This window comes from Carcharhinus amblyrhynchos, chromosome 6 (assembly GCF_965287045.1).
Source record: "Carcharhinus amblyrhynchos chromosome 6, sCarAmb.v2.hapA, whole genome shotgun sequence".
Classification (NCBI taxonomy): Eukaryota; Metazoa; Chordata; class Chondrichthyes; order Carcharhiniformes; family Carcharhinidae; genus Carcharhinus; species Carcharhinus amblyrhynchos.
Window position 1 is genome coordinate 94,373,094 of NC_137329.1, and position 68,862 is coordinate 94,441,955.

Below are 68,862 nucleotides of genomic sequence, written 5' to 3' on the forward strand. Positions count from 1 at the left end.
GAGAAAATATTAAATAGCGGGAGTATATGTGAATCTTCACCAATAGTATTCTACTGGTTCAGTAATGGTGAAGTGAGCACAGATTTCCAGAATGAATATGGAGGTCATTATCTTAATAGTTTCCTTCATCTCCTTGACTGCTCAAGTGAGTTAAGCCCTGTCGTTGTGTAGGGCATCCACATGAATTCTTATTGACCAGCATGGCTTGATTATATTGAATCCAGGAACAAGATTCCCAAGCACCAACCAGTTATTCCACTTATCCTCACCACATGTTCCTAATGTAGATTAAATGTATTTATATTAAATGGGATCAAGCTGCAGTAAATTTGAATACAACGCTATAGGTGCAACAGCTGCGACGTTAGCAAGCCAACTTGGGTTGCTTTGGGTGCATAATTTGGCTCAAAGATGAACAGCATGTCAGGAATAGATCATAGCTCATACAAAAACACAAGATTTGCTGCAGATAACTTTTAATTAGAAAATATATTAGGCACATCATCTATCCAGATTTACAGAGTACAAAATTATCCACAGAAGACAGTGAGAAATTTACATCTCTTCACATATACCTTTTATTTAAAAAAAAATCAAGTCCCTTTTAGTAATCTCAACAGCAGTTTTTTTTAAAAAATCCAAATTTTCCATTCTATGTTCTTCTAACCCTATCAGCAAAATACAGGTACGTTTCACAGCGCCTCACAAAACATTTTTTTTAAGGCTCTCTCTGCAACAAAAGTATTTCTTAACCCCAGGCATAACAATTAGATAGAACCCCGATTTCAGAATCTTAAGCAAGTTAACAAAAGTCCTGCAAACAGAGCATATAACACGATCAAATTCAGGGCTTGGTTTCTACCAAGTACCATAACAGACTATTGGTAGGGGGACAGTATAAATTTCTCCCTGACCCTCCTTTTTACCAAGTTTCATTTGTACTTTGATTAAAGTCAACATGAACTAATACTGCCGCACCTTAATGGGTTACCAACATTTCAAAAACTGTAAGCAGGTTATGGCCATTAATATTTTTTGTTGTGAAGCTGTCAAGAGTGTGTCAAAAAAGTGAAGGCAGTGAAATAAGATCATTCAGGTATCTTCCTAATACGTTAAAAAAAATCACCAGTGTCATCTTTTCCTATCCCCGTTGACATAGTTAGATGGATCAAATGTCTGCCATTACAAACCTAATCAATATCCTAAGACAAAGTCACTTACCGTCCTTCCTCCACAGGACATCAGCTGAAGGTTTTCAGCTTCTACAGTGAAGGAGGAACAGCAACTACAAGGTGCCAGCACAGAACAAAACACATATTCTGAATGCTAGTGGGTTTTATCCAAGTGTATTTGTCGTGGACAGAAATGCACTTTACAAAAAGTCACAAAACTATTTACTGGATTCCGCTTTCTGGATCTAAAGCATCCTATTGAACCATTTTTTTAATGTCACGTGGTAATAAAGGCATAAAAAGGTTTAAGAATTAGATATGAATATTGATAGTATATAGTGTACCTTTCCGTGTTTGGAAATAACTGGTTGCAATATCACTTTATAGAATCTCTACAATGAAAAAGGAGGCCATTTGGCCCATCAGGTTTTCACCCACTCTCTGAAAGAGCATCTTTCCTAGGCCCACCCCCTGCCCTATCGCTGTAGCTCCTCACATTTATCCAACTAATCCCCCCAACATACATATCCTTGGACACTGAGGGACAATTTAGCATGACCAATCCACCTAAACTGCACAGCTTTGGACCATGGAAAGACACCAAGAAAACGTGCAAACTCCACACAGACAGTCACCCAAGGCTGGAATTGAACCCGGGTCCCTGGTGCTATGGGGCAACTGTGCTAATCACAATGCCACTGTTTTAATTGAAATGTTTTTGAAAGCTGAAGTTTCTAAGATTGATTCAGCACTTCTGTGGATTCACTAGGGCTGAACACATTCATTCAAGTAAAATGTATCATACCAGCATAATTGAACGGAAAAGCACTTCTAAATACTTTCAAAGTAGGCATTTTACATGTACAGGCTAACCAAAGGATACAGCTTATAGCCATAAAACAAAGACCTGTTGTCACAAAAGTCAAAGTTACGGTGGTTTAAAATGAAAGCAGAATGAACACAAATGCTGTGGTCAGATTGTGGAGTCATGTTTTTGCCATCTACCTTATTCCCATGCAATGTTGTTGAGTATTTTTAAACTTATAGGAGAGAGAGAGACCAGGAACACAAAACAAAAAAACTACAATGGTTACAATACCTCATACTCTGACATACAGTGTTGGTTTGGATATTATGCATTTATTCCAGTGCAGACTATAAATTCTATGATTGGAATAATTTAGTCTAATTGTACTCTCACCCCTACTTCTAATCAGTTAGACTATTCATTGTTCATTTTAAAGCAAGTCAGTTATTGCGGTTTAACTGAACCCTTTAAACATTAAATACTAATGAGTTGAAAGCAAAGGAATGTAAGCAAATGCTTGACTGCCGGGAAATGCTACTGATGTTAGTAGCATTAGGTGACATTGCCAACTATCAAAGCTGTTTTTAAAAGCAAACTTAAATACAGGCAAAACCCAATAAGAACATGCTTTTGCTCAAACAGATTGCCGTATAGATGATTTGTGTTATGGTAACAGTAAAAACATAGATGGGTAGATACAGCTCTTGTATGCGCAAAGCTCAATTATAATTCATAGCAGTCCTACAGTGCAGAAGAGGCCATTTGACCCATCAAGTTGGCACCGACTGTCTGGGAGAGTACATGACAGGTTCTTTCCCCCACCATATCCATGTAATCCCATGCATTTACCACGGTTAATTCCACCTAACCTACACACCTTTAGACTGAAGGAGGAAGCCGGAGCACCTGGAGGAAAACCATGCAATAATTCCCAATATTAATTTAACAACATGGCTAAGGAAAAATCCATTCTACCTTGACTAGGAGGCATAGGTAGGGAAGCTTATCCAGTGTCAATTCTAGGCCAGCAGGCAAGTGTGTGCACACACAAACAGGGTAACTGAACTTACTGAAAATTAGCACTGCAATACACACATACACACAGAGCAACAGGTTGACTATGAATGTAACTAAATAAAAATGATCACTTGGGTTAGCTACACAATAGACCCCAACTGCACGGTAGGCAAAGCATAACACAAGTAAATGCAATGTACTATCCACATCAAACCAGTATTAAAAGTACCCGACATCACCCATTACTGTTCCAGATAGGAATGTTTTGACTGCAACTCATCATTAGAACAGATCTATATGGAATGGACTGTTAACCTATTGGGCATTGATTCTCACAGCTTCAAAAATAGAACATATTCTTGGTCACACAACACCTGAAGCAAATTTTCACTTTTTAAACACTTGAAATTATTGGATAATACCATTTCTGGAATCTAAATTTGAAACAAAAAAAAGTTTTGCCTTCAAAAGATTCATGAGAAATTGCACTAGACACTCCATACTACAGCACCTGTGGTAAAATATTAACAATCATTTCATATAAAATTCTAGACTTAAAATTTAGAACCTCAGCAATGTGTGGCAGTTCAACGTATATAGACTGAAGCTTCAAAAATTGAAATATCCCTAGTAAACTAACAAAGATGGCCAATTCCTAGAAAATCAGATACAGAATCTGGCAATATTTTAGGTATGATCTTCACAAGTTATCCAAATGTCCTTGTGAGTTCTCCTGCACTTAAGAGCTTTAATGATGAGTTTGATATTGATTAGCTAATTGACTCAAAGTCAATAACCGCTCGCATCTTCGCTAATGGACATTTACTGAATAGACATTTTCCAATGCACAACATTAAAATCAATAACATTCATTATCTCAGTTACTTCATTTGTTTAATTCGCTTACATAAGTCACCTGATCATATTTTCTTTGTGCCACTAGGAAATTTAATTACCACAGTACCCTCTTCCATGCATTGCAGATAATGTCAACTAATAAGGCTCATGGAATTAATGGTGATTACCCTCTTCCAAAACACTTTTTAATTTGTCAATAATTACTTTTGCTGCTAATTTTCCACGAATCTACTTAACTTGCCATGAATTCCATCAACCTTATTAGTCTTTCACTTAAAAACAAAGTCAAAATTATACCTATTACCTAGCTCCTGGCCAATAAATCAGAGACCCAGGTGGGTTAGTGGTATTGTCACTGGACTCTGGATTGAATTCCGCCATTTTGATGGTTTCAATCAATTGGAATTAAGTCTAACAATGATCATGAACTCATTGTTGATTTGTCATAAAAACCCATCTGGTTCACTCATGTCCTTTTGGGGGAAAAAATCTGCTGTCCATACCTGGTCTGATCTACATGTGACTTCAGGTCCACAGCAGTGTGGTTGACTGTTAAATGCTCCTCTGCATTGACCCAGCAAGCCACTGAGTTCAAGATCAATTAGGGATGGGCAATAAATGCTGGCTTAGATAGCAACGCCCATATCCTATGAATTAATAAATAAATAAATAACCTATTGCTTATTGTGGTAGTGCATATAGAACAATATCACTAAAAGAATGCCAAGCTGCATTTTAAATATAGCAGCATTGACGATATACACAAGGAGGATGTCTGGTTTCCACAAACCATTCATTAGGCTAAAGCTGGAGTTCTACACTCCAATTAAAATATTAGAACTCTGGCAAGGTATAGCAAAGATTCTCTAAAATTGTATGAATAAATGAGATTATATATAAGCATGCCTGAAAAATTGGGACATTTTCAATGGAATGAAAAAGTGAAAATATCCCCTGTTTGGATTAGAGATGTTTTCAAAATGCCAAAAAGGTTTTGAAAGAATAAATAGTGAAAGAGCAATCTGTTCTGACAGGCTGGCACATTGGTATTAAGGGGGCTTAAACTCAAAGTCAACACTCGAATGGCAAAAATAAATCTCCAATAGTGTCAAGAAATAACTAGTTGTGATGTAGTATTCCATGTTATAGATCATGCACTATCATTTGAAGAGAAGTGAATTAAGAATTTACAAGTGATGATAAAGTAGATACTTAATTTAAACTGAACAGCCTTTCAGCTGTAATTTTGATTATAATGGTGTTTTCAAAGGTTGAGGGAACCAATGTTACCAGGAAGTAGTCCTTATTTAACGTCCACATAAAATATAAATATTACTGAATAGAAGGAAACCACTCAAATTGCTTCTGCACTGTTTGTCCCATGTCCTTGTCTTTTCAAATATTTATCCATTTCCCTTTTGATTCTAAGTTAAAGCTCTGCATTATAAAGTGTCCCAAAACTTTCTTCCACTCTTTTGATTATCTTATTTTGTGCCCTCTAGCTACATATTCACCAACCAGCAAAATAGTTTTCCCCTGATTTACTACGCCAAAACCCCTCAATTTTTGACAATTTGAGCACATCTATTATACTCCTAGATAAATAACTTTAATTTGTATTTCTGGATTTTGAAAATTACCAGCATGTTAATGAGACTGGTCTATAATAACTTGATTTATTATTGCGTTTCACAAATTTTTCTTTGCACTTCCTTATTCTACAGCTGTCACCTCCAATGGATTGATCCTTCCTTCTCTTACCCTTTAATTCCTACTAAAACAATGTGAAGAGAGATAAAATACTTAGTACCTCCACCATTTCTACATATCTCTATTTATTTTAACACCAGGTGATGTCCTTCCAGCTATTCTAACATCCTTTATTGTTTTCTTTTGTTACCCAACAGTCTTCCTTCAAAACTTTCCTTATCCTTTCTGTTTTGTACCATTTCTTTCCAAGTACCATTTAGATTTTCTTGTGCTGCTTTGTTTAATCTTAAATTTTCTACTCATCAAATGAATATTAAAAAGTGGCATAAATGCTGTGAAGAACTCTAAACCAAGGTCAAAAGGGCAGCTTGGGGCAGAGCTGCACCACTACTTATCTTGGAACCATCAGATAAGATGTTAAAGCTTGATAAAAAGAATGCAACCTATTTCCTCCAACTGTCTTGTAGGTAGCATTAAGAGGAATATTTTTTCTAATTTATACAGCAAAAGAGTCAAACCTGTAAATCAATTGCTGAATTTGGGTTCAATAGTGAGTTTGCTGATGTTTCTGTTACCAGAGAGTGCTTTTCTGGATTAGCAATTTTTTTTATTCCTTACATCAGAAATACTGAAGTTCCAATCAAATTGCCAATAGCACATTGGAATGGGATGTGGAGTAGGTGGTGAAACTTGTTCTCAATGTGGAACATCACATAGGCATCAGCAACAGGTCATGTATTAGAAGCTCTGCAGTGGGACAATTTTTCATTTGTTGGTACAATTTCAATATGGCAGGTCAAGGAAAAATATCCAAAGGCCAAATTATCAATAAAATTTGAAGGAGGAGGTGCCATTGCCAAATAAACATTAAGTGGGGCTTTTTTGAGAGGGACTCATGAAAATCAAACTGAAGACTCTCTAAAAGTAGAATCCAGTCTTTGCTGAAAAATATACACAGAAAGTTCACTACAGTTCACAGTGGAATAGTATGGAGTCTCTGATGTACTAGAAATGTATTCACATTAATGCATACATGCATGTGTATGTACTAATTCACAGCTACTAGTTATACAACACATTCACAAATAGCAAAAATAATTTCATCAGAAGGCAAAAATCAAAAACACAAATTAAAAAAAATCCTTCAAATTAGCGTTTCTTCCAGTGAAACTGTCCTATTTCTCCCCTTGAGTTAATTCTCCAAAATCCTTAAATATACAGATAACTGAAGAGGCAGGAAAACAAGTGACCCTTGAACTGACCTGGGCACAACTCAAGAAATTGTGGCATGCCATGGTACAAGTGCACTTGGTTTCTATTCATTTATTTTAAACCCTATGCATCCATTCATTCCTCTTGTCTTGGTCCTGCCCAGTTCATATAACCGTTCACAAGTCGCAGTCCTTTGATCATGGGCAACATGGATTATCAATAACCAACATCACATCAATCCCATAAACTTCAAGCAAGTCCATCAGGAAGATACGATCCCCTTGGGGATCCAGTCCCATACTCCTTACATGGTCAGCTGTCAGCGTTTTATCTTGGCACGCTGAAACTTCCAACAACATCTGGAAAATACGATTGTTCTGTTCCATGAAAAACCTGCAAGAAAAAAATATTTGACATCATTCAACTTACTGGTCAAAGTGCTTCAAGAACACAAAGCAGTAGTAAATTCTTAAGGGAATGCATGGCTTACAAATTATGGTTTACAGCTGAATTTGTTGTGAGAGACTTGCTCTGATTCGAGCCTTTCCAAGGTCTGGATGAGAACAATTAAAGACACAGGCTAGACTAAGCACATTTCTACAATAGCAACTAGGAAAGCAGGGATGAATTACAGATGGTGAGTCCGAAAAGCTATCAATCCCCGGAAAGCCACAGGCTTCTTCCTCATCCCTCCAAGATTTGTGCATTTTTATTTTACCTTCCAACCTTACGCAGCAATTGTCAGTTTATCAGCAACTCTGTTGTTTGATAATTATATTGCAAGTCAATTCATTGTTAAAGGCAGTGACAAGCTCTGCCTCACCTATAGTTGGACACATTAATTAGTAATGGACACAGTTTCTGTCCCTCTTGGACACCGCAGGGAGTGGTGTATTTTACTGACTGCTTTGATCACGTTTTGTTTTGTTTCGATATTTTAAGTCTCTGTTGCGATTCTGTTCATTTTGATACAATTTTCTTTTAAGGGGCTGCCATTATTTTGTCCCTTACTTTGTTAATTCAGTTTATTTGGTTAACCCAAAAGAGTATAAATGGGCACACTGGACAATGAGTGTGGAAGGAACTAGAAGAGTCTGTCATTGTTGAGCTGTTTTAAGAGTAAACCTGCCTAGTTTTGGACTTATTCTTTCATCACACACTACAATTGGAATTAACAGCAATAACTTCTGAATTTGAACATAAGTAGCAAATCCTGATCTAATATATTATTCCCAATTGAGTATATCAGTAGAAATTCCCTTCAATCTGTTGTCTAATTTTTCATAAGTCATCACACTTCTGGAATCTAATTTCACATACTATCAAGTGATAATTTTTTTCCCCCTTAAGCCAACTTCAATTAATAATTGAAACGGACTGAGACTAGACATCATATAAAATTGCCCAATGTGCCATGTTAGAATTTATTTGTGATTAAGTTAGGACTTTTTTGTTTACACAGTCAGGTCTCACACTTCCAAGTGTGCATTGTCAGCTACTTACATAATGAACAGGTCTTCTTCACTGGAGCTGCAGTCTCCCCCCACCTCCTGAGAATAAAGAAGCATTTGCCTGTTGGGAATAATTACATTATATGAAATAAGTGAAATTGAATACACAATTCCACTTACAGTAATAAAAGTATCTTTAGGGTAAAAACATGCCATTGCCCGACTGAATTATAAAACCAAGTGAAGTAACAAGCCAGCAATACCAATCAGGAATGTGTATGTCCCAACTGCAGTAGGATAAGGTACTACAATTACACAAGGCATCCCAAAATTTGAGAAAAATGGGTAACAGGGAGGAAAGACTAAAAAGGGGATTTTGCTTACCTCTGGTCATTCAGCTTGCGATACTTGTCCTTATCGGCACTATTTATCTTAAGTAGCTGCTGCAGATGCTCACGGTGTGTTTTTACATTTTGATTATCGACATAGACATCATACAAATCTTTCTTTTCCTCAAATATCTTTTCAGTTGTGCCTTAAAACATGAATTGCAGTTTGTAAGTCGCTGCTCAAAATCAGGCTAAAAATCCAACCGGCATTTAAATATAAAAATGATCCGGGTTATTATAAGGGGTTGGAGTTTAAAAATAGGGAGGTTTTATTGCAATTATACAGGGCATTGGTGAGGAACACCTGGAATACTGCACACAGTTTTAGCTCCCTTACCTAAAAAGGATTAGTAACATTGGAGACAGTCCAAAGGGGATTCACCAGGCTAATTCCTGGGATGAGGGCGTTGTCCTATCAAGAGACACTAAATAATCTGGCTCTGTATCCTTAGCATTTTAGAAGAATAAGGGGCAACCTTATTCAAACATAAGATCTTAATGGGGCTTGGCAGGGTAGATGTTTTCACCAGCGGGAGAGTCTTGAACAAGGAGACATAGTCACAAGATAAAAGGTCGGTCATTAAAACTGAGATGTTTAGAAATTTCTTCTCGGGGGTGGCTAACCTCTGGAATTTTCTGTTCTAAAGGGTAATGGAGGCAGGATCATTAGAAGTATTTAAAGTGGAGGTGGATAAATATTTGATAGATTGAGCAACAGAGGGCTATGGGGAAATGGCATAGAAAAAGAGCTAAGGCCAGCATAGATCAGCCTCGATCGTATTGAATAGCAAAGCAAGCTTGAAGGGCATGGAGGCCTACTCCTGCTTCTATTTCTTGTGTCAAACTGTAAAAACGTCTTACAGACATGACATTCTGAAATCAAAGACTAAAGTAGATGTCATAATGAACAATCAGCCAAAAAATTGCTATCTATTAGTTCTTCAAAGATGGGTACAGATTGTTAGGGATCAATGTTAGAAAATATAATATACTTACAGGCCACATAAGACACCTCTGTTTCCAGGGTTTCTATGTCTGCTACACTAATATAAAAGTAAGGCTTGGATTCAGGAACTCCTCCAATCCCAGGCAGTGAAACATTCGCCAGACAGCAACAACAATAAACTGGAATAGAAAAGGGTGGGGGAAGAAACAAGACACAGAATGAGAAAATTCGATCTGATGTTCAACTGGAATGGGAAACAGGTGGTGCATAAAGGGTGGCACCAAAACACTGGGTCAATCATTTGGATAATAAGAGTGTCTCGGGCAGCCAGCAGGAATGCAAAGACCCAACAGCCAGAAAAGAAACATTGGAGCTAATTTCAATATCTGCATATTTGTTGTGCTGATATGAGAACACACCATTGGACAAATGTCCAAGTATTCACGCATGACCACGACTCAAGTTTAGCCACTGTGTTACCAAGAACAAGGAATAGCTATTGTTGATTCCCTGCAATATTGCATATCTTGAAATATATCGAACAAAAATAAAATTTATCACTCACCTCGGTTGTGGTTATGTACAGTGTTAGCAGTGCTTAAACACATCATCATGTTTTCCAGGTTTCTGCTTTGCAGTTTCAGCAGAAACATTGCAGTAAGAGAAGTGACTCATGTCAATAACTTGAATTGGGTGACAATGGGGCTATTACAAGTTACCGTCACAAGTGGTAGGCTAGTCTGTGCTTCACCTGCTATTCGCTTAGTAATACAAGGAACATAAAATGTGAGCCAAGTTTAAAAATGAATTCATTCAGAGCACACACCTCTATAGCAGACCACTCCAACCGGAGGGGGTGAGAAAATCAAAATCCGCTTCCTTAAAAGTGCAAACTTCCAAAGAACCATTATCTGTTCCCCGAAAAACTTGATGAACTGTGACATGCATCCTGCAGGGTGAGTGATCTGTTTCCAAGATAAGAATTTCAGCAATAGTTCAATAGTATAATTTGCTAATTAAAGCTTCTGGCAGCAAATTCTTAAACTATGACAAATTCAAACTGTCTGACATATCAGCATGCATGTTTTAAATAGGAATTTGGGCTTACACGTCAAGGTCTGGTTTACTGCAAATATTCTCCATGGACGAGTTGATCTTGGACATACAATAGTGTGCCTGGGAAGGTAGACAAATTATATGGATGGCATTAGCTACGAGGAGAGGTTGGAGATACATGGTTTGTTCTCACTGGAATGACAGAGGTTGAGGGGCGACCTGATGGAAATCTAAGAGATTATAAGAACATAAGAAATAGGAGCAGGAGTGGGCCATCTAGCCTCTCGAGCCTGCTCCGCCATTCAATAAGATCATGGCTGATCTGTCGTGACTCAGTTCCACATTCCCGCCCTCTCCCCATAACCCTTAATCCCCTCTCTTATCAAAAACCCATCAACCCGCGTCTTAAAAATATTTAGCGAGGTAGCCTCCACCACTTCAACGGGCAAAGAATTCCAGAGATTCACCACCCTTTGAGTGAAGAAATTCTTCCTCAACTCCGTTCTAAACCGCCCCCGCTTTATCTTGAGGCTGTGCCCCCTAGTCCTACTGTCCTTTCTGAGCAGGAAGAGTCTCTCCACCTCTATCCTATCCATCCCATTCATCATCTTATACTCTCAATGAGATCTCCCCTCATTCGTCTAAACTCTAACGAGTACAAGCCTAGTTTATTCAGCCTCTCCTCATAGCTCAACCCCCTCAACTCCGGCATCAGCCTGGTAAACCTCCTCTGCATTCCCTCCAAGGCCAAAATATCCTTGCGTAAGTACGGCGCCCAAAACTGCACACAGTACTCCAGTTGCGGCCTCACCAATGCCCTATACAGCCGCAGCAAGACCTCCCTACTTTTATATTCAATCCCCCTCGCTATGAAGGCCAGCATCCCATTCGCCTTCCTGACCACCTGCTGCACCTGCAAGCTGGGTTTTTGCAACTCATGCACAAGGACCCCGAGGTCCCTCTGCACCGTCGCCTGCTGCGGTTTTTCGCCACGTAAGTAATAATCCTTCCTACCATTATTCCTACCAAAGTGGACCACCTCGCACTTGCCAACATTAAATTCCATTTGCCAGTTCCTGGCCCATTCGCCCAGCCTATCTAGATCCTTCTGTAGACTCTCCACACCCTCCGCACAATTTGCCGTTCCACCAATCTTGGTGTCATCAGCAAATTTCGACACCATACACTCGGTTCCCTCCTCCAGATCATCTATATAAATGGTAAATAGCTGAGGCCCCAGCACCGACCCCTGGGGCACTCCACTAGTCACCAACCACCAACTGAATAGCACCCATTGACCCCCACTCTCTGTCTCCTATTTGACAACCAATCCTCTAACCACGCTAACACCCTACCCCCAACTCCACGTCCCCTGACCTTCTGCAATAACCTCTTGTGAGGCACCTTGTCAAACACCTTCTGAAAATCAAGAAAGACCACATCCACCAGCTCTCCTCTATCCACCACCCTAGACACATCCTCATAGAACTCCAGTAAATTTGTCAGACACGACTTCCCTTTAACGAAACCGTGCTGCGTCTGCTCTATCAAGCAATTCCCCTCAAGATGCCTCGCTATTTCCTCCTTGATGACGGATTCTAACATTTTACCTACAACAGACGTTAAACTAACCGGCCTATAATTCCCTGCCTTTTGCCTGGCACCCTTCTTAAACAACGGCGTAACATTAGCCGTTTTCCAATCTTCCGGCACTTCCCCGGAATCCAGCGACGTCTGGAAAATAACCACCAAGGCATCCACTATCACCTCCGCCATTTCTTTCAGAACCCTCGGATGCATTCCATCCGGTCCTGGGGACTTGTCCACAATCAGCCCCTCCAGTCTGTCGAGCACCGCCTCTCTAGTAACAGTAATGTCATCGAGACCCTCCAGTCCCACCACCTTTCCATCGCTAACACCCAGCAAATTATTCACGTCCTCCTCCGTGAAGACCGAAACAAAAAAGTTATTCAAGACCTCAGCCATATCCCCATCCCCTACCACTAAGTCCCCCTTCTCATCCTCTAAGGGTCCAACGGACATGGACAGAGTGGATAGTCACAGCTTTTCCCCCCAGAGGGGAAGAGTCAATTACTACTGGACACAGGCTTAAGGTGCGAGGGGCAAGTTTTAAAGAAGTTGTACGAGGCAAATTTTTACAGAGAGGGTGGTGGATGCCTGGAACACGCTGCTGGGGGAGGTAGTGGAAGCTGATACGATAGTGACTTTTAAGGGGCACCTTGACAAATACATGAATAGGATGGGAATAGAGGGGATATGGTCCCCAGAAGACTCAGGGATTTTAGTTTAGATGGGCAGCATGGTCAGTGCAGGATTGGAGGGCCACAGGTCCTGTTCCTGTGCTGTAATTTTCTTTGTTTTGTACAATTGAATATGGGGCAAAGAAAGTGAAATGAGCTCGTCACAGGCAGAACCAATGCTATGTAAAAAGGTTGAATAATCCAGAACTCTGTGTTAACTGAAAGCAGAGGCAATTTCATTCATGCTGACTACCATTTATATCTGAACTCTGTCCATTCTGAAAAACAGACATCATGCCACATCAAAGCAATAGTGCCTGCTCTTCATAATTGATGGAATTTAAATGCGGAGGGAAGCAAAATGGAAGGTAATATTTGTTGGGAAATTTGCAAATATAACCTCCTCTAAATGTAGTTTTTCATGTTGCTGTTCCTTCTGGCTTAATGACTGGAATTTCCTTCACTTCCTCTCCAGCCTCTTTTAAGGCTCTCCTTAAAACTCATTTCTTCCACCAAACTTACTAAGGTCACTCCACTTGCTTTTTTTGGATTTGCCTTGGCACATTTTTCTATATTAATGGTACTATACAAACACAGGTTGTCACTTACAATGAACATTTTGTTTTCACAAAGTGTTCCATATATACTCTATGCAGAAATGAACTCTACTCTCAAAAATTTTGTAGCACGTTGCAGTGCTACATATACAAAATTAAACATCTTTGGAATGTATTTTTTAAAATGATGGTTATGTGAAGTTGCAACTTATGCACTACTTTTGCCAATCAGTGCAAAGGTTAGAATTATTATATCCTGCTCAAGTCTCTCGTTCAAAATGTTCTTCCTTCAAACATATAATTAGAAAAAGCAAATCTCCAATAATACGTTATAAATTGAAATTTCTAAAATAGGAATTTAATACAAAAGTCATATGTACTAAGAAAAAAAGGGAGTTAATTTGACGAAGAACTCAAATTTCGAATGATTACAAATCTATTCTTCGGCCAAATTAGTACAGTTCAGAATTTGGCATAGCACATGACAGTTCATACAGACAAATACTACCTTAATATTTAGGGCGTATATAACCAATGGACAGCACAGTGGCTGGCACTGCTGCCTCACAGGGACCTGGGTTCAATTCCCAGCTTGGATCACTGTCTGTGTGAAGTTTGCACATTCTCCCTGTGTCTACGTGGGCTTCCTCCCGTGCTCCAGTTTCTTCCCAGTCCAAAATGCGCGGGTGAGATGCATTAGCCATGCTAAATTGCCCCTCAGTGTTCTGAGATGCATAGGTTAGAGGGATTAGTGAAATAAATATGTGGGGATAGGGCGTAAGTGGAATTGTTATCGGTGCAGACTTGATGGACCGTATGGTCTCCTTCTGCACTGTAGGGATTATCTGATATTGCCTTTTCTATACCAAACATTTCAAACAACTGTGTTCTTTGTTACCTTCATCTCTGGATACATGTACTTGTTAACAGCTGGCAACCAGTGAAGGGGTTGAAGAGATGTAGGAATTCCTTTGTTCATCCCAGAAGGTAAAACACCTTTCTTGTCTTCATAAAAGGCTTCTAATTGTGCATAATGTCCAGGGATTTCAAGCTGATGTCTGTAAAAATATACAATATATTCGGAGCTATTCAGGGATTCTGTCATTTCAAAATCTAACCTCAATTAATTTGCTAATTGGTGGGGGGGGTATCTTAAAACTTTGTATGTTCCAATAATGAAAACTGATACACAGTACACTTCCACCTAACCTGGACATCCCATATTTGTTAGAATTTTATTAGGATGAGAAGTTTTATAACATCCTTTCTGAGACGCAACTTTTAGAAGCTTCTTGTTACTGTCTGCCTGGCAATATCCAAGTAATTCCACCAGAATTATCGCAGCAAAAAGGCCAAATCATTTTGCCTCTTGATAAAATCAGGTGGAGATATGAACAACGTATAATTGTGAAATTGTCGTTTAGTTTCGTTCCATTTCCTAACTGTCTAGAGTCATACCACAAGATGCAAAGTTCAGCTAATTTGTTAAGATTCAGCATCAATAGTAATGATTCAATGCAGCAAAAGAGAAATGGAGGGTAGAAGAGAATGCCATCAGGACCCTTTATTTGTTCTGGCCACAGAGTCACTAATACTGAAGTATGGGTTGATCAGTGATAAGATGCTACAGTTATTTATTAAAGATATTTTTCTTCTTTCTGATTCAGAATACATAGAAATAAAGAATACAAAAATACAGACAGACCGACAAATCTCACAGTTACTTGAATGTCTGACACTAAGCAAATTCAATTTGAAAGCCCTGGTGGCATTACAATGCCAAAAGAAACAGATGACAATCCAGTTCAGTAAGTGTTAACAAACAGTACGTAAAAAAACAATGTTAGATTACACAAACTAATGACAGTGGTTCCCTTAATTCAATAAAATCTAAAAATTGCATGATATGAACATTGAAGAAGGTCCCAGGTTTGATCTCTGCTTTATTAAAAGTTATCTTTAGTTTGGGAGCACAGGGGGAACTAAGGCTCCAAATGTTTTTCTGTAACACCGCTGGGAAGAGTCTACATGGATCTCAGGCACAAGCAGGATTAAATGTGATATCCTCAGTGAGCTTCAGCATGCTATTCAATGATTGTTCAATCACATAAGGTATGGCAAGTTGTTGGAAGGGTGCCTACATCTATAAGAATATACCGAAAGACAGACTTGAAATCTAATCAGAAATTGATGCATTTACACAACTGAGATGTTAACATCTAAAAACAGAAAAGACAAGCTAACATTCTAGGTTTATATACTTCATCAGACTTGAAAACTGCAAGAAGTGCAATGGTGAACAAAAGTAAAAATGGGCAAGGGGGGAGAAAGAAATCAAGATTGAGAATCAGGTTAAAGGGCCAACAAACAGATTTCTGGAATTCCTGTTCAGAATTGGGTGAAACAGTTAAGTTAATCATTGGTGAAAAGGTACAGGAAAGATAAACAAACCTATCCCAAAATATAAGAGAGTGTCTCAATACTAAGTCAGCATACTCAGAGGAATAAAAAGGAAAGATAAACCTAAGAGGAAAAACCACTAACTGTCACTGTGAAAGGGCCCATCAAAACTGCACGTCAGCTGAGAATTGTTGCAAGTTTCCTTGTGAAGCAAATCTATTAATATCTGTTAGGGTTTTCCATTATATTAGAAAGCACATTCAACCTTCAGCACAGTCCCCGAGGCTGATTAGAAACAGAATGAGTGAATCTTTCTAATGTGGTAAACACTTTGTTTAACAAGACAACTGTTGAAAGTGCAGATGTGGTTTGACGTGTGAATGTTTACACCACTTTCATGAAATGATTCACCACATATTAAGGGCCACTAAGACAAGAGCCCTCACCTGACCTGATTCTCCAGAAAATGCATGTATCGATATAGAAGCGTATACGATGGGGAGAGAATTCCAACAGACTTCATTCGAGCACCTCGTTCCAGTTCACTCTCCACAGGCATATTGGCAAAGCATGCCATGCCAAAGTAGTTACCTTTCCGAAAGTAGCTGAAAATAAAAAGGACAGCTATCTGATCAGGAACACATATTAAATTAATAACAGCAGCTTACCTGGAAGCAGTCTTCTCAGTTAAGTTTTTTGAAATGTATTAGAAAACTATATAATGCACATAATGCTCAGCTGAAATCTCCCTAATCTCAGGGCTTACCTGACAGACCATTAGCATCTTTGTGACAAAGCCAAAAGCAGACAAAGATCCACACTCAACATTTTGAAGCTAAAAGCACAAGGTAGAAGGGCACTAAAGAAAACCTTTTTGATAAACTGAAACCCTTTGAATACATGTAGATTTGGTGCCTCTGGGTGACTGAAGCATGAGGCATTAATTCAATGTTTTCAAGAAAATAGATGAACATTTTCATAGAATAGTTACAGCACAGAAGAAAGCCATTCAGCTCCATCCCTGTGCCAACACTTTGCAAGACCAATTTAGTTAGTCACACTTGCCCGCCTTTCCTCGCAACCCTGAAAATTTATTTTCATTTATACTTAGGTGCATAAATGGGGAACTATCAACGCATGTTTGAAGGGAATTGCAAATATCATGGGAGATTTTAATCTGCATATTGATTGAGCAAACCAAACCAGCAAGAATAACAGCAAAATGGACTATTATTTAAATGGTAAAAAATTGCAGCATACTGCTGTGCAGGGGGGCCTGGATGTCCTTGTGCAGGAACCTCAAGGAGTTGGTTTGCAGCAGGTAATTAAGAAGGCAAATGGAATTTTGTCCTTCATTGCTAGAGGGATGGAGTTTAAAAACAGCAAGATTATGTTGCAGCTGTATAAGGTGCTGGTGAGGCCATACCTGGAATACCGTGTACAGTTTTGGTCTCCTTACTTGAGAAAGGATATACTGGCACTGAAGAGGGTGCAGAGGAGATTCACTAGGCTAATTCCGGAGTTGAGAAGCTTGGCTTATAAGGAGAAGCTGAGTAGACTGGAGCCATACTCATTGGAATTCAGGAGAATGAAGGGAGATGTTATAAAAACATACAGAATTATGAAGGGAATAGATAAGATAGAAACAAGGAAGTTGTTTCCACTGGCAGGTGAAATTAGAACTATAGGGCATAGACTCAAAATAAGGGGAAGCAAATTTAGGACCGAGTTGAGGAGGAACTTCTCCACACAAAAGGTTGAGAATCTGTGGAATTCCTTGCCCAGTGAAGCAGTTGAGGTTACCTCATTGACTGTTTTTAAGGCAAGGATAGATTAATTCTTGAACAGTAAAGAAATTAAGGGTTACAGTGAGCAGACGGGTAAGTGGACCCGAGAGCTGAGTCCACGAAAAGATCAGCCATGATCTTACTGAATGAAGGAGCAGGCTCAAGGTGCCACATGGCCCACTCCTGCTCCTAGTTCTTATGTTCTAAGAGTGGCTGAGAAGAAAAACTTCTGGAGTGCATTTTGGAGCAGTGCATTGTGGAATCTACCCAGAACTGGCTATTTTGGATTTGGTTTTATTTATGAAGAAGGATTAATAATGGATCTTGTAGTTAAAATCTCCTAGGGAGTAGTAGTCACAATATGATAGAAATCAGATAAAATTTGAGGTCCATAACCAGTGACTTCAACATAAAGAAGGGCAAATATAATGGTATGAGGGAGAAGTTGTCTAAGGTGAACTGGGTAAACAAGCTAAGTAGGTCAGTAGATGAGTAGCAGCAGATACTCAAACAGGTATTCCAAAATGCTCAACGGGAGTTTACCCAATCAAAAAGAGGTATTTTGCAAGAGAGGCAAAATCCATGATTAACAAAGGAGGTCCAGGATAATGTTAAATTGAAAAGCAGGACATACAAAGTGGCAAGGGAGAGTGGTAGACCAGACAACTGAGAAGCTTTTAGGATCCAGCAGCAAAAGACTGCAAACCTCATTAGAAGGGGCATGATGAATTTTGAGAAAAAAACTTGCATGCAGCACAATAACACTGTAAAACAGTAACAGTTTCTATGGATACATAAATAGGAAGTGGGTGAATGGGGGACTTGACTGAATGAGGCAGGTGAATTGATATCAAACAAAGAAATGGCAGCTATGCTAACTAAATTTTTTGCATCAGTTTTCACTGTGGAAGGCATTGCAAATATCACTAAGGTAACAGATGGGCTGATTTCAAATCACATGGGTGAACTTAGAAAAATCCCAGTAATAAGTGATAGAGCATTAGAGAAACTTAAGGGCTTAAAAATGGACAAGTTGCCAGTACCCAATGAACTGCACGTTAGGGTATTAATGGAAGTGGCTGCAGAGATAGATAACCCATTGTTTGAAATTTTTTATAACTCGCTAATTCTAAAAGATTGAAAAATAGTCAATGTTATGCCTTTATTCAAAAAGACAGAAAGGCAGAACGCAGCGAATTGTAGGCCAGTTAGTTTAACATCTAATTTTAACAAGTCGTTGGAATCAATAATCAATAAGGAAATAAATAATCATTTAGGAAAGCCTAAATATAATCAAACTTAGTCAACATGGTTTGTGAAAGGTAAATCACGTTTGACAAATTTGCTCGAATTCTCTGAGGTGCAATGGGGAGAGTAGGTAATGGGGAACCTGCAGACGTAGAGTATTTAGATTTCCAAATGGCATTTGACAAGGTGACACAAAAGAGGCTGGTATATGAAGTAAAAACCCCGTGGAATTGGAGGTGGTGTGTTAGTAGGGATTGAAAACTAGCTGACACGTATGAAACAGAGTTGGAATAAATGAGTCATTTCCAGGATGGAAAGATGTAACTAGTGAAGTACTGCAGGGATCAGTTTTTGACTGCAATTGTCCACAATAATGGCCTGGAAAAAGGAATAGAATGTAACGTATCCAAATTTGCTGATGATGCCAAGATAGGTGGAAGGGCATGATGTGATGAGGATATAGTAATTCTGCAACAGGATATAGATAGATTGGGTGACTGGGTGAAAACTTCACAAACGGAGTTTAATATGGGGAAGTCTGAGATCATGTCCTTTGGTAGGAGGAATCAAAAGACAGATTATTTGAATGGAGAGACACTGCAGGTAAGTAAAGTACAGAGGGATCTGAGTGTTCTAGTGCACAAGTCACAAAAAAGTTCACAGACAGCTCCAACAATTAGTAAAAAGCAAATGGCATTTTGGCCTTTATTGAAAAGGAATTCGAGTTTAAAAACAGAAGTTTTGTTACAATTGTACAGGGTGTTGGTGAGGCTTCATCCCACTTAGAATACTGTGTATAATTTTGCTTCCCTTACCTAAAAAAGGATATAGTAACACTGGAACAGTCCAAAGGAGATTCACCAAGCTAATTCCTGGGATGAGAGGGGGTAGATGGGGAGAGTCTCAAACAAAGGGACATAGCTACAGGATAAAGGTAAAGCTGAGGTGGATAGAAATCTCTCATAAAAGGTGGTGAATCTTTGGAATTCTCTGTCCCAAAAGGTGCTGGAGACTGGATCATTAGAAGCATTTAAAGTGGAGGTAGATAAATATTTGACAGATAGACGAGTATGGGGAAATGGCACAGAAAAGGAATTGAGGCTGGCATCGATCAGCCATGATCATACTGAATGGCAGGCCAGGCTTGAAGGGCCTGGTGGCATGTTCCTGCTTCTATTTCTTGTGTTCTTGTGTATCCAATTCCCCATTGAAAGCCACAATTGTATCTACCTCCATCATCCTTTCAGGCAGTGCATTCCAGATCCTGAATACTCGCTGTGGCTGCCTTTGGGTTTTTTTTGCCAATCACCTTAAATCCGTGTCCACTGGTTCTCATACCTCTAGAAATGGGAACAGGTATCCTTATCAACTATGTCCAGACCTCTCATGATTTTGAGCATCTCTATTAAATCTGCTCTGGTTCATTCTCTTTTCTAAACAGAAAAATCCTAGCTACTTCAGTCTAATCTTGTAACTGAAGTGCTTAAGCCCAGAACCAGTCCTGGAAATCTTTCCTGCACCCTCGCGACAACATTCAAATCCTTTCTATAACGTGGCCTCCAGAATGATATGCAATACTCCAGTTAAGGTCAAACTAGTGTTTTATGAAGGATCACCATAAGCTCCTAACTCTTGTACTCTATTTGCCTATTTATAAAGCTCATGATCACATATACCTTTTTAGCTACTCTCTGAACTTCCACTACCACCTTCAGTGAATTGTATTCTTTAATTTGTATAGCTTCTCCTGTTTTTTTCTCCTGCCAAAATGTACCACTTCACAATTGCCTGTCCATTCTGTCAGTCTCTCCAAGCCCTCAAATTCTAGCACCATCTCCCTCACAGTTAATGCTTCCAAGTTTTGTGACATCTGCATATTTAGAAATTTAGCCATTTGGTGATTAATATTTATGAAGAAATGCTGTGGTCCTAGTATTAACTTCTTGTGAACTCCACTGCATGCCTTCTCATCCAACTTGTATCCATGCCATCACTACTCCTTTTATTCCAGGAACCTCAACTTTGTTAACCGGTTAAATAGCGTCTTATTAAACATCTGTTGCAAGTTCATATACACAATCACATTAACTTCGTCAATCTCATCAAAAAACGTAATCAAGATAGTCAAACATGATTTGCCTCTAGCAAATCCAGGTTGGCTTTGTTAATGCACCTTGTCCAAATGACTTAATTTTGTGCCAGGTTATCTTTTCTAAAAAGTTTCCCACCAACAAAGTTAAAATGCCTCACCTGTGGCTGCTCAGCTTATCCTTAGCCTGTTTCTAAGTAAGAGTGAAATATTTGCATTTCTACAGTCCACCTGCACCATCTGCATATCTAAGAAGAATTAAAAGTGCCTTCAAAATTTTGACCCTCATTTCCCTCAAGAATCTTGAGATCTTGTGGTGATTCTTTGAACATTACATTTAGAAAAAGCATAACCCAATCAATTAAATTGAAGTTACGATCACCATTTTCTTCTTTCTTAACATCATGGGTCGGTCAGGTTTTGAACTTTGATATTTTTCCTCCGGTTCAGTCTTTGTCCTCCTCAATGACCCCACAGTGCACTTGACCTGTCCAATCCAATTTGCATCCAAGTGAGAGATCAGAAAATCCTAGCTACGGTGGGGGCGATTCTCCCAGCCCGCTGCGTTAATTTTTTAGTGCAACAGACCAGGAGATTCTTGTGTCAGCCAATTCGCAAGGTTCACGCATGCGTTCCCATGCAATAGTGTCTCCCAGCACCAGATTTGCTGCAGCATCGGCTCTGCATCGGGGAGGCGCAAAGGCCATTTAAATAGTCATTTTAATATCAATGTAATTAGTGGGCCTGGGACTGAAGTCTGCTGTCTAGCAGGTCCACAATCAGGAGGCCAGCAGCGAGGGGCTACTGTGCATGCACTGAGCTCGGCTTTGACAGATTGGCGCATGTGCAGTGGCCCGCTCAGCGTTATGCGGCCGGCCTCTCCAGCGAGAATAGGCCCCACCCACTGATTTTTAATAATAATGTTGTGACTTCCTCTCTGAACTCCCACTGAAAACTCAGTGTGAATTACTGCAGTTTTCAGACAAATTCAACACTTAGAATGTTTTGGGAGAATTCCAGCCATGGTCTTTTAGTTATTGTTATTTCATTTGACCTCATGAACTTCCTTCACTTCCAAAAAGGTAGTATTTTAAACACTTCACTAGAATCATGACTTAGGTTACAAACTACCAGAAGTACTGACAGTGCAAATTTTCAAGTACCCTCCCCAGTGGATCAAAAATTACCAAGCTGATCTGTGATGTAAACCAAACATCATGCCAATTTGTTGCAGGCCATCTGTTAGATATGTGTGTGGACGTAGTATTTAACCCTATGCAGACAGTGATCAAACGCAAGGCAAAGATCGATTGTAGACACAGGTGCTCCATTTTTGTCACACTGATATGAGGGCGGATGTTGTGGCACAAAAGGAGACAACTGATTCATTGTGCCAGTTCTACAGTAGAACTATTGAACTATGCAGTTGTTCCACTCCCACGTTCTTTCCCCATAGCCCTATAATTTTTTACCTTTCAAGTATTTATTCAATTCTCTTGAATGGGATGTGCTAAATGGGATAGATTTTTTTTTAACAAATCTAACAACTAAACTCTGAGCTCACATTAGGTGTTGTGGGCAATTAGTAGCAGCTGAATTGTATTCACCAACTATCTGTAACCTCATGGCCGGGCACATCCTCTACTCTACCAATACCAACAAGTCGGGGGATCAATCCTGGTTCAATGAAGAGTGCAGGAGAGCATGCCAGGAGCAACAGCAGGAGTACATGAAAAAGAGGTGTCAAACTAGTGCAGCTATAACACAGGTGACATCAACAAATAGTTCTAGGTACAGGATACTACAAAGGTCACAGACACTGAAAACATTTCAGTGACAGTACTTAATTAAGACTCATGTTCCAGAGTTAGCCACGCTGTTGTTCCAGTACACTTACAACACTGGCAATGTTTCACATTGCCAGGTAAATGCCAATTTACTGTCCTGTCCACAAAAAGCAAAACAAATCCAACCCAGGCACCACCACCCTAACAGCTGTTTTGCTTGTCAGCAAAGTGATGGAAGGAGTTATCGACAAAGCTATCAAGCAGCACTTAATCAGCAATAACCTGGTCACGGACATTAAGCTTGGGTTCTGCTAGGACCCCTCGGCTCCTGATTTCGTTACAGTTTGGTCCCAACATGAACAAAAGGGTGTGAGGCAAGAATAACTGCTTTTGACACCAAGGCAGCATTGGAGCAAATGTTACATTAAGAAGGCCTAGCAAAACTAAAGCCAGGGTAAAGCTCTCTGCTGATTGGAGACATACCAGCGCAGTGGAAGGTGGTTGTAGTTGTTGGAGGGTCATCGTCACAGTTCCAGGACATCACTCCAAGTCCAATCATTTTCAACTGCTACATCAATGACCATTCCTCTATCACAAGCAGGAATGTTAGCTGATTGGGCAATGTTCAGCAACATTCATGACTCATCAGATACTGAAATAGTCCACATCCAAATGCAACAGCACCTGGACAACATTTAGGCTTAGGATAAGTGGCAATCAACATTCGCATCAGGCAATAACCATCTCAACAAGTGAGAATCCAACCATGATAGGTTGAGGGAGCTAGGTCTTTTCTCCCTGAAGAGATGAAGGATGAGAGGTGACCTGATAGAGGTTTATAAGATGTTGAGAGGTATAGATAGGGTTGATTCTCAGAGGCTATTTCCCAGGGCTGAAATAGTCGCTACGCGAGGACACAGATTTAAAGTGCTGGGGAGTAGGTACAGAGGAGATGTCAGGGGTAAGTTTTTCACTCAGAGGGTGGTGAGTGAGCGGACTCGGTTGCCGTCAGCGGTGGTGGAGGCAAACTCGCTGGGGTCTTTTAAGAGACTTCTGGATGTGTACACGGGATTTAATGGGATTGAGGGTTATAGTCAGGCCTGGTAGGTAGGATATGATCGGCACAACCTGTGGGCCGAAGGGCCCGTTTGTGCTGTAGCGTTCTATGTTCTATCTCACCATGACATTCAAAGACATTATCATTATTGAATCCCAAACTATCAAAATCTTGGTGATTACCAACAACCACAAAGTGAAGTGGAGTAACAATCTACAAGATGCAGGAGGGAGGCTTCTTAGGCAGTACCTTCTGAACCTACTACCACCTAGAAGGACAAGAGCAGCAAATACTTGGGAACATTACCACCTGGAAGTCCCAACCTTCCCCACCACCCCAAGTCTCTCACCATCCTGACTTGGGAATATATCACCATTCCTTCACTATCACTGGGTCATAATCCTGGAAATCCCTAACAGCAGTGTGGGTGTAGCTACATCTCAGCAGTGGTTCAAGAAGTCAGCTTGCCATCACCTTCTCAAGGGCACTAGGAATGGGCAATATAAATATATGCTGGCCTAACCAGCGACGCCCACATCTCATAAATGAATATTAAAAAAAAGAGAAATACCGTGGCTACTAAACCAGGAGAGGCTGGGAATTCTGCACATAAGTGCAGATCGAACAACACTCAAGTAGCTTGACACCATCAAGGGCAAAGTAGCCCACCTGATTGGCACCCTATCTACCACTTTCAACATTCACTCCTTCTACAACTGACACGCAGTGGCAGCAATGTGTACCATTTACAAGATGCACTGCAGGAACTCATCAAGGATGCTTTGACAGTACCTTCCAAACACATGACCGTGACCATCTATAAGGCCAAATGCATGGGAACACCACTACTGCAAGTTCCCTTCCAAGCCACACACCACTCTGAGTGGGAACTATATTGCCATTCCTTCACTGTTGTCCGGTCAAAATCCTGAATTCCACACAATCAGCACTGTGGGTATACCACACCACATAGGTTTCAGCGTCTCAAGATGGTGGCTCACTGTCACCTTCTCAAAAGCAATTAGGGATGGACAAGAAATACTGGCCTAGCCAGCGCCAGCCACATCCCGTGAAAGAAAAACAAAACGTCACTATTGAATCTATTTGCACATTTTTAAATTGTATAGTTCAATACATAACCATTGATGTAAGAGAATGCTCCCTCATAGCATGTCTGGTGCTTTCGTCAACCACCTCAAATTGATCTCTGATTATCAGCACTTCTGCTGCTGGAAACAGTTTCTTGTTATTTACTCTAAAAACAAGCGCTCATGATTTCCAACAGCTTTATCAACTTGCTTCTTAACCATCTCTACTCTAGGTAGAACCATGTCAGTTTTCTGATCTTACCACATAATTGAAGTCCCTCAACTCTGATACTATTCTAGTAAATCTCTTCTGTGCTTCCTCCAAGGCCTTGGCATGCCCTGGCCTTAACAAATGTAGAATCTTAGTAGCTGTTACATTTCTTTATTTCAATCCTAACATTGACTTCATAAGAACATAAGAAATAGGAGCAGGAGTAGGCCATCTAGCCCTTCGAGCCTGCCCCGCCATTCAATAAGATCATGGCTGATCTGTCGTGGCTCAGTTCCACTTTCCCGCCCTCTCCCCATAACCCTTAATCCCCTCTCTTATCAAAAACCCATCAACCCACGTCTTAAAAATACTTAGCAAGGCAGCCTCCACCACTTCAACGGGCAGAGAATTCCAGAGATTCACCACCCTTTGAGTGAAGAAGTTCCTCCTCAACTCCGTTCTAAACCGCCCCCCCCCCCCTTTATCTTGAGGCTGTGCCCCCTAGTCCTACTGTCTTTTTTGAGCGGGAAGAGTCTCTCCACCTCTATCCTATCCATCCCATTCATCATCTTATACATCTCAATGAGATCTCCCCTCATTCTTCTAAACTCTAACGAGTACAAACCTAGTTTATTCAGCCTCTCCTCATAGCTCAACCCCCTCAACTCCGGCATCAGCCTAGTAAACCTCCTCTGCACTCCCTCCAAGGCCAAAATATCCTTGCGCAGGTGCGGCGCCCAAAACTGCACACAGTACTCCAGCTGCGGCCTCACCAATGCCCTATACAGCTGCAGCAAGACCTCCCTACTTTTATATTCAATCCCCCTCGCTATGAAGGCCAGCATCCCATTTGCCTTCCTGACCACCTGCTGCACCTGCAAGCTGGGTTTTTGCGACTCATGCACAAGGACCCCGAGGTCCCTCTGCACCGTCGCCTGCTGCAGTTTTTCGCCACGTAAGTAATAGTCCTTCCTACCTTTATTCCTACCAAAGTGGACCACCTCACACTTGCCAACATTAAATTCCATTTGCCATTTCCTGGCCCATTCGCCCAGCCTATCTAGATCCTTCTGCAGACTCTCCACACCCTCCGCACAATTTGCCGTTCCCCCAATCTTGGTGTCATCAGCAAATTTCGACACCCTACACTCGGTTCCCTCCTCCAGATCATCTATATAAATCATGTAACATAAACTGCTAGATAAATATTCCCTTAGTTTTGAGATTATTGAATCAGGCTTGATAAGTACTCATGATGAAATAGTAGTGCCCAAAATGAGCAAATGCTCAAGTTGAGGCCTCAACAGTGTTTAAGGTTTAGCATAGCGTCCTTGTTTTTAGTACCTTTACTAATGCCAGCAATCTGATTTGTTTAACTGCCTTCTCAACTTGTCCTGCCCCTTCCAAGTTTTTTGTACAATCTTGTTCAAATTTAGAGGCTGTGAGAAATTCCATGCTTTCCTTCTTAAAAATTGAACACAATATATTGGAAACTTTATCAAAACAGTTACAGCAGGAATAAAACATTCATGAAAAATATTTTTAGCTAAATTCGCAAAGCAGACATGTTCAACACCACTGTCCTGTCTAACATTAAATCGATGGATGAATCTGAATGTTTTAAAGCTTGGCACTGGCAAAGATGAATTCATCCCAATAAATTCATCCCTTCACTCTAGCCCAATACATTCACCTGGTGGTTCTATCTGACTGACTTTAATGTTGTGCAATGTTGGGATGATATTTGACATCCAGCTGACTCCAACTAATCAGGATCATTAGATTTAGTTGAGTAATGAGTCAAACTTAATAAATAACCTAACTGCAGGGGGAAATTTATCTAATAGTGATCATTAAATGATCAGATTCAATATTAGGTTTGAAAGAAAGAAATCTAATAGTTTTTAAGATTCTAAAATTAAAATTCTAAAATTGTTCAAGCCAACTTAAATGGGATGAGACAGCGGCCGATAACAGCAAATGGATTAAAACTGATGTTGGATAAATCTACAGATGAACAGTGGGAGGCATTCATAATATAATTTAGCTTAATTTAGGATTGGTATATATATCCCTAAGGGCAAGAGCTCTATTTACCAAATAAAACAGCCACTGTTGATCAGATGAGCGCTAAAAAAAACTAAAAGGGACTGGGGGAGATTGAAAGCCCAGCAAAGGCAGACAAATAAAGAGAGCTGGAGAGAAGAATACAAAAAGAAACTTGCTAGCGATATCAAGTTTAATTAAAATAATTTTACAATTACATTATAAAATTGCCTTGGGCAATGTGAGTCTTTTAAAAACAGATTGGATAATACTGCAAATGAAAATTAAAAAATGGCAACTTCTTTTAAGTAATTACTTTGCATCAGCCTTCAAAGTATTTGAAAAAAAAGACACTAAACCTTCAGTATTTGACGGTTTTAAAAGAAGATAAGCAAATTAGAGATGCTTTCGCCATAATATTTTAATGTTGTTGAATCAGAAATTGTTCTTTCAGATTGAAAAATTGCAAATGTAACTTCATCATTTAAGAAAGGTGAGAGAGGTAGAGAAAAAAAGCAAGAAACTATAGGCCTGCTAGCCTGATATCTGTTGCGGCAAAGTTATGGTAATCCAAAATTAAGGACAGAGTGATTGATCACTTGGAGGAATTTGAGATGGTTAGAGAAAACCATTGTAGATTTTTTTAAAGGGCAGATCATGTCTAACAAACTAAATGAATTATTTGAGGAAGCACCTACAGTAAATGGGGAACGTCAAAATGAACAAAAACAAAATACTGCAAATGCTGGAAATACATAACAGATTGAGCAGCATTTGTGAAGAGAGAAACAGAAAATTGACACAACAATGGAAAGCGTTCAGAGAAGATGGTAGTATTATGGCAATGTCACTAGACAAGTCATCCAGGGTCCAGGCTAATGCCCTGGGAACAAGGGTTCAAATCTCCAGCTGGCGGAATTTAAATTCAATTTGTAATATAGTGCTAGTCTCAATTTTGGTGACATGGTAACTAGCAGTTTAGGTAAAAAAAAATTCACCAATGTCCATCAGAGAAAGAAATCAGTATACTATATTAACTAGAAATGGCATGATTTTGAAAAGTGTAAATGAGCAGAGACATCGGTGCTGACATACATCAATCCAATGGCAGGTAAGTTAAGAAAGTGGTAAAAAAAGAAGTGTTGGGGTTACATGAGTTTATTTATAAAGTGTAGAACATAATAGCAAATAAATCATGCTAGAACTTTAAAACTAAAGGTTAGGTTTTAACTGGAATATTGTAGATAATTTGTGCATCACACTTCAGGAAAAGATGCAAGACTTTGAAAAGGATACAGTTTACTTGGAAGTCACCAGAGATGAGTGATTTCAGTTATGAGGAGCTTGAAAAAGTTTGGTATGCTCTCTTTTGAACAGAGATGAATTAATAGAGGTTTTCCAGAAGAGAACTGTCAGTCGGTTAAATAGAGATGAACGTTTTTACAGAGGAAGAACAATTCTGTGTTGAAAGGGTCAATAACTAGGGAACACAGATTTAAAACCATATGCCAAAAGATTTAGAAGGGAGATAAACTACAATGTTTTCACAGTGGCAGGAATCTGGAACGCTCCACCTAAAAAGGTAGTGGAAGCCAATTCTAAACCTTTATTTTAAAAGAAGGGAATCAGACAGACTCTTGAGAGGTAGGAACTTGTAGGGTTACAATTAGCAAAGATGTGCGACTAAGCATGACTGTTACACAGGGAGTATAGATCAAATGGCTTCCTTCGGTGAATTAAGATTCTATTATTCAAAAGGAAGGAGTTTTGAAATGAATTGTAATAACTGCTCTAATCTATCAAACATGAAGTGGATCTCTTAGTAGGTGATTCATCCCAGGAGTCTATTCCACAATTGAGAGATTATGGCTTCTTAACTCCATATACTCAACTTGGTTCCATAACTGAGTGTACTCTTCCCTAACAAAAATACATCCATCTGAGTTTTGAAATTTTCAATTGACCTCGTGTCTGTATTTTAAACAGCAGAGTGTGCCAGATTTTCATACCATTTGTTTGAAGAAATGCTTTGACATCAACCCAGATGCTCCAGCTAATTTTAAGATTAAAATGAATAATGGCGTCTTGTGCCAAGTATCACAGCAGCCTTAAATGTCATCCTCTTGGGGAAAAGGCTAAAGAGCAAATATTAGTGTTAAATGCAATTATAACATCTAACCTACAAGCTAATAACCAATTCTGTTGTTACTATACAACCAAGAGTATGATGATATGGCTTATAGTTTAGTGGTACAAAGGTGCTGGAAGAGAACACTGCATGCAAGTTAACGACTTAATGTTGCACCATCAGATTTTTGTTTTGTGTGACACTCAATGCATATCCTCAAATTGCTTCCTCTACCAATGGAAGACCAGTTTCTCCATTCACTCTTGTGAATTGGCTGAAGTGGACAAGTGCAACATTTAGCATCCATCACCAATTTATCTTAAACCATGCGAGTGTGGGTATAAACACAGATAATCAGGTAAGAAAAGTTAATTGTCTACTCTCGTGATCATGAGTGAACCAGATAGGTTATTACGGCAATCTGGAACCTTCACGGGCACTTTTAAATGCCAGTCTTTTATTTCCTGTTTTTTTTAATATATAAACGGCATTAAAATTTTGAAGCTGCTCTGGTGAGAATTTAACCCATGTTTTCAGTTTGTCCTTTATGCAATGGCAAACCATGGTTAATATCAGTAACTGACTATGCCTATGTTTTACAGTCAAAAGTGCCCTCCCCAGCTGCCAAGCCAACTTAACAGCACAAATCCAGTATCTCACACTTCCAGCATGCACAATACTTTGCTTTTGCACAAATTCAGAACTTCCTGTTGGGGGGATTTTTAAACTCAAATTTGAGCAAATTATGCACTCAATTACATTTTATTGAAATCAACTGATGATACCATACAAGTTAGAATTAGTACTTTCCAAACCTGAAAGAATTTTGAAAAAGCCATTGGGAAAATTACTTACACAAAATCAGAGTTTATTCTGTGAGATCCACTGGCCATGGATTTAAATTCCACCCCTTCTAAATCCACTTCATGTGGCAGACACCATTCAACAATGTTACCTGTGGAGAAGGATGTCAATTATCATGAGAGCAGAGCATGTTGGTCAATTCACACTGCAGTTTCACAGCACTTCACTGAACTCAGGTTGAAGCTAACAATGGCCACACCTCAATTTCACAGAGATTTATTTTTCACCTAAAAATCCTACAAATGGATCTGAGTAAATGCAAGATTTCTAACTCAGATCCTCGGATTGTTGATTAACAGTCTTCACATTGGATAACTATTCTAATCTGTGAGAAATTTCAGAATTTCTCTGTTGGGGCTGTGTCATATATCAACATTTCTCCCTATCGCCATCCTTTTGCTTGCTTGTAGTTATGCAGCACAGAAGAATTAAAGACCCAAGATGAAAGTGTGACTTTATATTTAGAATTTAGCCAGCAGTTCAGCTTAGTTTTGAGCTGCATTTGCACTTTTACTTTGATAAGCCCAAGTTTAGAGGATGGAAGATGAGAACACCACTAGGGCAGCACTGGAACGGTCAAGTTGGTTGGTGACAAAAGCATTGCTGTGGGTTTCAGCAGCAAATGAACTGAGGCAGGAATGGGAACAGGCAATATTACAGAAATGGAAATAGGTAATACTGGTAATAGCAAGGATCACCATCAGAAACACAGATTGAGAGTGTGAACTATATAGTTCAACCTGAGACATTGGTCCAAGCGGAGGGACAAATCAATGGCTGGGGAACAAATTTGATGTTCTGCAGAATGACTTAAAACACGTGTTTCTCTCCACAAATGCTGGCAGACCTTCTAAGATTATCTAGCATTTTGTTTTATTTCAGATTTTCCAACATCCACAATATTTTGCTCTTAATTTCACAAAACTGAAGGTTGGAATCAAGATCCTGCCTCAAGGTTCAATTGGAGAAAACTTTGTCTCATCCAAGATTCAATATCAGACAGTGCAACAACAGTCGAGAGACTAAGATAAGTGTAACACAACAAAGTTAGGTACCATCAGTGTTCACTTGGTATTTGATGTTGTATTTTTGATGTTGGCAAGAGACCACATGCAGATGAAAAATAGGAACGGGCCAAGCAGCAAGCACGGGGCTCCAGAATTAATGGTACAAGAGAATGAAGAGAATCCATTACAAAAGATGTGATGGCTAGCACTGGAGAGTTAAGAATGGAAAAAGGTTGCAAACAGGTTGAGAAGGATGGATAGAGATAGTGCATCATGGTCAAAGTTGCAGAGAATGTCATTTGGGGGTTTAAGAGCATTTCAGTGCTGTGTCAGGGGTTCAAAGTGATGTAACATTCCCACAGTTAGCCCAGCTGAAAACAGATGTGCTCAATTCAAACAATTTTCCGCAATAAAGAATCCATTAAATTGCAAGATTCTGCAAACTAACCTTTGATAAAAATTCTTTTGAAAACCTATTCATGGAACATTAACTTTTAAATGAAAAAGGACTTACAAAAAGTAAAAATATTTATTACCAAACAATAATAGATTTATAGAAACCCTACAGTGCAGAAAGTATGCACCATCAGGTCTGCATCGACCACAATCTCACCCAGGTCCTAACCCCATATCCCTACATATTTACCTACTAATCCCTCTAAACTACGCATTTCAGGACACTAAAGGACAATTTTAATATGGCCAATCAACCTAACCTGCACATCTTTGGACTGTGGGAGGAAACCGGAACACCCGGAGGAAGTCCATGCAGACACGAGGAGAATGTGCAAACTCCACACAGACAGTGAACTAAGCCAGGAATCGAATCCAGGTCCCCAGAGCTGTGAAGCAGCACTGCTAACCATTATAGTACCACACCGCCCTTTCATTTCACAAGCATGAACCACTTCCTTCCAACCCCACAGCAGTAAATAATTGCTAAACAGATAATAGAAACAGCCTATGACTTAAGAGTGAACAAATTTATCTTTCTGAACACATTTTTCATATTCCCAAAACATACTAGAATGTTTCAGTCAGTGAACTGCTTTCAGATTGGAGTCCTAGCGATTTGTTAGCAATTGCAGCAGACAACTAGCACACAGCAAGATCTTAACAGTCAACAAGAAACAGTTATTGAAGTGGTGCCACAAACATCTTATCTGAAAGATAGTGTTTCCATTGAAGTAGCATTCTCTCATTCTGTACAGTAACATCAACATAAGTCATATAACCTAAAGAATTTGACCTTCTGAGTCAGAGGCAAAAGTACTGCCAACTCAGCCTAGCTTTAAGTTTAAAGTTTATTTATAAGTGTCACAAGCTGGCTTAATTAACACTGAAATGAAATTATGTGAAATTCCCTAGTGGCCACACCCTGGCACCTGTTTGGGTACACTAAGGGAGGATTTAGCATGCCCAATACACCTAACCAGCACATCAGCTTTGGACATAAACTGACACTTACATTTTGTTAAGAGGAATGGATTATGAGATTTGAACACCAAATCAGATATTTCTGATGCTAGTATCGCGAGTGCTGTATTCCAGGATTGGTCGCTGTCTGTACGCAGGAAGAAAACTAGGAGCAGGGAAGGGCTAAGTTCCATATCAGTATCTATGATTGTGCATTATTATTCACGGTACCCAAAGTAGATCTGCCTTCAGAAAAGAAAAGGAAGCTGACCTCAGCTGTCTTCATTCTAGTACTCAGACTAATGCATGGCTGATGTCGACTACGAAAACATCAGTGACAGAACCTGACTCAAAGTGACAGCTCTGGTTCAAAAATATGCACCTGTGTAAACTGATTCTTCCTGCCAGTGTAAATCTCATTAGCCCAGAAACTACTACACTATCAGTTACATTTGGTAATTTCTAACTCAGGATTGTGAGTGGACTGAGACAAATATTTTTCTGATGATGCAGGAATTATGTACACATTATGCTATAAAGTGGAAAAGTTACTGCAGCATGAGGGGCCAGAACATTATAGGACCTGTGGGAATTAAAATGCTGAGATATTTCAGATGGGTGGAATTGCAAAAGTGGCGAGATGAGTGTAGTTAGGCTCATTTTGGATTCTTACCTCCAGTGGTCACCTGGGCTGGCCAGGATGTTGACATTTCCAGTCAGTTCATTGTAAAGGGACAGAATACAAACACTACCAAGTATCAATGCCTGTCATTATCTTCACAACTGTTGAATCTTGTTTCTGAACATTTATTTACAAACAAATTTCACTGCACTGATGTTTGGAATGAGAGACTGTCCATTGAGGAGATTCAATTAAACCCAGCCTAAAATTCCCTTGAATTTAGGAGAATGAAAAATACAAAATTCATAAAGGTCTTGGACCTGGGGGGGCATACCCCCTGGCTAGGAAGCCTAGAACTAGGGTCACAATCTCAGGATATGGAGGTCAGTCATTGAGGACCAAGATGAGCAGAAAATGCTTCCGTCAAAGAATTCTGAATCATTGGAATTCTTTTTGTCAGACAGAATTATATTTAAGACTGAGGCCAACAGATTTTTGGATACCCAAGGAACTATGGAATACGTGGATATGCACGAGTGTGGAGTTGAATTAGACGATCAGCCATGAATGGCAGAACAGGCATGAAAGTGCCAAATCACAGAATCTCTACAGTATAGAAGGAAGTTATTCTAACCATTGAGCCTACATCAACAACAATCCTACCCAGGCCTTATCCCCATAACCTCACGCATTAATCCTGGTAATCCCCCTACACTAAGGGGCAATTTAGTGTGACCAATTCACCTACCTGCACATCTTTGGTCTGTTCCAGAATCAGAAACAAAACAAGGAAGCATTCAGAACAGAGGGATTAAGCTGAGTTTGCACACTTCGTTAAAACGACCTACACCTAAAGTACCAATTATTCATTTTTTCTACAGATGTAGGCTATCATGTTTCCAGATACTATTTATGTCTGTCTGCAAGCATCATTGCTCAGAAAGTATTACTTGGAAAAGCAGTCATTATGGCCATTCACTATAGTACATACATTCACTAATACCTCAATGCTTTCAATGTAAAATACCTAAAAGACAGCAGACACTCGGTCCTTTGTACAAGAGCTATTAGACATAACAGAGAGGTGAAAGCTAGAAGTGCAAAGGTTTGGAAAGGAGTTTCAAAAAACGACTGAAATCTCTCGCACTAAAGATGCTGTAGAAAAATGAGGGTGGGGAATTGGTACACACAGGAGGCTAGAATCAGGGGACCAGTGGTTGAAGTGATACAAGGTTGGACAGGCTGTAAGGATTTTAAATCCAATCCATTTTCAAAGATAACTGAAGTACCTCTACATTATCCATTCTTGTGCATTCCCTGCACCAGATCTGCAAGCAACTCTTTTCAGTTCTGCACAGAGGAAATTCAACATGTCTTTGAATGTTGCCAAAACAAAACTAATATCAACTTGCACCTGGTCAGCCAGATATTCACTTCCCAAAAATGTTAAAGGAGACACTTTGGAATGCACTGAACACTTTGCATTTCGTGGCAGCCATCTCTCTAACAGTCACCATTGACGCGGTGATCTAAGACTGGATTAACTGTGCCAGCACAGCCTTCTACAAACTACAGCAGTGTGTTTGACAACAAAGACCTCTGCAAGTCAACAGAAGTCCAAGTGTACAAAGCAATAATCACCATCACACTCCTGTACTGCAGTGAGACATAGGCTGCGTATCAACAAAATGTAAGAGTGCTCAAAAAATTCCAGCAGTAATACCTCTGCAACATCCTATGAATTCAATGGGAGGCCGTGGAACAAATGTTAATGTCCTTCTCGAAACCAGTTCCACAAGCATTCATGGAAAACTGTGGTAAAATCAACTTCAATGAACTGGATACTGCCCGGAAGGCTGAAAATCATCTCCCCCTGCTAGGTCCTCTTTTCTTAACACTCAAGTGACCAATATTCCAAGGGGGCACAAAGAAAACACTTCAAAACCAACCCAAAGCCCTGCCTGATTGACATTAATGATTGGGAAGAGAATGGTGACAACTTGTCCATCAAGCTGTATCGTGCTTTAGGACAATATCTTAATGATGACACAGAGCAGGGACACGGAAGGAAAGAAAGGAAGTTAACCCTGCACTCTGGACTCCACTACTTTTTTAAAATTCATTTATGGGACATGGACCTCGTTGGTTGGCCAGCACTTGTTGCCGGAGGGCAGTTGAGAATCAACCACATTGCTGTGGCTCTGGAGTCACATTTAGGCCAGACTAGGCAAATTTCCTTCCCTAAAGAGACATTAGTGAACCAGATGGGTTTTTCCAACAATCGACAATGGTTTCATGGTCATCAATTGATTTTTAATTCCAGTTCTTTTTTTACTTCAAATTCCACCATTGTGGCGGGATTCGAACCCAGGTCCCCAGAACATTAGCTGAGTTTCTGGATTAATAGTCTAGCGATAATACCACTAGGCCATCACCTCCCCGAGGCAACGTGGGACGCCCTAATCAACGTACACCCAGATTTGCAAATAGAGAATCAGCCTATTTAGTCACATGAAGACCTATGGAAGAAACTTGTGATCCTGAGTAGATGTCATCCTCTAATTGAGGGACAGGAAGCAACAATTGGATCCTGGAATTTATCTTGCCCAAAACTCCCTTTTCCCTAAGAACATATCTAAAACTTCAGATTCACAATTCCAAGAGGTATCCTCCACTTGGCAATCTTCAGTTTATTGTACAAATGACTGGAGTGGGAAGAAAGGCAAGTAATGCTGATAGAATCGCAGAATTAGTAGTCAAGAGCAAAGCACAGTAAAGATTTTAAAAAAATCACTGAATTCCTATAACGAAAGCTGACACAATACAAGATTACTGTCCTAGAATCACAATAACGAAACCCATGGTTTATTTGGAACAACAGAGTAGATAGAGTATTGGGCTTCCTCTGCCCAATGCATTACAACACCTAGTTGTTCATTTAATCTAATGTTAACTATGTGATAATACCTCACTTCATGTCATTTTCACTCTGACACACTATGATCTTTGATACACTTGGCAAATTCAAAAGCAACCAATGCCACAAACATCCAACAGAACTTGCAGGATGGTAGGCAGCAATCAGTGCCCTTTCCCATTTCGTGTGGAGATGCTAGCATTGGATTTACTTGCCCTTCCCATCTCGTCCACCACAAACTCCAGGATAATCCATTTATCTAAGCAGATTCTACGTAGCAGAGGTCAACCTAAGTCAAATCCAACTGGCTTCCAATAAAAGGAACAATGACATTTCAATCACCTGCTTTATTCTCTCTCTCTTACTGTGACTAAGTTACACCCGAGCAACTGGGTCTGCAGTGAACTTTTTACACCTCAATAACGTGAAAGGGACATCGGCATCAAGCGCACATTTTGTTACAGATTAAAATCACTTAGCTGCGACCAAAGTAGAGGACAGACAACCCATCCTCCGCCCCCCCTCGAGTACCACAGATACTCCCTCTGCCTCCTCCCTGTCCCTATGGATACCTCCTCCTCCTGCTGTCACGGATACCCCGCCATCTTCCCGTTGACTCTGCAGCCATTTTAATTGCGGACTCTGTATGAGGGGGAATGCTGCTGTTGAGAGCCCGGCCTCACCTGCTCTGGTGTCGAAAGTCACCACAAACACCGCCACCACCTGCTCTTCTTCCTCCTGCTGCTGAGCTCCCGGAGGGGCGGCCGCCTCCCGCTCCGACCCCGGGCTCCAGCTTTCGGTAGCTCCGCCGCCAGGCGCTAATCCGGCTCCGTTGCCGGCAGCCGGGCTGGTGCCATCCCAGGGAGGGAAGGTGACAGAGGGACCTTCCTCGTACTCTAGCAGTGGAGCGCGGTCCGCCATCCAAACTAGAGCCGGTCCCTCTCAGGATAGCGCTCCTCACTGACTCTCACCAGCTGGGCTGCACAGCAACCGGAAACTACAGCTTCCGACCGGACATGGCGTCAGGCCGAAACGGCACCAGCGCAGCGCCATCTTGGAAAGGACACGCATCGACCTCCTCTTTCCCGTCGAGTCTTGCGAGAAGACGGATTCCTGTTGTTGGCCGGGTGGAGGGTAACGACCTTTCCAACATGGCGCCGCTATTGGCCCGCCGCCACAGAGTGAGGGCGCTCCTGCGCACTCTTAGTGCTGGGCGGTGTTAGGAAGGCGCAGTGAGAGCGAGGCCTAGGTATATACCTCGGTGTAGAGAGCACAATGTTCCAGTTCCTGGTAAGTGAGGGAGGGAATGGTAATGGTAAGGGTGTGTTTCCTTAGCTGAGGCCGCTGTGAGCGGGTGTCCGGGGCTGGGCCATCAACTTCCCCCAGAGTCTCCCTCCCTCCCTTACTGACCGGGCTCCTGCTCTCTGGGCGTTGGTTCCCTGTCACCTCTCCAGCCAGTGTGTCTGGGTTTCCCTTCAGGGTGTTTGTGTATATACGGTATTGGTATGAACTTCTGTAAAGCGTCTGCTTGGCTCGCCTGCTTTCAGTGAATTAGAAGGTTGTAGATCAGGCAGCACTGGAGGATTAGAGTATTTCATTTTGGAAGGGATATTCAATTAAACTTCGTTCATCTGCTAGGTCTGTGTGGAATTAAATCAAGTTATATGACCCCACCCCTCCGCCCAGCATTCTTCTCTCGCAAGTATAAAGCAGCGTAATCATTCGAACTTTACCCCCCACCATATCTTTATTGATAAAATTATAGAAATATTACATCACAATTCAAAGTTTACATTATGTCAAGTGCAAAACAATGTTTCTTGCTGCTGTATGTTATTACATTTACAGTTAATTACAATGCCATATGTCAAAATTATAGCTTGACTTTTTTTTTACAGTTTTCAGACCTCTGGTGCACCATAGTGAGAGAGCCTTATGCCCCTTTGTGGCAGCTGCACCAAGTTTTAGTGTGCTTGGCATGTATTCCTGAACCTTGGGACGTGACACTCAGCCATTGACAGCTCTTGGCACTGGAGGACCAACAAATTCATTTCAGACTGACCAAAAATGTTTTTGTTGAGTTGATGGTCCTCCATTGGCAGTTGATGTGTAACTCTGCATCCATGGGAACAACCCACAGAGCATTATGGAGCTGTTAGGGGTGCACTTCAATAAAATCACTGCATCTTTTTTCTGACCTGCTTTGCAAAGATTGGTATTCTTACAACCATAGAAGTAGGAAGAGGCCATTCAATCCCTCAGACCCACTCTGTTATTCTTTCAGATCATGAGTGATTTGTACATCAACTCCATTTATTTGCCCTAACTCAATATAGGTTATTTTCACAGTAACGTCATTGCAGTGTTAATGTAAGCCTACTTGTGACACACATAATAATAATAAAACTTTAAACTTTATATCATTTGATCTCCTTACCAATAATGATAACAGCTTGCATTTATGAAGCATATATAATTTACTTAAATGTCTCAAGGAATTTAAAACAAAATTTTACACTCAGCTATGTGGGATGCTAGGACAGATGATCAAAAACTTGGTCAAATAGATAAGTTTTAAGGAGTGCTTTTAAAGGAAGCAAGAGAGTTAATTCCAAAGTTTAGAAGCTAGTTAACTGATGGATATACAAAAGGCGAGACTAGGAAGATAGTAGAGATCCTGTGAAGTTGTAATTCTGGAAAATATTTCAGAAATGGGAGGCAGTCATAACACAGCAATACCCATTTGGACCATAAAATCTGTTTCTTCACACACCTGCTTGCACTGTATATATTCTTTACTCAAAAGAAAGGCTTGCATTTCTATTAAGCCTTTCGTAACCTCAAGCTGTCCGAAAGAGTTTTACGTCCAATGAAGTCTGTTTGAAGTGCCATCACTGTTGGAACATAGGGGATGTGAGGCAGATAAATTGCACACAGCAAACTTCCACAAACAGCAGTGATGCGATAAGATAATCTATTTTCAGTGGTGTTAATTGATGGATAAAACTGTTCAGGACACCAGAAATACCCTCCCAACTCTTTTTCAAGTGTTCTTTTATGTCTACAGACCCGGCCTTGTTTTAAGATCTTTACGTGAAATACAGTACCTTTGGTAGTAATGCACTCCCTCAATATCTCACTGCAAAGTCTGCCAAGAGTTTTAAGAACATAAGAAATAGGAGCAGGAGTAGGCCTTCGAGCCTGCCCCGCCATTCAATAAGATCATGGCTGATCTGTCGTGGCTCAGTTCCACATTCCTGCCCTCTCCCCATAACCCTTAATCCTCTCGCTTATCAGAAACCCATCAACCCGCATCTTAAAAATATTTAGCGAGGCAGCCTCCATGTGTTTGGAATGGCACTTGAATTCATAACTTTTTACTCCAACTCAGTAATGTTCGTAAGAGCATTGCTCACTCTGGTTGAAAAGAGTGAATTTTTTGATTCTTGCTGCTCAAAATGTACGAGTTCAATTTGTTCAATTCACAAGCTCAGTCGTAAGTGACACTGTGCCCTGTTTAACATCCCAGCTCCCAATATGGTATCAGTAGAAGATTAGAAGGTGGTGAGGGAAAAATATTTTCACCCCAGAGGGTAGTAGAGTTTAGAACTCACTGCTTGAGAGGCAGTAACCGTCAACTCACTTGAAAGCTATCTAGATATGCAGCTCAAGTGCTGTAACCTGTAGGGCTATGGACCAAATGCTGGGAAGTGGGATTGGGCTGAGTGGCTTGTTTTTTGGCTGGTGCATGATGAATAAAGTAGTCTCTTTCTGTGATTCTAACTTACCAACTGAGCAATAGCGGAACATTAAAAGTAAGCAGAGAAATTGCTGGCAATACACAAACAGAGAGAGGGAAACAGTTAATGTTTCATGTCATGATCTTCAGAACTGTTCTTCCCTGACTCTCCAGTTCACAACCTCTGCTACTCTGGGACTCTCCCAGCTGCTGTGCTCCCTTCCTCTTGCTTCCGACCTTTCCCGCCGAGACTGAGAGCCCTGGGGATGAGGTGAGAACACAAAAAGCAGGAACCAGAGTAGATCAAATGGCTTTGCCATTCAGTACGATAATGGCTGTTCTTCAGTTTCAGCTCTGCTTTCTTGCCCATTTGTCATATTCTTCGATGCCCTGAGACACCAAAAATTTGTTTATCTCAGCTTTAAATGGTTTCAACAATGGAACATTCATAACCCTTTGAGGGAAGTCATATCTCCTTATCTCAGTTCTAAATAATTGGTCCCTTATCCTGAGGCTATGTCCCTGTATTATAGACTCCTTGAACCAACAGAGACAATTTCTCAATGTCTGCTTCAAGCCCCTTCAGAATCTTGTATGTTTCAATGCGATTGCCTCTGATTCTTGTAAACTCCAGAGAGCACAAGCCCAATTTACTCAGCTTCTCACCATATGACAATCCCCTCATCCCATGGATCAACTTGGTCCAACAAAGATGCACTATCTCCAGTGCAAGAATGTCCTTTCTTAAACGTGGAGACCAAAACTGCACAATACTCTATCTGATCTGATTGATGGAGTGGGAATACAGGTGGCAGATGAAATTTAATGCAGGGAAATGTTACATTCTAGCAGGAGAAGCAGTATAAATTAGAGGGTACAAGTTTGAAGAGACACAGCAGAGGGAAGATGACATAGCAGATTAAGAAAATGATTAAAGAAGCTTAAATGATCTGGGGCTTTATAAATCAAGGCATAGAGTACAAAGCAAATAAGTAATGATTAATCCTTATAAAATTTTGGTTTGGCTTCAACTGGAGTATTGTGTTCAAGTTAAGGCACTGCACTTTAGGAAGTATAAGAAAGCTGTAGCGAAGTTCAGAAAAGATTTACGCGAATGATGTCAGGGATTAAGGGCTTCAGTTACATCAGTAGATTGGAAAAAAACTGAGGTTGTTCTCCTTGGGAAGAGAAATTTGAGAGAAGATTTGATTGAGGTGTTCAACATCATGAGTGGTTTAGACAGAGTAGATAGAGCAGAATTGCCCTCATTAATGGAGGGGTCGAGAACCAGACGGCACAAATTTAAACTGATATGTGAGGAAATACTTTCTTATGCACAGAGTGATTAGGATCCGGAATTAATGCCTGAAAGGGTGCTGGAGGAAATTTCAATTGTGGCTTTCAAAAGAGAATTGAATAAGTACCAGAAGAGGAAAAAAATAGCATAACTGTGGGAAAGATGGTTTATTTCCTGAGTTTTGAAGAAATTAGATTAGAACATTCGAGATACTCTAACTATAAAATTGGAAAATTCTCTTGATTTGTTCCTTGAGGTTGGGAAAATTGTGCATGTCATTCTGCTATTTAGAAAGTTGACAGTGGGAATCCAGGGAATTATGGATCAGTTAGTCTAACATTTGTTGTTTGGAGGTTACTAGAGGCCATAATTCAAAATATTGTGACTGAACACCTTGATCAGGGAGCAAGCATGGATTCATAAAGCCTCAGTGACACCTGATTGATTTTTTTAAAAATTGATGACTAAAGTAATGGGGATGTCTACGGATTTCTAGAAGACATTTAATCAGGTCTCTCTAATGAGAATGTTAGCTAAAGTCTAAAGTTGAAGCTCATGAAATTGAAGGTAAATTATTTGACTAGTTAGGAAATTAGCTGGGCAGCATGAGACAGAATGGACATAATGATCAGGTACCCTAATTGGCAGGATGTGAAGTGATTTCCTGCATGGATCTGCATTGAGATCTCACATATTTACTATATTTATTAATGATTTAGATTGGCAAATTTGGATATGTGGCCTTCTATCCAATAACACAAAAATAGCCGGTATAAACAGCATAGATGGACATTAAGTGAACGGTAAATTGTGGCAAATTGATTTCAGTGGACATTAGCTATTTTAGAGCAACTTTGGACATCACACCTTAGGAAGGATACCTGAATGATGCCTGAACTCCTAAGAGTTAAATTAATGGCAGACTCTAAAAATGAGAGAGAATGACCTTTTTAGGAGCAAAATTAGAAACCATTTCTATATACAAAAGCTGGTAGAAGTTTGGAATGCTTTTTCACAAGCAGCAATTAATGCAAGATAAATTGTTACTTTTAAATCCAAATTGATGGATTTTTACTTGCCAAAGGTATTGAATGATATGAGGCAAAGGCAGGGAGTGAGATCTGGGATCAGCTATGATCTCATTAAATAGTGGAACAGGCCCAAGAGGCTAAATGACCTACTCCTGTTCAAATTAGTGGATTTATAGAAGGTTCCTAAGAGGAAAATGGGAGGAGGAAAGATAGAGTTCAGGAAAATCAGTGCGAGTTAGTTGGTAGTTTTAGTTTCATTGTGGGGCTAAACAGAGGATAGACAGAAAGGAGGCAGGAATTAGATGAAGACACAGTTTGGGTGGAGGCTGGCAAAATTGAGGCAGGATAGAGATGGACTAGTTTCTGTATAGTTCATTGAGGGTTGTGATGATGGACGAACAAATCTTGGTGTGGTAGCCAAGTTTAGGACAAAGTAGAACATTAAAAAGTCAGGAAGGACAGAAGTAGAGAGTGATTAAAAGTGCATAAATGGACAAATGGTGGGATGAAGACAGGCAATGTTAGATGTGCACGTGGACAGCTTTTGACAGAGGACTTTAGTATACTAAAATAAGTCATTGTGAATGTCCTGGTCTGTCACATGCAGTGTATCTAAGACTTATTTTAGAGAGGGGCTAGGATTTAGAATGATGAAATAAATTTGCCCTTCAGACAGCCACTTTATGCTATATCATATTCATGCATAAACAATAGATGCAGATTCTGTTGCGTCTGTTCATAATTTCCACAAGAACAAGTTAGTCTTTGCCATCTGACTGACTTGGAAGTTTAAGAAATATTTTCCAGTGCAGCTTGTGACCCACCCAATTTAGCTGTGGCTCAGCTGAGACTCAGCCAAGCTGTGTTTATCATGGGTGTGTTCAAGAACTCTCTGCTTATGAACTGCTGTTGGGAGAAAGTTTTTTTAAATAAACATTTCTCTTCATACCTCTGCATGCTTTTATTTTGACAATAATTTGTATTTATGCAGCATATTTAATATTGTAAAATATCCTTCTGTAAAGTTCAGAATCAAAAATTGATACCAAGCCACGTCTGATATTAGGACAGCTGATGAAAAGTTTGATTTAAAGATGTAGGCTTTAAGCTGTTTCTGAAATGAGGGTGGATAGGCAGAGCACTTTAGTAGGGAAATTCCAGAACTTGGGACCTGGAGAGTTGAAACACAGCCACCAGTGGTGGAGGGAAGGAAATGGAGGAACACGGATCTCAGAGGATTGCGAGACTGCGAGTTGGAAGGGCCTCACATTTAGCTGTATTCTTAAAAATTCTCATGCTAATACATATTCAAAGTTTCATCTCAAATGTAAAGATTATAACAATAAAGCTATCAAAACAGTAAGAAATGCTTTGTTGCAGTAAATGCTAGAAATTAGCTAGACGGAAAAGATAAGTGAGCATTTTAGATACATACTATCAAGATAAGACCTGTTGTCTCTTTACAGATTCACAACTTGCTATTATATTAGTACCTCAAGTTGAAAAAGTAATCAATGAAAAATGGATGGCGAACTAAAGACAAAATTAAGTCTGGTGACTGACATCTTTGTCAAACAATTTGCCTTCAAGGATGTTCTTGAAGAAGGAGGAAGTGCAGAGGAGTTTAGTCAGGGAATTCAAGTGCATGAGGGCTAAACTGTTAAAGGCATGGACTACCAATGGTGTCAGAATGGAAAGAAGAGGTGCACAAGAGGTCAGAGTTGGTGGAATGGAAAGTTTTGGGAAGCAGTTGTAGGGTTGGTGGTGGTTGTAGCATTGCAAGGGCCTGAGATCCGGAAGGAAATAAAAATAATAATTGAAAATTAGAGGTGTTATGGGCCCTTGGACCAGTGTGAGCCAGCAAGGGCAATGGTGCTGGGTGGACCAAAAAGAGGGATAATATCAATGACAAAGATATAAAGTTTGTATTAGGGATCAAAGTCATGATGTGGGTATGCCGGCGTTGGACTGGCGTAAACACAGTGAAAAGTCTGACAACACCAGGTTTTAGTCCAACCTATTTTAATTTAAATTTAAATAGGTTGGACTAAAACCTGGTGTTGTCAGACTTTTCACTGTGTTTAGGGATCAAAGACAGTGATCTCAATCTTCCCTGTGTTCAGCTGGAGGAATTTGCAGCTTAACCCAGTGTGGGTAGCAAACAAGTAGTCTGATGACAGAGTGGTGAAAACATCCCAAGGGAAATGATGGAGATGTAGAAGTTGATGTGCTCTTGTGTTTGCTGATCTACATTGGCTCCTAGGCAAGCAACATCTTGTTTAAAATTCTCAAACTTGTTTTAAGAACATAAGAAGTAGGAGCAGGAGTAGGCCATCTAGCCCTTCGAGCCTGCCCCGCCATTCAATAAGATCATGGCTGATCTGTCGTGGCTCAGTTCCACATTCACGCCCTCTCCGCATAACCCTTAATCCCCTCGCTTATCAAAAACCCATCAACCCGCGTCTTAAAAATATTTAGCGAGGCAACCTCCACCACCTCAACGGGCAGAGAATTCCAGAGATTCACCACCCTTTGAGTGAAGAAGTTCCTCCTCAACTCCATTCTAAACCGCCCCCCCTTTATCTTGAGGCTGTGCCCCCTAGTCCTACTGTCCTTTCTGAGCGGGAAGAGTCTCTCCACCTCTATCCTATCCATCCCATTCATCATCTTATACGTCTCAATGAGATCTCCCCTCATTCTTCTAAACTCTAACGAGTACAAGCTTAGTTTATTCAGCCTCTACTCATAGCTCAAGCCCCTCAACTCCGGTATCAACCTAGTAAACCTCCTCTGCACTCCCTCCAAGGCCAAAATATCCTTGCGTAAGTACGGCGCCCAAAACTGCCCACAGTACTCCAGCTGCGGCCTCACCAATGCCCTATACAGCCGCAGCAAGACCTCCCTACTTTTATATTCAATCCCCCTCGCTATGAAGGCCAGCATCCCATTCGCCTTCCTGACCACCTGCTGCACCTGCGGGCTGGGTTTTTGCGACTCATGCACAAGGACCCCGAGGTCCCTCTGCACCGTTGCCTGCTGCAGTTTTTCGCCACGTAAGAAATAGTCCTTCCTACCATTATTCTTACCAAAGTGGACCACCTCACACTTGCCAACATTAAATTCCATTTGCCATTTCCTGGCCCATTCGCCCAGCCTATCTAGATCCTTCTGCAGACTCTCCACACCCTCCGCGCAATTTGCCGTTCCACCAATCTTGGTGTCATCAGCAAATTTCGACACCATACACTCGGTTCCCTCCTCCAGATCATCTATATAAATGGTAAATAGCTGAGGCCCCAGCACCGACCCCTGGGGCACTCCACTAGTCACCAACCGCCAATCCGAATAGCACCCATTGACCCCCACTCTCTGCCTCCTATTTGACAACCAATCCTCTATCCACGCTAACACCCTACCCCCAACTCCATGTCCCCTTACCTTCTGCAATAACCTCTTGTGAGGTACCTTGTCAAACGCCTTTTGAAAATCAAGAAAGGCCACATCCACCGGCTCTCCTCTATCCACCGCCCTAGACACACCCTCAAGAACTCCAATAAATTTGTCAGACACGACTTCCCCTTAACGAAACCATGCTGCGTCTGCTCTATCAAGCAATTCCCCTCAAGATGCCTCGCTATTTCCTCCTTGATGACGGATTCTAACATTTTACCTACAACAGACGTTAAACTAACCGGCCTTTTGCCTGGCACCCTTCTTAAACAACGGCGTAACATTAGCCACTTTCCAATCTTCCGGCACTTCCCCGGAATCCAGCGACGTCTGGAAAATAACCACCAAGGCATCCACTATCACCTCCGCCATTTCTTTCAGAACCCTCGGATGCATTCCAATTTTAAATCCCTCCTTGGTCTTTCCTCCCTATCTTTGTAATCTATTTGTGCTCTACAACCCTCCGAGATAAGTCAAAATCTGAAACTCTTGCCAACAGAAGTATGTACATAGAATCTTACAGTACATAAGAGGCCCTTTGGTCCATCAAGTCTGTACTGACATTGATCTCAGTGTAAATATTTTCAGTTGAATCAATAGTCTCAGTTTTTGAGAAATGAGTGCATAGGATAAGGAACAAAAAGAGTAAATGAAGTTGTGGTACAACTCAACTGCTCCTCCAATTCTGGCCTCTTGAGCACCTCTGATTTTAATCACTGTACTATTGGTAATCTCACTTTCAGTTGGTACATAGGCTTCCAGCTGCAAAATCAACCTTTAACCATCACCCCTCTGCCTCTTGCCCTAAAACAATTTTGGATGCAATTTTCCAAAGTGGCCTGGACCCCATGGGTTCTTACCTTCTTGATCAGTCTTTTGTGTGGGACCTTGTCAAAAGCCTTACTGAAGTCCGTGCAAACTACAACAACTGCACTGCCCTCATCTACGCACCTAGTCACCTCTTCGAAAAATTCAATTAGACGTGTTAGGCATGATCTCCTCCTGACAAAGCCATGCTTACTATCCTTGATTAATCCTTGCCTTTCCAAGTGGAAATTAATTCTGTCCCTTAAAAATATTTCCAATAATTTCCCTACTACTGATGTTAGACTCATTGGTGTATAATTACCTGTTTTTTCCCTACTCTGCCTCTTGAACAGTGGCACCACATTAGCTGTCCTCCAGTCCTCTGCCACCTCTCCTGTGCAGTAAGAAGTCTCACAACACCAGGTTAAAGTCCAACAGGTTTATCTGCTAGCACTAGCCTTGTGCTTACCCCAGTCCAATGCTGGCAACTCCACATCACCTTTCCTGTGGCCACAGAGGATTTGAAAATTAACATCAGAGCCCAGAAATCTATCGCACTTGCCTCACACAGCAGCCGAGGATACATCTCATCTAGGCCCGTGGATTTACCCACTTTTAAAACTGCTAAAACAGCTAACGCTTCCTCCCTGTCAGTGCTAATCTGTTCAATTATGTCACAGTCCCCATCCCTGCTTTCTATACCTATGTCATCCTTTTTTATCGTAAACACAGCTGCAAAATATTAGTTTGATACCTCACCTACATCTTTTGGCTTCACACAAAACCTTGGCTACTTTGGTTGCTAATGGGTCCTACTTGTTCCTTGGTTATCCTTTTGCCCTTAAAGACTTATAGAGCATCTTTGGATTTTTCTTGATTTTGCCCACCAGTGTTTTCATGACCCGTTGCCATTTTTTTTTAGAACCCCTTACGCTTTCTGTACTCCTAGAGCATCCATGGTTCAATCTTTACCTTTATTTGAACGTATTAACATCGTACACTCTGTATTTCATCTTTGAATGACTCCTACCATTCTGATGTGAATTTTCCAACATGTAGTTATTCCCAGTTCGCTTTGGCTAGATCCTGTCTTATCCTTTTAAAATCAGCCTTCCCCCAGAAATCTTATTTCCGATCCATCTTTAACCTTTTCTGTAACTACCTTAAATCCTACCGAGTTATGGTCACTATTACCGAAATGCTACCCCATTGATACCTCCACCACCTGCCCGACTTCATTCCTTAGAAAGTCTTGCAAGAGAGGAGACTTTTTATGTGCTGGCTCAGAAAGCTCCCCTAGATGCAGCTTAAGAATTCCACCCCCTCTAAAGCGTTTCACACTTTGAATATCCAATTAATATTGGGGAAGTTGAAATTCCCTTCTATTATTAGCCTATTATTTTAACACTTCTCAAATTTGTCTATGTATTTACTCTTCTATCTCTCCCTGACAGTTTAGGGGTCTATGGTACATGCCCAGCCACATGATTGCCCCTTTTTGTTTTAACTTCCGCCCATCTGCCCTCATTTGATATATATATATCAAATGATATTTGCTGAGATCATCCTTCCTCACTGCATTAATTGACACGTTGGTATTACAACACCAAGTCCTTTTTTTATATTCCCTGTCTCACCTGAAAACTCTGTACCCCAGAATACTGAACTGCCAGTCCTGCCCCTCCTTCAACCATACCTCTGTGACAGCAATAACATCATACCCTCATATGTTAATCAAAGTCCTTTAAGACTGCTTGCATTAAAATAAATGCCATTCAACTGTGCCATATTCTCTTGTGCCTTAACATGTATCTCCTTGCCCTACCTTCCAGGCTGACTCTGCTTTTGTTCTATACTTGATCATACCTACAAATTGTGAGCCTACTCCTGCCAAATTAGTTTAAACCTCCTCTCCTGCAACAGCACTAGCAAACCTCCTAACAAGGAAGTTGGTCCCATTCTGGTTCAAGAGCTAACTGTCCAACTTGTACAGCTCCCACCTTCCGAGACATGGATCCAGTGATCTGGGAAAACTAAAGCCTTCTCTCCTGCATCATCTCTTCAGCCACACATTCACCTGTCCTTTCCTTCTGTTCCTGTATTCACCAGGAGTAATCCAGAAATTACAACTTTTGAGGTCCTGCTTTTCAATCAACCAGCCCCCTGATTCTTCCTGTGGGACCTCCTCCCTCTTTCTGCCTATGTCGTTGGTACCTGTGTGAACTGTGACCTCTGAGTGTTCACTCTCTTCTTTCGGGATGTCTTGGAGCTGTTCAGTGACATCCTTGACCCTGGCACCAGGAAGGCAACACACTATCCTGGAGTCTCCTCTGCAGTCGCAGTGGCACCTATTTGCGCCCTTCACTATCGAATCTGTGACCGCTATTGCTCTTTCGCTGTTACTCCTCCCCCCTTGTGCAGCTAAGCCACCCACGGTGCCATGAACTTGGCTCTGGCTGCACTCCCCAGAGGAACTGTCACTATCGCCATTTCCCAACAGAAAAACGGTTCTCACGCGAGATGCATTCTGGAGTTTTTTTGACTGCCTGCCTGCCCCATTTTTTCTGACTGGTGGTTACCCATTCCTTCTCTGACTTCACTTCCTTAAGCTTACTTTTAATATTTGTATTGATTTGTTTCTGTGCTGGCTAATGATGCTGAACAGCTTTGCTACGTTATGAAAATTCATTGCTAGTCAGTTGCTGCAAATGTAAGTGGAGCAGCTCTGCCACTGATGTATGTGAGCAGAAAATCTGACATAATGTCTTCGTCATGGCAGCAATGAATGGGAGCAGCTGCTGAGCACTGAAGTGCAAAGAGCAACTTTAATATAATTAGAAACTTCATAACTAGCCACATAACTCAATTTTATCACCTCACATGTCTTTATAGAGGACCATCAAAAGTTTTTGAAGTTTATTGGTGTCACAAATAAGGCTTACATTAACACTACAATGAAGTCACTGTGAAAATCCCCTAATTGCCACGTTCCAGCGCCTGTTCACATGCACTGAGGGAGAATTTAGCATGGCCAATGCATCTAACCAGCATGTCTTTCGGACTGTGGGAGGAAACCGGAGCAAACACACGCTGACGTGGGGAGAACGTGCAGACACACCGCCCAGACAGTGACCAAAGCTGGGAATTGAACCCGGGTCCCTGGTGCTGTGAGGCAGCAGTGCTAACCACTGTGCCACCGTAATCAACTGCACTTCCATTGATTTCGACCCTAACATTCCTTATGTAACAGATTTGAATATACATTTAGTCATATGTACACATGCTCAAAAGATGTTTATGATGTTCTTTCCTATACAAAGTGTTACGTGTGGGCACTTGTCCTAATAACTTTGTGCTTTGTTTCAGGTAGGATTTACTTTTGGAAACCTAGTGGGAATGTATCTGGCTCAAAATTATGAGGTATGTTTATGAAAATTAATTATTGCACCTCAGGGATAATTTTGTTTAAGTCAAGACATTAATCGAAGGGTGCAATGCTAATGTGTTATGGTTCTGGTATTTCTATAATTTTTCGGTCCAGCATCATTACAAAGTTATTGAACTGGTTTATTTCATTTTCATTTCTCTTTTTTTTTGTTTCCTTATACATAATGTTTTCCAAAGCATTGAAATTAATCAGTGACATACTCTTGACTATCTTTGAATAATGTGCTCTTTGGAAGACAGCTTTCCTGTGCTTTTTTTTGTTGCTTTAAACACAGACATCAGTTGTAACAACTGCACAATCAAGTCCCTGTCTTTGATGAGCTCATGTTACACAATCCAACAAGAGTACTTGGTCAAATCAAACAACATGAATCTATTTGTTTATACGACTCCTTGAGTCCATAATTCAATATAACAACTTGGATATCATGCTTTGCCATTCCAGACTGACTATGGCAAACCCTAATTAGCCCTAAACACTTGTACCAATTCTACCTTTGATCTGTACGTTCTGCATTGACTAACATTAACTTACAATACATTAAATGACATACAATGCTGATTTCAGATAATATGGAGCCGAGAGAAACTCATGTTCAACAATCTTTCCTGATGATCCCATTACCATGGTTGTATGGTCCGCCAAACATTGTGATGACTTTATTAGTATAAACAGTGATAAAACCACATGCCCCAAATCTTTAAGACAAGGATCAGTGACTTTCCCATTTTCTTTAGTCTACCAACCTTCACAAAATAGCCCTGTTCAGCAGAAACGAAAGCTGTTTTAACCCATCGTGTGCTGATTCCATAGTGTGATACCTGAGAAGTGTGAACCCACATTCCCACTCAAGTGTACAAAAATGGATCTGGTACTTTTTAACTCCAGTGGTAAGTCTAATGTGGCTTAGATTTTATCCCCTTTAACTAGAATGACTCGCAATATATAATCGCAAGGGGCTTTTTTAAGCCTCGTTTCTGTGATGGATAACGTACAGTGGTTATAGCAGTGGTCGTGAGTTCAAATTAAGCCCCTTTCCCCAGCAAGTTGCTAATGACTCAGGATTATGTTGGTTCACAAGTGGTTCCAAATCACTGAAGCCATGGTAAAAACCACCTAATTCCTTCAGGGCAATTTTGTTCCTTACGTAGATAACTTATTCATGCTGGTGCAAGGTGGGTAGCTTATAATTCACGTTTCTTGATTCACATACATACCAAGCTAAGAAATTAGAGTTTCATGTTAGAACTGTAGGCATACCTCAAACATTCCTCTCAAAAAAATCTTTGGAGGAAGTGTAATTAATTAATTTCAAGAAACGTGATTGCCTAAAGTTGGAAGACTGTCAAAGAAACTTGCTTCCCAAATTCACTGAAAATTTAGATTTGTGGGGGGCGAGGTTAACCACATGTAATTATTATTACTTAAATGATGGAACTGTTGACCAGTGTGGTACGGAGAAGAATGACGTTTGTGGTTTTACTCCCACTACCCAAATAAAAGATACATCTTTAAACAGGGAAAGGAGTTGTTCAAAAAATACTCTAAGTTTTAATGTGGAAGAAGATAGGTAAAGATGCAACATTATCCCCATTCGTCTAACATTCATACCTAGACAATTCACAGGTGCTTGTTCATGATAAACTTCCATTGATTAGCTTAGAAAGCTGCAATTGTTTACTAACAAAGGAAGCTTCAACAGTGATCAGCGGATCCTTGGGGAGTTTTGGGATAATTACAACAAAAAGCTGCCCAACCTTGATACTCAGATCCATCCTTCATGGATAGCTGAATCCAAACTGTTCTGGGTATATAATCTGCTTCAGGCCATATACGCAAATGGTTTATTGCCAGGTTTTGATGTGTACATCTATAGCAGGAAATTTATCCTCAGATTTTTATTCCCTCTTCAGATTCCAAATATCTATAAGAAGTTTGAAGAATTCAAGAAAGACGCAGAGGGCCGAAAAAAACCACCAAGTAATTGATCCTGAGGTGAAAAGTCCACGGAGAAGATTGGGATGTTAGCATTCAGTTGCAAATGGACTGGATGCGTTGAGTACCAAACTGTTTTGGTTCAATTTCAGTTCTATTTATTTAGCCTCTATTACGCAGTCAACTTCACTACTTCAGAGTCACCTGTATTTGTGTCACCTGTGATATATTATTGCTTTACCACATTTAGTTAATTTGGGATTTGGGTTTGATACTGCTTGTGTTGATAATAATGGATTGTCAATTTTAGTTAGTGTTTGTTGAAAAGCTAATGATGACAACATGAAATCTATGCTGATTCTGTGCTATTTTTTGTATTATGAGAACAGTGCATTATAATTTCTATTATGAAATATAGTCACTGGTATTGTAACAAAATATGTCTCGGCGTTGGTCGACTTTTATTTTCCCCAACATAAACAAGTGGCTGTTTGTGCGTAAGATAAATGGAAAATTTTATCAGTGGTTCGGGAAACACAATATTCAAATTAGCCAAGTATTATAACAAAATGTAAAGGATAATCCAGTGCTTCTTAAGGTACACCCAGGAAACACTTAACGTGACAGAACCAAATCATTATTCAGTTTCTAAGTCTATTTTTAGAAAACCACAGATGAAATTGAGGCTCAAACTGCATCAGAGACTAATTAATGGTGATGAGCTCTAGCTAATGGATGGGTTACATTAACACACAGACTGGTAAGCCCATTAAAATCTTGAGCTAGTCTTCCAAATCAACATACCTGTATTTCCTGAAATACATAATAGATACAATCTCAAAGGAGAGGGTGTTACAAGATTCAGTTATTCTTTGAATGTGTATATGTGTGAACAGTGCATCACCATCTAGCTCCAGATCAACTCCAACCTGGCTATCTGAATTTTCTTTGGAAAACAAATCTCACAAAGCAGTACGCATTGTAATGTCAGCAAGGGATTGATGGTTCTTTCCAATGTGTCTATACTTTAGAGAAACAATTCGAATGGTAATATCTGCAATCTGTATACTATGTGTTAATGAGACCATGGCTCTCGTAGCTATCTCTGCGTGCATATGGAAAGGTGCTGAATGTTGGGGCATTATTCCAAGATGGAATCAAAATTCTTTCTTATACTTCCCATGACGAGATAATGACCTCTTATTCACAATCATCTAAGGAACTGTTTCTTTATTCACAAGTGCCTATAGCCTGTACTTTTTAATACCATAACCTTGCTATTTTGTTTATAAGCAGAATATTTAGCATAACTTTTTTCTTAAAAAAAGCATGTAATAGCTAAATGGTGGCCTCCTGTACCATAATGACAATGAAGTGTTGGAGAATTGAAGAATAAGTGTGTACTTACGCCCTGTCATGTCGGTACATTATAAAGAGATTGCAACAGTGCATACCTGGGGGTCCTTGTGCATGAGTCGCAAAAACCCAGCCTACAGGTGCAGCAGGTGGTCAGGAAGGCAAATGGGATGCTGGCCTTCATAGCGAGGGGGATTGAATATAAAAGTAGGGAGGTCTTGCTGCAACTGTACAGGGCACTGGTGAGGCCGCAGCTGGAGTACTGTGTGCAGTTTTGGTCGCCGCACTTGCGCAAGGATATTTTGGCTTTGGAGGGAGTGCAGAGGAAGTTCACTGGGCTGATGCCGGAGTTGAGGGGGTTGAGCTATGAGGAGAGGCTGAAGAGACTGAGCTTGTACTCGTTAGAGTTTAGAAGGATGAGGGGAGATCTCATTGAGACGTATAAGATGATGAAAGGGATGGATAGGGTAGAGGTGGAGAGATTCTTCCCGCTCAGAAAGGATAGCAGGACTAGGGGGCACAGCCTCAAGATAAGGGGGGGCGGTTTAGAACAGAGTTGAGGAGGAACTTCTTCACTCAGAGGGTGGTGAATCTCTGGAATTCTCTGCCTGTTGAAGTGGTGGAGGCTGCCTCGCTAAATATATTTAAGACACGGGTAGATAGGTTTTTGGTAGGCAAGGGGATTAAGGGTTATGGGGAGAAAGCGGGAAAGTGGAACTGAGCCACTTCAGATCAGCCATGATCTTATTGAATGGCGGGGCAGGCTCAAAAGGCTAGATGGCCTACTCCTGCTCCTATTTCTTATGTTCTTATACTTAACTTCATAAAGCTCTTAAGTTATTTGACGTGTTCATCATCTGAGAGGAAGACCCTCCAATAACTGCTCTGCCATCTTTCCCTTTGCAAATTTGGCAGATGCGGTTTCAGAAGGGTCCTCTTTTAGCCATAAAAAAGCAACTCATTTCCGCAACCTCTTCCAGTGTTACTTTCAGTACTGTTACTTTCAGTACTGTCACAAGAATGAGCCTTCCTTCTCTCTTCCTCTTCCTCTCTATATACCTACAGTTCCCTGGTCATGTTCCAAACATGCAAATACAAACCAGTTTTAATTCTCCTCCAAAGGAAGTGTTGGTTACTCTTTAAGGAGCTGCAGCAACACATATAATGCCCCTCCGTGCTCTTAGCTTCTAATCCAATCAATTCTATACAATCATTAAATAAGAGGACTGGAAATTTCCAGCAAATCCCTCTGTTGTGAAATGTTCTATTGTACTTCTGAATTTGCTGCAGTGTAACCTCCAACTGTAAGTTTGCTCTATAAATCTTTTAACAGTGAGAGTGGAGGCAGAAAAATGTTTGAAGTGGCATTCTGAATTTCTCCATTGGCAACTGAATATAAAAACTATAGGAATTGATGTTGAACTTGCACAACTTAATTGGTTATGCTACAAGTATATGACATAGACTTCTGATAACACCTTGGAACCAGGGAAAGAGTATAGTCAAAATTTAATAGAATGTGAGGTTAGTGTTAAGAAGAAAGATGTAGAAAAGCTGTGGCTATCTTCACTGGAAAAGGTGGAGGTAATTGGGAAATGTAACAGGCTTTTAACGTTACAAAAGATTTTCAGTGGGTAAAGAATATTTCCACCAATTAGCAAATTAAGTCATAGATTCAAGATTATCATAAGAAGATGGAGGAAGTTAGAAGTATATTTTTCCACAGAGGACTGTAAGAACCTACAGTAGAATACTAGCCACAGTGGCTAATGAGCAAAGGCTAACAATTTAAAAAGAGTATTGGGTAACTATTTGGAAACACATACAGAAGGATACATGGAAAAGGAGGATTGTTGTAGTCAGCTCCATTTGAAGAGCCAGCACTGACATGACGGACTGAGTCATTTCCACCTTTCCCCCCCCCCCCCTTCATGTTGGATATCCTATAATTCAGTCCTCATGCTGAAGATCTTCAATCCTGTTGGGTTAGGATTCTGAATTGGCAGATGAGCCGCATGACTCTTCATTTCTGAATTTAGCAACTGAATCTCATCAGCCTGTTCTACCTTGAATACGATCACTGTTGAGCATTATCCTCTTCTCACCAGACATCCAAATACATTTACTTTAATCAGAGCATCAATCATGATCAAGAAATATCCGATTTTTCTTCCATAGCAAAGGGTATTAAGGCTAGTTGTGGAGTCCTAAATATTTAATCGCCATGCCCTTTAATTTCATTTTTAAAAGTGCCACGTGTGATTAAAAATACACACATTGTTAACCTAACTGAGTAAGAGGAACCTGGCACTGCACATATAAAGTGCTGCAGTTGCCAAGGTTAACAGAAAAGCACAAATTCAAAATCACAACATTGAGTGTTCAGCATCGTAATTCATTGATTTTTGTTAACAGAAAGTGAATTGCTTTTGAATGTGAAAGATGAATGTGAAAGATAAATGCAAAATATGAACAATGATGTCCAACTTCCATATTTTTCTGCAAGAAGTTTGTTAATCTGTAAGAACAGTGATAGTAAGAACAGTGTGAGATATAATTAACCACCAGAGGACAGCAGCTCCTGCCATCACACGTTTGTTGAACAGCAGGCAATTTTGCACTCACCAGTACATTCTCCGCATTCAATTCGATGAACCCACAGTATTTATTTTGAACTCAGAACCTTTTTCCTTCCTTAAATGGATTACATTGTAAGGAACTTTCTAGTTGGTTTGGTTTACTTCCACTGCCTTTACGGAGATGAATATAAAATACTAATTTTGCGATTATCAGTAAGCTTGTCAAGCTTTGCCTACTCAGTTTGAAGCAATTTCAACTATGGATCACTACTTTGCATTGCTTGTCTGTTCTCCAGGATCCCTAATTCCCAAGCAAACATCTGAAGTCATCTCTGACAATCCAGTTGGCTTGTGAATCAAATGATTTGTCTAACTTTTATTAAATATAGGTCAATAGAAATTTAGTTGGCTAATGGATTCAGTGATTTGACGATATGAATTAAATGATTGAGTGGAAAATTGTGCCTTCTGCATACTTCATGCATCTATGGTTGCTTCTATTGCTATCTATTGCTTCTTGCATCTATGGTTTTCAGGCGCAATGGGTTAATTTTCTGTCTTCATTGCAGGGATGGTTTTCTGCCAAAGTGGATCACCTTCTATTTATAGTGTCCATAGTTCTGGGGGCATAATTTGCCTGGGGATTGTTCCTGGGGATGGTTCACAAAACTCATCTGTGAGTAATCAAACTTTTATGACGCAGTGGTTAGCACTGCTGCCTCACAGCACAAGGGACCCGGGTTTGATTCTGGTCTTGGGTCACTGCCTGTGTGGAGTTTGCACATTCTCCCCGTGTCTGCATGGGTTTCCTCCAGGTGCTCCTGTTTCCTCCCACTCTCCAAAGATGTGTAGGTTAGGTGGGTTCACATCGCTAAATTGCCCCTTAGTGTGCAGATTAGGGGATTAGCAGGATAAAGTGCATAGGGTTACAGGGATAGAGTGCAGGCTGGGCCTGATTTAAGAAGTTGGTCTGAAAGCCCTCCTTCAGCTCTGTTAGAATTTATGATTCTATGATTCTAATTCCTCATGTTGGAATATATCTAACGCATAAGTGAATTTCTGAATTTGGTTCACATGGCGTCACTGGCTAGGCTGGCATTTATTGCACATCCATAATTGGCTTTGAGAAGGTGATGGTGAGCTGCCTTCTTTAACCACTGTAATCCATGTGGTGTAGGGACACCCACAGTGCTATTAGGAGGAGAATTCCTGGATTTTGACCCAGTGACTGCAAAGAAACGATGACATATTTCCAAGTCAGGGTGGCGTGTGTCTTGGGGGGAAACTTGTAGATGCTGCTGTTCCCATGTATCTGTTGCCCTTATCTTTCAAGGCGGGGTCACATGTTTGGAAGGTACAGTACAGGGTAGTGTAAATTGCCTTGAACAAAAGTGATATTAAATGTGTAAGTACTATTGGACATGTTAAGAATATTTCTATTTTATTGTTACTATTAACTATAGCACCGATAACGTTACTGCAGTTGTCATAGCTATGCTGACTGAGTGATGTAGGACGGTATTCAAGACTTGATAAAAATAGCATTTTCTGAAAAGTATTATTGTTGCTTTAACAAACAGTTTCAAAAAGCTTTTCCATATTTTTGATCGATTGGAAAAGAAACATCTCTTATTTTCTATTTACCAGTCTGCATTTTACAACTCTAGTCCACTGCAATCAATAAAGTGAAAAGCAAACAGATGGCATTTCCAGATTTATTGATAAGACAAAATGAATTACTCCAATTTGTTCTATATTCTGATAAGCTTTGATGTAAAGAAGTACTTGCTGAGTTTAATTTTAATTGGTTTTGCTTGAATTCTTAGATCTGTAATGTCCCTTGGTTCTGTGTTCCTCCAAAGTATGGATTCCCTATCAATTCCTTTCACTGTTTTAAATGTTTCATTTTAAAATGTTTACTCCTTTAGTTTCCAAGGAAAACAGTCCAGGTTTTTCCAGTTTTTCAGCAAGATCTAATCCCAAGTAAGGTCCTGACAAATCATCCCTGGATTCTGCCCAATATGGGGTTCCCATCACCATGCCAAATATTCCATATAGTCTGACTAGAATTTTGTATCTTCACAGTACCTCTTCCTTGTTTTCCTATTGTAAAATTCATCAGGAAGCTCAGTATACAATTAGTGCGGTGAGGGTTAGCATTGCTGCCTCACAGCACCAGGGACCAGGGTTTGATTCCCAACTTGAGTCATTGTCTGGGTGGAGTCTACACGTTTTCCGTGTGCTGTGTGAGTTTCCTCTGGGTGCTCCGATTTCCTCCCATAGTCCAACAGTCTACAGGTTAGGTGCATTGACCACCAGTGTACCTGAACAGGAGCCGGAGTGTGGCGACTAGGGGATTTTCACAGAAAATTCATTGCAGTGTTAATGCAAGCCTACTTGTGACTAATAAATACATTTTAACTTTATATTGTGATCAAAATTTCAAAACAGCAAAACACTGCTAGTGCAGGAAATCCAAGGAAAAAATGCTGGAAATACTCAGTAGGTCAAGCAGCCTTTATGGAGCGAGATCTACAGTCAGTGTTTCGGATAAATTTCATCTGAATGCTTTTCATCAATCATTTTTGTATGAATGAGCTATCCTTTAATAACCACATACCAGGACCCCTAATCCCATTTAGATTATACCCCCATCCATCGTTATTGCAGCTAAAACCTGTGCTTTAGTTTGTTGGAGAAATTAAACCTTCATTTACAGGCAGAAAATGGGTGCAAAGAGGTTTAATTTTGAGAATCAATGTCCCGCACTCTGTGGGTGCCTGAAAACATTCAACCCAATCTGCTTGGTGCATTGTTTTCGGCAGCTGACAGACAGTCCTAAGGTCCTTTAAATAAATGAATCATTGACAGTGTAATGCTCCTGTGCAGTGGTACCCCAACATGACTATTGGAAGGTAGAGTTCAGTAGCAGAGACTGTCAAAGTGAATTACCCCCCACCCCCCGAAGCAAACCATCATAATGGTGAGAAATCTGGAGCAATTGGCGCGATCGGAACTGCAATCATTCCATACTCTTGTTTTTTTGGAGATGGGAGAGTTCTGTATTGATTCTGATGGGGTGGGGCCTGAACATGCCAGTGAACCTGGCTGCAAAGCAAAGGGGCGCCATTTAAAAAGGCTCCCCCGGTGTCTTAGTGCACTGGGAGACCCTCTCCCTCCTCCCATGGACATTGGGACCCTTCCATCCAGTTGGCAGCAAGTTTCCCCATCCTCTCCCCAACACAGATCACTGGCATTGGGAAATTGGGGTCCTCTCAATGGGACCCTCTTCATAGCTCCTGACATGCTCTCCCTTCATGCCCCCAACGTGCCCCCTTTCATGCTGCATCCCTTGACGATCGCCCACCCCCCCTCCTCACCACCCCTCCCATGCTTCACCCCTGTACTACTTCCCCTGCACAACACCTCCATCATAACCTCTTCTCAGACCCGACCCCTATTCAGGCCCCAGGCTTTTGGCACTGCTCTGGCAAACTGGCAGTGCCCAGTTGCCTCAATGTCAACTCTTGGAGTCTAAATCTAAGGACCTGGAAGCAATGGGGTGGAACGGTAGCACAGTGGTTAGCTCTGCTACTTCACTGCTCCAGGGACCTGGGTTCGATTCCCAGCTTGGGTCACCGTCTGGAGTTTGCACATTCTCCTCGTGTCTGCATGGGTTTCATAAGAACATAAGAAATAAGAGCAGGAGTAGGCCATCTAGCCCTTCGAGCCTGCCCTGCCATTCAATAAGATCATGGCTGATCTGTCATGGCTCAGTTCCACATTCCCGCCCTCTCCCCATAACCCTTAATCCCCTCTCTTGTCAAAAACCCATCAACCCGCGTCTTAAAAATATTTAGCGAGGTAGCCTCCACCACTTCAACGGGCAGAGAATTCCAGAGATTCACCACCCTTTGAGTGAAGAAGTTCTTCCTCAACTCCATTCTAAACCGCCCCCCCCTTTATCTTGAGGCTGTGCCCCCTAGTCCTACTGTCCTTTCTGAGCGGGAAGAGTCTCTCCACCTCTATCCTATCCATCCCATTCATCATCTTATACGTCACAATGAGATCTCCCCTCATTCTTCTGAACTCTAACGAGTACAAGCCTAGTTTATTCAGCCTCTCCTCATAGCTCAACCCCCTCAACTCCGGCATCAGCCTTGTAAACCTCCTCTGCACTCCCTCCAAGGCCAAAATATCCTTGCGTAAGTACGGCGCCCAAAACTGCACACAGTACTCCAGCTGTGGCCTCACCAATGCCCTATATAGCCGCAGCAAGACCTCCCTACTTTTACATTCAATCCCCCTCGCTATGAAGGCCAGCATCCCATTAGTTTTCCTGACCACCTGCTGCACCTGCAAGCTGGGTTTTTGCGACTCATGCACAAGGACCCCGAGGTCCCTCTGCACCGTTGCCTGCTGCAGTTTTTCTCCACGTAAGTAATAATCCTTCCTACCATTATTCCTACCAAAGCGGACCACCTCGCACTTGCCAACATTAAATTCCATTTGCCATTTCCTGGCCCATTCGCCCAGCCTATCTAGATCCTTCTCCATACCCTCCGCGCAATTTGCCGTTCCACCAATCTTGGTGTCATCAGCAAATTTCGACACCATACACTCGGTTCCCTCCTCCAGATCATCTATATAAATGGTAAATAGCTGAGGCCCCAGCACCGACCCCTGAGGCACCCCACTAGTCACCAACCGCCAATCCGAATAGCACCCATTGACCCCCACTCTCTGCCTCCTATTTGACAACCAATCCTCTATCCACGCTAACGCCCTACCCCCAACTCCATGTCCCCTTACCTTCTGCAATAACCTCTTGTGAGGTACCTTGTCAAACGCCTTCTGAAAATCAAGAAAGGCCACATCCACCGGCTCTCCTCTATCCACCGCCCTAGACACATCCTCATAGAACTCCAGTAAATTTGTCAGACATGACTTCCCCTTAACGAAACCGGGCTGCGTCTGCTCTATCAAGCAATTCCCCTCAAGATGCCTCGCTATTTCCTCCTTGATGACGGTTTCCTCTAGGTGCTCCGGTTTTCTCCCACAGTCCGAAAGATGTGCAGCTTAGGTTGATTGGCCGTGCTAAAATTGCCCCTTAATGAACTGAGATGCGTGGATTAGCGGGTAAAATATGTAGGGATATTGGCGTAGGGCCTGGGTGGGGTTGTGGTCGCTGCAGACTCGATGGGCCAAATGGCCTCTTTCTGCTCTGTAGGGTTTCTATGATTTCTAAGATTCAATGCATTAGACAAGAAGTCTACTGATCTTGCAGGGATGACATCTCTGATCCATTCCAATCCCAACCTCTCATGCTGCTTCGCAGCATTGCCTGATACTCAGGATTCATACCTAATATCCAGAAACACTAGCTAAACCTCACTAACCTAGCAATGTTGTCTGCTTCACGCCTACCTCTCATATAACACTCAGCCATTCAGACACATCACCCAAACACACTGCCATTCAGCAATCTCTCTTGCAGAGGAAGTTGGCATACAATAAAAGAGAGCAGCAGAGAACTGGTGCCAGGCAAGGTTGCTTACATCGCCTGAGCCATAAAACTGAGGCAGCTCTCAGGATCATAACAGTCAGACATAACAGAGCCCATGTCATCCAATATCACTAAGAACATAGAGGATGTTGGCCTTATTGCCCTTCTCCACTCCCCACTCATTCTACTGTATGGAATGACAAGAAAGCTGTTGATGACGTGACAATGGCCTTCTTGCCTTTCACATCCCACGCAACATCCAGCATAAACCTTCCCGCCCCCTCGCCCAACCTTCCCTCAAACCAACATTCCAATTCTGCATCTCTACTTTCTGATACCCAGGAACAGCCAGCTGGCCAGACACAGCAATTCCGGGAGAAAGGGAGAGAGCAAGTGAAGAAGAGGCCATGACACTTAATCTGACATCCACGAGCTCAGGTACAGGCACTGCACTTACTTACTTACCTTGGAGGCGAGCAGAGAGCTAAGACCATCAACACGTGGTGAATCACTGAGTATGAATGGGCTGCAAGCATGTCAGAGATTAGGATTGGCTCATTTGTCAGAGCACCAGAGACTGAGTTGTGGAGCGCTTCAGAGGACTCAGGTAAGGACCTTGATTGGGACGTATTGTGGGGGTGGCATATATAGGAAAGTGATAAATAAGCAAATGTATCAAGAGATTGGGTGCATTGACTGACTTAACAGACAAGGACATGGCAAATTCTGGCTGTAACTAAGGCAGAGGACATGATGAAGAACTCACCAGGTCAACAGTCTCTGCTCCATCTGCCTTCCGTGCTGCAGAGCCACTGCTGGTCCCATGCTTGCAACCTTGTGTGGGCAGGTCACCCACTCTGCTGCCATCCCTCTGTCAAGTGCACCAGAAGCACTTCCAGAAACACATGAGATCTCTTTCAGATACTTTCCAGTCGAGAAAGTTCTATAAATTTTACTTACCTTGAATGCCTGGTCCACTTTGTTGCTTCACTTCCTCTTTTCATTCCTGAACAACACATTGCTGGGAGCCATGTTGTCCAGTTTTGGTATCCTGTGTGTCACATCAACTAATTGGGTGGTACTGCATTAGGAACTATTTGCATGTGCTCGGATACATACAGGGGATGCAAATGCATACACCTAAATCAGTGTTGAATGTCACACAATACATGCAGGTAGGGGAAGCAAAGTGAGACTGCATTGTGCCACTATGAGGTGGTACAGTGGTTAGCACTGCTGCCTCACAGCACTAGGGACCCAAGTTTGATTCCCAGCTTGGGTCACTGTCTGTGTGGAGTCTGCACATTCTCCTCGTTTCTGCATGGGTTTCCTCCAGGTGGTCTGGTTTTCTCCCACAGTCCAAAGATGTGCGGGTTAGGTGGATTGGCCATGCTAAATTGCTCCTAATATTAGGGGGATTAGCTAGGGTAAATGCATGGGGTTATGGGGATGCCTGGGTGGGATTGCGATTGATGGGCCGAATGGCCTCCTCTGCACTGTAGGGATTCTATGATTCACTGGAAATGATGCTGCACAAATTAATTTCTTGACCATTGTGTTCAATTCCACAAATCGATGATGGTGGGGACTGAACCTCAGGCTCAGGGCTGTGACCAACCCTGTAGCATCTAATGTTTGCAAAAAGCAAATTGTCATTAATACAAGCTGCATTTTAGTTCTTTCAGTCTGTCACTGGTTTTCAAAGTATATTTTTTACATAGTAAATATTAGCACTGACATTGCCTGTAACTGGCCTCAATGAGTTATTCCTTGAGTAACTGCAAGACACTTAACAAACATAATTGCCTGGGATGAGGAGCAGGGAGTGATGGATTGTCGAGGGCAGACGCAGAGCAAAAATAAGGACTCGAACCTGGAATGAATCCTGAGTGTAATGACAGTGACTGAAGAGTGTGTGGCCTGCAACAGACTGGCAAGGTTATGCTTTGTTACTTTCTGGCACTCGGCCTAAACTGCTTGGACATGAATGATATACAGAGAGCTTTGTTTTACATCAAACCTGCATTGTATGTGTCCTGGGAATCTGATGTCTACTTCAAACTATTTGAACAGCTTTGACAGTACAGAAAAATGATGAACTAGACATTGACTTCCAGCTTTTGCAAATATCTGTGCTTTTCGTTATGCACAACTGGTCTGATCTTTGATGGATCGGCTCCATTTCTGGGACAAGTGCAGCAACTGTAGTGAGTAATGTTAAAAGGACTTGCTTCTGTTTAAAAACAAGTCCAATATTTTTGGTATTATTTAAGTTGCATCACATTCCGCAGACCTGCAGTCTGACTGCACACATTTTCGGAATGTTTTTTCCACCAAGCACCTCAGTTGTTACATCTGCTGCTTAAAGAGTTTGAGAGCTGGACCACAGCAAATCATCCAGCCAGCTTCATGTGTTTGCTATCAAAAGCTGTGGGCAGCAGTCATGGTCCCCGTTGCAGCTTGCCTATTCATGGGGAAGAAGATTGTCGGACTGGGATTCCAGCCAAGACAGTAGCTGAGCCTTGGGAAATGAGGCAATCTGGAGAGAAGTGCAGAGGACATTGGAGTGCAAAGGAAAGGCCAAATAACATGGAATTAATACAGGAACATTAGTTTAAAAGTAACCTTGGATAAATTCACAGTGAAACATATTTTAATAGCTTGTTAACACAGCATGGGGTTAACTCCCTTCATAATACGTGTGAGTTTGCTGATATGATATGCACACATCTCAAAGAATGGCATTCTACATTCTTTGCTAAGAAGTTAGCACATAAGTCACAAAACAACTCCAATAGGCAAACCACAAAACAGATCAATGAAACATGAGACCCGAGGGCGATTCTCTGGCCCCTACGCACAGATGCAAATGACATTATGAATGTAGAATCTTGTGAGAGGGGCCATAACATGATTTGTGTCGTCAGTGACGTAATCTGGTTCACATCCAGCATGGGCATGAAGCAGATTAGCACATTTAGATCCCAATTTAAATATGCAGAATCAGCTTTAAAGTGATTTCATCTGGCCCCTTTCAATTCTCCCACCCTTTGACACAATGTGAAGCCGGCAGAAATCACTATTGGTCTTCACGAACAGAGATCAGACTTGAAAACCATGCCAGGGGGCTCAGAGGCCATTAGAGCCCCTAACTGGTCAAGGACGTGGGGTGGCATACTGGCACAGTGGGTAGCATGCTGCCTCACAGTGCCAGGGACCGGGGTTCAATTCTGACCTCAGGTCACTGTGTGTATGAAGTTTGCACATTCTCCCTGAGTCTGCATGGATTTCCTCCGGGTGCTCTGGTTCCCTCCCATAGTCTAAAAATGTGCGGGTTAGGTTGATTGGCCATGCTAAATTAATCCTAGCCCAGCGTCAGGATAAATATGAAGGGTTATGGGAATAGACTCTTATGGGATTGTGGTCAGTGCAGACTCAATGGGCCAAATGGCCTCCTTCTGCACTGTAGGGATTCTAAACTTCTATGACATGGTTGGTCAGTGCCCTGACAGTGACCTCTGGCACAGCATGGAGAGGTCTGTAGGATTGTCTGGAGATTGGGGTGCCCTTTAACAAGGGTGTCCTGATCTCTGAGGATCAAATTGTGCTGGCATCTTCAGGTCTCACATCTCTTTCCCAAAGTTCCAAAAAACTGCCTAAGTGTGGGTGGATTGCGACCTGGATCATGCTGACCTACCCGACGGGAATTGCACCCATTTTCCTCCTGGGGACAAAACGTAGAAATTTTTGGAGGGAATAGCACTCCCATGTTTTATTATCTTGCTGGACACAATATGTTGACTACGCAACATTGATCAACATGACCCTAATGTAAATCCAGCTTCAAGAATAAATTCACAATAACGTTTCCCAGAAATTAAACAGGCACTTTATTATAAATAGGATACTAATTAGAAGTGGTCTATGATTCAAACAAATTAACATTTTTCATGGTTTCCATTTTCTCAAACCCAAAATTCATTATAAATATCTCAACTCAAATTTAAATCTTCAGATTTGTTAGGGAGAATTGATAGATTGACTTCACATCTATTCTGAACCAAGCAGATCTCACTCAAGCATTAAGGTAATATTACTTCAATAGTTGATGGATACCTTGACTAGGGTGACATGGTGGCAGAGTGGTTAGCATTACCACCTCACAGTGCCAGGAATCTGAGTTGGATTCCTGGCTTGGATGACTCAGCGCAGAATCTGTCTGTTCTTCCTGTGTCTGCGTGGGGTTCCTCTGGATGCTCTGGTTTCCTCCCACAGTCCAAAAGATGTGCTAGTTGACTGCATTGGCCATACTAAATTCTTCCTCAGTGTACTCGAACAGGCGCCGGAGTGTGGTGACTAGGGGATTTTCACAGTAATTTAATTGCAGTGTTAATGTAAGCTTACTTGTGATATGAATAAAATAAACTTTAAATTTTACTTACTGACTTAATTGCTTCTTTGCATACTTACTCTTGGGATTCTTACATTTGTAACCACAGAAAGTAATTGCTGGATTCTGTTACATGTTCCTCTTGAGATTTCTTTATCTTTGTATAATCACCATATTGCATACTTTCTTATTATAGTAATTTGTGTGTATTCTTAAAATTTAAACTGTCTCACCTAAACTTTTATATCAAAAGCTCAGTGAAATCGAATCCTATTTTGTTAATGGAGGGGGAATACTTACTGTGGAGTTAACTGAACCTGAATGTTTGGGAATATGACAATCCCACAAAAATAAAGAAGGAAAGTCTCCTTGCTTTGGCTGAGTGGCAGGTCAGATTCACTTGATCCAAAAATGAGCTCATGAGCTCAGCTTCCTCTGGCTGAAGTTGGAGGGAAATTAATTATGAGATACATCTGATCCTGTAGCTCCAAAATAACGGGGCTAGGACTGTAAAAAGACCATAGGGGTAAGTTTTAATGTAGAACCAGGAGGATCACTTCTGCTGCTCCTGCCTCCATGCTCAACTGAGAGCAAGATATTACGATACCTGAATCATGCAGTGTACATTTGGACAGGCTGAATGGATGGGATTTTCTGGCTGTACTCACCCCAAAATCAGAAAATCCTGCCCAAAGTCAACAGTTCTTTGCATGGCCTCCGCCACCCCCTCCCCCGCCCCCCTCCATCGCCTCCTCACCATGGCGGGTGGAACAGGAAAATTTTCCCCAGTGTGCTGATGCTCCACTCCATACTGGATCATTCATGGATTATTATGTGCCCCAAAAAATGGGCATAGTGCAATTTAATTTCTAGACCCAAGGGTAATCGTCAAGTGAAGCTGGGTTAAATTGGAGTGGGATGTGTGCAGGGAGTGGCAGGGATGGTGCAAATTCAATCTGGTCTTGCAATTATAATTTAATCCCCATTTTAAAGTTATACATTCTGTTTCTATATTAATATCATAATTTGATCAAGTATCATTACTTGAAATAGCGAAACTTGTGGGATTTGGCAAGTAGAGGAGGGTTAGTTGGAAAGTGGAAGCTTTTCTGCAATACAAATTAAAGGAACTGCAAAATACAAAACTGAGCAGGATCCCTGTATTTGCAGTGTGACAAGCTGACATTTTTGATTATACATGTGGGCACAGGAATTTAAAATGGAAAATATGTTTTAATATTTGTTTTAAAGGTTGTAATGGGGCTTATTTGCTTCCTTAATATTTGCACTGGTGACAACAGCAGTGTTCCTGGCTGACAGCCCAGTAATCTTTGATTATCACATTGGACCAGTCAAGTTCTTGAGATGCGTGTGAACTTTTTACCCCTGACACACACTGTGTATCTTACATTCTTTTCTGTGTGCTGTGTACTTTGTCTGCTATTCCTGCTGAGTGTTTGGTGCTCTATGTTATGCTCTTTGTGTCTTGCACCCTTCGCAGTTTGGTTTTTATTTTATGTTCTTGGCTGTACGCTCTGTGCCTTGCGCTTTTTGCTGTGTGTTCTGCAGGCCTTTAGCAGTTTTCGTTGTGCACTTTATTTGTTGCTTGATTTTTTTCTCCCCCCTGTATCCTTGGGCAGTGTTTGACCTGTTCAGTTGGACATGTAAGTAGAAGTGACATTGACTGATAGAACAATTTCAATAGAGTGTGCTGAAGAACAGCGTGAATCGAAAAATACATCAGCAGCATGGGATTGCCAAGTGACAAGCAACTGTAAAAGTTTGAAGTTCTTTGATTTATCAATGAGGACATACTTAGTTAGGTTGAAGAAGACAGAACACACATTCATTTTGCATTTTTCATGTCCTCAAGATGTCTTAAAACATTTTATAGTCAATGATTTTTAGGTGTGAAGTCATAGAATCACAGAATCCCTACAGTGCAGAAGGAGGCCATTCAGCCCATCGAGTCTGCACTAACAGTCTGGCATAGCATCCCATACAGGCACTTTCTCGGTAACCCACAAATTTATCCCACTAATCCCCCTTACCTACACATCTTGGGACACGAAGGGACAATTTAGCATGGCCAACCTACCTAACCTGGCACCATTGTTCTGTGGGAGGAAACCAGAGCATCCAGAGGAAACCCATACAGACATGGGGAGAAGGTACAAATTCCACACGGTCACCCAAAGCCAGAATCGAACCTGGGTCCCTGATACTGTGAGGCAGCAGTGCTCACAGTGGTGCTTCACAGCACCAGGGACCCAAGTTCAATTCTGGCTTTGGGTGACTGTGTGGAATTTGCACATTCTCCCTGTGTCTAGGTGGGTTTCCCCCCACACTACAAAATTAATGTTGTTATGTAGACATCCTGATGGGACACGGTCAGCTCCAGCAAATGGAAATTAGAAAAATGACAGGTTGCTGTGTAGATTGAGGGCTGAGTCCATTAAGTTCCTTCAATTTAGTCCGCCATTCAGTTAGATCACGGCTGATCTGTATTTTAACTCAACCTATTGACCTTGGCTCTATAAGCATTAAAATTAGTGTCTACAGAAAATATATCAAGCTTTCCTTTGAAATAGAATCACAGGATATTTTATTTCCATCTCAAACCTAGATTTTAAGTCTGAAAGATAGTGTTTTCAACAGTGTAGTATTCCATGAATATCGAACTAAAGTATTGACATAGATGGTGTGCTCAAATGGGAGACGTGAATCATGACCTTCCTACATTAGAGGCAGGTGTATCACCAGAGCGCAATGAGCATGTTTCAATCACAGCTTCAACTACTGCCCCACTTGTGGGCGGCATGATGACATAGTGGTTAGCACTGCTGCCTCACAGCATCAGGGGCCCGGGTTTGATTCCCGGCTTGGGTCACTGTCTATGCAGATTCTGCACATTGTCCCCGTGTCTGCGTGGGTTTCCTCAGGATGCTCTGGTTTCTTTGCCCAGTTCAAAAGACATGGTTAGGTGCATTGGCCATGCTAAGTTCTCCCTGTTCAGTGTACCCAAACAGACACCGGGGTGTAGCAACTAGGGGATTTTCACAGTAGCTTCATTGCAATGTTAATGTAAGCCTACTTGTGACATAAATAAATAAACGTTAAACATATGCCTAATGCCCGCTAAGTGATAAGTCTTGGTGAGTTTTGCTGCATTAAGCTACTAATAATTGCATGTTGTTGTCACATACAACAAGTGAATACA

General features: G+C 41.1%; 2 protein-coding genes across 2 annotated transcripts; one reads left to right on the forward strand and one right to left on the reverse strand.

Moving 5' to 3' along the window:
- Window positions 1–468: 468 nt before the first annotated feature.
- Window positions 469–37,086, reverse strand: dennd11 (DENN domain containing 11). Its single transcript, XM_080190995.1, has 9 exons — window positions 36,788–37,086; window positions 30,134–30,233; window positions 16,284–16,442; window positions 14,336–14,495; window positions 10,390–10,528; window positions 9,614–9,742; window positions 8,613–8,763; window positions 8,281–8,349; window positions 469–7,170 (listed from the first exon to the last, which is right to left on the reverse strand). The coding sequence occupies exons 1-9, from the start codon at window positions 37,023–37,025 to the stop codon at window positions 6,975–6,977; spliced, it is 1,341 nt and encodes a 446-aa protein (XP_080047121.1). The 5' UTR covers window positions 37,026–37,086; the 3' UTR covers window positions 469–6,974.
- A 139-nt stretch (window positions 37,087–37,225) lies between these two features.
- stmp1 (short transmembrane mitochondrial protein 1) lies at window positions 37,226–52,249 on the forward strand. Its single transcript, XM_080191705.1, has 3 exons — window positions 37,226–37,394; window positions 49,795–49,848; window positions 51,790–52,249. The coding sequence occupies exons 1-3, from the start codon at window positions 37,380–37,382 to the stop codon at window positions 51,862–51,864; spliced, it is 144 nt and encodes a 47-aa protein (XP_080047831.1). The 5' UTR covers window positions 37,226–37,379; the 3' UTR covers window positions 51,865–52,249.
- The last annotated feature ends 16,613 nt before the right edge of the window (window positions 52,250–68,862 follow it).

Excerpts from the sequence above, each read along its gene's own strand:
- dennd11 (XM_080190995.1), bottom strand. The coding sequence starts at position 37,025 with ATGGCGGACCGCGCTCCACTGCTAGAGTACGAGGAAGGTCCCTCTGTC. Across the intron at positions 14,496-16,283 it reads TTTCTGGAGAATCAGGTCAG|ACATCAGCTTGAAATCCCTG; the intron begins GTGAGGGCTCTT and ends ATATTTTTACAG. Across the intron at positions 9,743-10,389 it reads TGGAGTGGTCTGCTATAGAG|TTTATTGTTGTTGCTGTCTG; the intron begins GTGTGTGCTCTG and ends TTTCTATTCCAG.
- stmp1 (XM_080191705.1), top strand. Across the intron at positions 49,849-51,789 it reads ATCTGGCTCAAAATTATGAG|ATTCCAAATATCTATAAGAA; the intron begins GTATGTTTATGA and ends TTCCCTCTTCAG.